General features: G+C 38.1%; 1 protein-coding gene across 2 annotated transcripts; it reads left to right on the top strand.

Annotated features, from left to right (window-relative positions):
• The first annotated feature begins 3,812 nt into the window (after positions 1-3,812).
• On the top strand, positions 3,813-57,983 carry SCYL2 (SCY1 like pseudokinase 2). 2 transcript variants are annotated; one of them, XM_068970456.1, is made up of 19 exons: positions 3,813-3,936; positions 16,200-16,404; positions 21,358-21,515; positions 29,512-29,656; positions 31,285-31,434; positions 32,929-33,150; positions 33,571-33,687; positions 34,280-34,405; positions 38,672-38,848; positions 40,352-40,363; positions 40,475-40,597; positions 44,239-44,352; positions 45,327-45,459; positions 49,319-49,437; positions 50,936-51,036; positions 52,930-52,996; positions 53,134-53,229; positions 54,234-54,353; positions 55,602-57,983. In XM_068970456.1, exons 2-19 carry the CDS (start codon positions 16,228-16,230, stop codon positions 56,244-56,246), a joined length of 2,802 nt encoding a protein of 933 aa, XP_068826557.1. In that variant the 5' UTR covers positions 3,813-3,936; positions 16,200-16,227; the 3' UTR covers positions 56,247-57,983. The 2 variants fall into 2 exon arrangements, with proteins under 2 accessions (XP_068826557.1, XP_068826558.1); XM_068970457.1 differs by lacking the exons at positions 3,813-3,936; positions 16,200-16,404; positions 21,358-21,515; positions 40,352-40,363 and having other exon boundaries at positions 29,585-29,656; positions 53,137-53,229.
• The last annotated feature ends 14,106 nt before the right edge of the window (positions 57,984-72,089 follow it).

Below are 72,089 nucleotides of genomic sequence, written 5' to 3' on the forward strand. Positions count from 1 at the left end.
CAGGTTTGTCAACTGTGATGCTTATAGGTAAAGCCAGACTCCCACTCATTGTGTCAATAAGTTCCTCACTTCTTTCCTCACCAATCTCTTGTGCTAGAGGATTTGAAATCATTTCATCTTCTGGTCAGTTGAAAGAAACAATATGTGAATTTCTCTATAATATATAGGACCAATATTTCAAATATGCATTTACTTATTAAAACTTACTTATACATTTCCTATTTTCAAAAAGATATCAGGCAGCTTACAGTAAAAGATACAAGTAATAAATTTATTAGATAATAGAATATCACCAAAAGAGGATGTTAGGATTGTAAATAAACAGAAAAATACATATGTTAATTCTAAGGTTATCATGGTTTCTATAACAGAGTAGAAGACTTTTGCTCTAGTTTCCATAACTTTGACTTTATCTACTTTGGTTAAGTCACTTTTCAAAAACTAGGAAGCACACAATTCATCAGAGGAGATAAAGTTTTTCCTGATATAAATTCTGAAGTATTTATGTGATCATTTCCTCATAACCGTTTTAGAGCAAATGCAGAAACAGATTAATTTATATGACTATTTCCTTTATTAATTTCTGAAAAAACTTGAAAGTAGGATATTTAAGGTTCGCTCAGTGAAGACTGTTCTGCCAGCATCTAAACACAAAATACTACAATATCTTGGTTAACACTAACCTTAAATGTTTCTTTGCTTTTATTTCATCAGTTAACCCAGTCTCAGAATTCTTTTTCCTTTTGCAAAATACATAAGATGATTTATTGCCTAGAAGCCTGTAGAGTCTATTGTTTGAACCTTCAAATTCCAATTCCTTTTCATTTTTGAATAGCTTCGTTGCTACTGGTTCCAACTCCTTTAAGACGAGAGATGTCATTACTACTTAGGCACATATTTTGCCTAAGATGACTTAATACTGCATTGACAACCTAGGAACCGGTAAAAATCTTTTATGTTTGTAAGTGCTGCTTCCTTCTTTTTATTTCCACTTGCATCTGAAGGGAGTATATAATACCATCCCGTAGCTGAGCAGCTTGAAAGGGACCAGAGCATCATGAAAAAATATTTAAACATATATTTCTAGCAAGTTTAGATTACACAAAAATATTTAAGTTTTTTTTGCAACCTTATGCTTTTTTATGTCATATCTGCTGCCAATGCCTTTCTTAAGTTTCTTCTCCTCGCATCCTATGGAAACTATAATAGGTTTACTAAGGTTGCACATGTTCACCTCCCAATAAAATCAGAGTAAACCTAGGAATTTGCTCTACTGATAAAACATATACTATTATGTGAATGTATAGTCTTGAAGAATATTAATTTAGGATACGTTCAAAAGGAATGCACACACTTACTGAAATCTTCCTTATTACAGAGCTGTGGCTTCATCAGACTCTGTTTTCATTTTTTCTTTTTGACTTTTTGAACAATGACAACCTTTGCATGACAGAAATCTAGGGCAAGGAGCTGAAAAAACTTGATTTATCTGTCAGTTGTTCTTGTTGAAAAAGAAAACTTAGGAATAATGAAAACCTGAAGACAGTGAAATGTCCAGCACATGGGGAATAGTTAAATAGATTATAGTATAGCTTTATTACAGAATATTAAAAACCATTAGGAAGAATGACATTTATGGCATGAAGGATTTCATTAAGTAGTAAAAACAGAGTTGGGCGGAACAATTTGTATACTATTAATATCATCCTAGTTATGCAAAAATAAATTCCTAACCTATACACAAATATACGAAAACAGAAAGAAAGGCCTGGAAGGATAAAACTCAAACTAACCTTTGGGAAATAGATATAATGAAAGCATGTTCACTTTTCAGCATACGTGTTTCTGATTTTTATAATGTACATATATAAACTTTTTCAATTAATTGGAGACAATAAAATTTTAAAATTTAGATATAATTTACATTTCACAAAATTCACTCTTTTAAAGCATACAATTCAATGACTTTTCATTCACAACTCTGTGCAGCCATTTCTTTCATCTAACTCCAGACCATTTCATCACTTCAAAAAGAAGACTTCATACAGTTAGCAGTCACTCTTCATTCGCTCCTACCCCAGGGAATTTTTAATAAAATTTTTTTAGTAAGATAAGGGAATAAATGGAAACATCTAGAATGTTGTTTCTAGATTTTTGTTGTTAGAATCCAAGAATTTAAGGTCTTTCTTCCTTTGCCTATGAATAAGTGGAAGTTCAATTCAGTTCAGTTCAGTCGCTCAGTCGTGTCCCACTCTTTGCGACCCTATGGACCGCAGAACGCCAGGCCTCCCTGTCCATCACCCGGAGTTTATGGACCGCAGAACGCCAGGCCTCCCTGTCCCATCACCCGGAGTTTACCAGAACTCACGTCCATTGAGTCGGTGATGCCATCCAACCATTTCAGCCTCTGTCGTCCCCTTCTCCTCTTGTCTTCAATCTTTCCCAGCATCAGGGTCTTTTCAAATGAGTCAGCTCTTCACATCAGGCGGCCAAAGTATTGGAGTTTCAGCTTCAATATCAGTCCTTCCAATGAACATTTAGGACTGATTTCCTTTAGGATGGACTGGTTGGATCTCCTTGCAGTCCAAGGGACTCTCAAGAGCCTTCTCCAACACCACAGTTCGAAAGCATCAATTCTTCGGCGCTCAGCTTTCTTTATGGTGAAAGACATGGTTTTTCTAGCTTTGACTAAACAGACCTTTGTTGCAAAGTAATGTCTCTGCTTTTTAATATGCTGTCTAGGTTGGTCATAACTTTCTTCCAAGGAGTAAGTGAGTAACAGGAAACTGGATGCCAATTTTACATAACGGTGTGATGTTCAGAGCAAAGAAACAGTCACCTTCAAATGCCCTCTGTAGCAGAAGCTGTCTATCCTTGAACTATTACAGCGCGAGACTTTGTGGACAGTGTGTAGACAGAAGCAGGGAGCGGAAGGCAGAGTGGAAAAGGGGAAGGTTTGAGGAGTAGGAGCAAGTACGGTCGAGGTTAGGGTAGGGTGGGATAGATAAGCCTAGGAGTCTAAGAGCGGTGGAGACAGGGTTATTTTCCATGGACCATCTGCCTAGCTAAGTGTCATTAAACAAGTAGGCCAGGTTAAAGAAATAGTCCTCGAGCTCAAGGACTTGCAGCATTGGCATCATCTTATGAACGTCTTAGAAACATAGACCAGTAGACCATACTCTTGAATCCAAGCTGCATTTTAACAACATCCCCAAATCATGTGTTCATATTGAAGTCTGAGAAGCACTGCTTTCCAGGATTCCCCAAGAAGAGTAGCTTCTGAAAAGACCCAGAGTCGGTCCTCAGTCAGACTGAGAGGACATGTGGGCGGGGAAACGGGCGGGTCCAGGAAGGGGGCGGGCCCCAGAGGCCTGAGCTCAGAGTGGAAACCTTCGCTCTCCGCAGCCGTCCCCCTCTTTAGGGCACATTTGGCTAGGCTCTAAAAGGCTACCTGTCCTTCTTTTCCTGGAGCCTCTAGGGCTTACGAAGCTCGATGCGTTCCGCCCAGGGCCGGGAAGCTGGATCTGGCCGTCAAGGCAAGGCTACGGAACTGCGGAGTCAAATAACCTGCCATAAACTCGTCCACCGGGCTCCGCCTCCGGCCCGTAACCCCGCCCCCACTTGGCTCTCGGGGCGGGGGCCAAAGACGTCCAGGTCCCGCCCCTTCCGAACAAGCCGGAAGTGACGTCATGCCCGGACCGACTGGTCTTTCGGTCTTCTTCCCACTCCTTTACTCTTCCTCCCCACTCCCGCCCCTCCCCTCCCTTTTCCCCTCCTCCGGTTCCAACCTTTGAGGCCGCAGGAGTGTAGGAGGCTATGGAGTAAGCCGGCGGCAGCGGCCAGGCGCCGAAGCTGAGCAGGAGCAGCCGAGAGGCGTTTGGGGGGCGGGAGAGGAAGAGCCCCAGCGCCGCCCCTCCTGAGGGAGAAGGGGAAGAGGTGAGTGACCGCCCATGGATACCGAACGACCTCCTTCACCGATCGCGCACCCGCCTGGGCTCCCCAGGCAGAGAGAAGGAATAGGGAAGGACCCGCACGGGGGGTAGGCCTCCCAAGGTCCCCCGGGTTGGCGACTGTTGCCTGGTGACGGGCCTGCTGGCTGCAGGCGGGGCCGGCTGGGTGGTAGGCGCCCTCGCGCGAAGCGGGGCTGGGGTAGCGGCAAGCTGCGGGGAGCGGATCCGGGAGGCCCGAGTCTCCCTGAGGCCTGGAAGCGACTGGAGACCCCGGGCTGGAGCCATCTGCTGGAGGGAGAGTCCCCTGCTCAGGCTCAGGAGCTCGGGTTTCCGCGGTGGAGATCTTGGTTCCCTTTTGGGAAATAGGACACTACTCCGGGACTGGGTGAGAAGAGCTCCCCTCAGTGCTGAGGTGCGCCTCTGATAACCTGGGTTACCATCTGAGGCCCTCCGGCCCAGCGTCCTTTTCTGACAGGAGCTTTAGTTCTGGAATGGAAGGTTATTGTTTGTGAGGTGGGTGGGGCAGGTGTTTTGTTAAATACCCTCTTCGAGGCTCCTGCTCTCCTGTTTTTCTAAGTGGGAGAGAAAGGATGGAAGAAGGTTGAGACCCATGAAGCTTGCAAAAACTTGGGATCCGATAGAGTACATACCTGTGGTCAGTAATTAAGGGAACCAGTGTTGTCAAGTCAGCTCCCATAACAGTCTTCCTGAGGCTCCAGTCTCAAGCGACTTAAAAGCACCAAGTCAGTAGTGACACAGTTTTAAGTTTCAAACTAGTATTTTTATAGATCAAGGTCTGGAGTCAAAAAATTTACAAATTGGATTCTATGAGTAAGAAGTTTCCTAAGTCGCTTTCGCAAGCCTCTTCATTCTGGAATATTTATTATGGTTTAAGGTTAATGCTCCAAACCAGCCTGTCACAATAAAACCCCCTTCATGTTCTAGTAACAGATTGAAAGTCAGGTGGTTGAAGCTTCCTTTTGGACTTTACAGGTTATTTTTTTGTTTGTTTGGCTTATCTTTTTTTTTTTTCATTTAAATACTATTTTTTTTTAAGTTTTAAAATAATTTATCAGCTGAGTGTATAAGTAGAATTCTTGAGATACTATTAAACTGTAGGCATAAAAGACAATTTTGAGGGAGTGTTTAAAGGAAAGAACCTAAAGGAAAGTAAGGACCTTCATTCTGTTCAGATCCATTTTATACACATGCAGAAACCTATTCTATTCTCTCTGATATCCAGAAACACCCAGTAAAGTAAAACACCCAATAAAATACAAGCGCAATGTACACTGAAATGTTTCTATAAAAACCAATGCCATAATTAGGAATAACTACTCATACTCACATGTTTGAAAGTCATGACTTATCTCCCAAGAAAAATAGGTCCTCTTACTGTGTTTGACTCAAGTGACTAGTTTTCATCATCCATCTTTTCTATAGGAGTTCAAGTTTGACAATTTCCTGTCTCACATCAGTCTCTCCTGGAGTCTTATTTGAATATCTCTTGAGTCTGTTTACTCCTGGTCTTTACACTAATATTCTAGTTCCAGCCATCATCATTTCTCATTTGAATTATTTACGGTCTCCTAATTAGGGTCTTCAGCAGCAGCAGGTGGCCCTACAGAGAAGGCAATGGCAATCTCTTCCAGTACTCTTGCCTGGAAAATCCCATGGACAGAGGAGCCTGGTAGGCTGCAGTCCATGGGATCGCTAGGATTGGACACGACTGAGCGACTTCTGTTTCACTTTTCACTTCATGCATTGGAGAAGGAAATGGCAACCCACTCCAGTATTCTTGCCTGGAGAATCCCAGGGACGGGGGAGCCTGGTGGGCTGCCGTCTGTGGGGGTTGCACAGAGTCAGGGACGACTGAAGCAACTTAGTAGCAGCAGCAGCAGCAGGTGGCCCTAGCGGTAAAGAACCTACCTGCCACTGCAGGAGACATAAGAGACACAAATTTGATCCCTGGATCGGGGAGATCCCTGGAGTAAGAAATGGCAACCCACTCCAGTATTCTTGCTTAGAGAATCCCATGGACAGAGGAGCCTGGCGGGCTACAGTCCATAGGGTCACAAAGGGCAGACAGGACTGAAGCGACTTAGCACACACAGAGCACACAATTAGGGTCTACCTGCATTTACTGTTGGCTCCTCCTATAGTTTTGCACACCAGACTGAGTGATTTTTTCAAAATGCAAATCTGATCACGTAATCTTCATGTTTGAAACCCTTCACTTTTTTAAAGAGAAACTAAAATCCTTGACAGGGTGTTTGGGCAGCTCTTAATTGCTTTTGCAACCTCATCTCCACAGCCTTCTGGCCTCCTTTTCTTCTCCTAGTCACTTTGTTCTTTCTGTTATGCTTCAGGTGTATGGCATTTGATTATGATGCTTCCTTTGCCTGGAAATTCTCTTCCGTTCCTTTTCATCAAGTTAATGCCTGCTCTTCATTCAGGTTACATCAGGGAAGACTTCCCTAATTAGGATACATTCCCCTGATTATATGTTCTCATGATGCTATTACAGAATTTCCATACTGATTAATACTTATTAAATTAATGAGATTTCCCTCATGTCTTGATACTGTGTAAGTGCTTAATAAATGTTTGTTAAATGTATGAATTCACTGACTACTTACGAAATATGCCAGAAATTGTTCTCAATATTTTGTGCACATCATTGTCTTTAATCCTCACAACAGTTACTTGAGGCATGGGTGACAATTTCCATTTTTTAAAGACTGGAAATAGTGTTAGGGAGGCTAGTTGGTGGTTACAGTGCTTTTATGAAACCTGGCATCTGAACCCAGGTTTTGCTGCCACCAAAGACTATACTTAATGATGTAATTCTCATACTGCGTGTTGTAATCACCTGGGGAGCTGCTCAAAATATGAATGCCTTGACTGCACGTTTATGGATTTTGACTCCAAAGGCTTGAGATGGTACCTTGGCACTTATATGTTTTAACTAAGTAATGATTGTTTAGTCACTAAATTGTATCCAACTTTTTGCAACACTGTGGACTGCAGCATGCCAGGCTTCCTTGTCCTTCACCATCTCCTGGAGTTTGCTGAAATTCATGTCCGTTGAGTTGGTGATGCTATTTAACCATCTAATCCTCTGCTGCCCTCTTTTCCTTTTGCCTTCGGTCTTCCCAGCATCAGAGTCTTTTCCAATGAGTCGGCTCTTCCCATCAGGTGGCCAGAGTATTGGAGCTTCAGCTTCAGCATCAGTCCTTCCAATGACTATTCAGGCCTGATTTCCTTTAGGATTGACTGGTTTGATCTCTTTGCAGTCCAGGGAACTCTCAACAGTCTTCTCCAGCACCACAGTTTAGACGTTCACCAGAATTTGAAGATCATTGCTTTGAAGTTTGAAAACCACTTTTTTCAACAACACTTCTGTGCTGTATGAGTTTCAGTTTTCATGCATTTCAGTTGTACTGCACTGTATTTTACATTTTAGGTCTTCTTAAGGAATAATCACAGTCCTAAGGAAATAAGCTTAGTTATCATTTTGTCTAATTTCCTAGTCAGTTATTCTTTTTCTTCTGGCTAGAGTTGCTAAAATAAAAGTAGAGAAGTCACTTCGCTGACAGAGGTCCTTATGGTCAAAGCTATGGTTTTTCCAGTATTCATATACGGACGTGAGAGTTAGACCATAAAGAAGGCTGAGCGCTGAAGAATTGATGACTTTGAACTGTGGTGCTGGAGAAGGCCCTTGAGAGTCCCTTGAACAGCAAGGAGATCAAACCAGCCAATCCTAAGGGAAATCAACCCTAAATATTCACTGGAAGGACTGATGTTGAAGCTGAAGCTCCAGTACTTTGGCCACCTAATGCGAAAAGCCGACTCACTAGAAAAGACCCTGATACTGGGAAAGATTGAGAACAAGAGGAGAAGGGGACAACAGAGGATGAGATGGTTGGATGGCATTGACTCAATGGACATGAGTTTGTGCAAACTCTGGGAGGTAGTGAAGGACAGGGAAGCCTGGCGTGCTGCAGTTCATGGGGTCCCAAAGAGTCAGACACAGCTTAGTGACTGCACAACAGAGTTGCTGAACAGTGAGACACTGCCAGCCCAGTGCTGTTGCTTTTTAAAAAAATTATAATAATTTCCAAATGTCTGGTTGACTTTCTATAGTAAAAACTGTACTTAGTTCATGGGCTGAAAGTGCCTTCTAAACAGTTGGATGTAATTTTTCCTCAAATTTTACTTATTGTTCAAATTAGCTATTTGATACTTTAGCATATGTTGCCTTGTAACCTCACATTCTGCTTTTAAAATCTTACTGTATACAAACTTAATGATGAAAACAATGTTTTACTTCTTGTACACCTCTTCTGTACCAGTAATTTATTGAGTGATGTGTGCTTCACTCTACATTGCTAAGTCTTCTTAGTTTTTTGTTTCTTAAATCAGGGATGTCTCTTGAAATAATCGGTTCTAGCTCAACTTATAATAATTATATACTGCTTGTAGTTATAAAGAGAATGATTGTGTTCAGCTGATACAATCTTTGTTTCCCAAGTAAAACTAAACATGGTTTCTGTTCCTGAGTAAAACTAAACATGGTTTCTGTTCCCGAGTAAAACTAAACATGGTTTCTGTATAGGCCAAAGAATGTTTTTAACCATTTTTTTAAACTCTATCTTTTTAAAAACTTCAGTAATCTGTAAGCAGCCCCTACCAAAAAAAAAAGTATTTCAAAAATTTTGTGGTTGGTTTACTTCTCTGCCTCTTGCCACTTTGATGGTAAGCTCTTTCACGGCTTATTTTTTCTTTACTTCTTTTTTCCCCAGTTTCTTATGTGGTGTCAGGTACATAGTGGGTGCTCAATAAATATTAAATAGTTCACCAGATGAATTTTCATGTCTGTTTCTACCTTGGGTACACAAGTGTTGCATCTGTTTGGCTAATGGATAGGCAACTCAAATTTGAACATTAACTCTGAAAATATCCTTTGTTTTGATACTCAACTATTTATAGTTTTCAAGTCACATCATATATAGTCTTCCTCCCCTTTGTGTCTTGGCACAGTCCTTTCTAGAAACTCCTTCACTTTTTTACTACTTGAAAAACACTTCTCTTCTTTTACATTTTTTTACTGATTTACAAACACCTCATTTTTGAGCCCATCTTCATGTTCCCAAAGCATGTTACATTCATACTCTAGTTGACTGGTATAAGTCTTTGCAGGTCAGAGTTTGGTACTCAACTGAGTCCCTAAATAGCAGAAATGTTTCCATTTACATCTGTATTCCCAACGTATGACAAGTGCATGGCATGTAGTACATAGCTTAGGCAGATTTAGAGGAAAGGATATGTAGGTTTTAAATAGGATTTTAATGTCTCTTCCACCTTCCCATCAAAATCAGTAGCAGATGTTCATAGAAAACAACTTGGCATGGCAATAAATGTTTTCATAATTCCAGCAGCAACATTTTCCAACTGCTTTCAGAAATGCAGTATTAAATAGAAAAAGGAAAGTGAATTTTTATTTCTGTTTACAGACAGTTCAAATCTTTAACAGAAGAAAGTAAGTTATATCTAAATAAATATAATTTAACTGAGAAAACAGGACACAAAACTAATGCTACCTTTGTCCAGTGGCATCAGAATTTGTTTTTGTTAAGGGTTTAGATAGTTACAGAGTTTCTAATTTCTAGATTATGTTTATTTTTATCAGAACCTTGGAGTTTTGCTTATTAATTGAAATAAGCTTGTTCTATACACTCCTGTAATAACTATCTTGTTTCTTAATTATAGTTCTGTGACAGATAAGGCATAGGATTTTGCCATTAACCAAAGCACAAGCCCCTTCAGAATTTCTTACCAAACTTTATTTTGCTTTACTCTTGAGACTTTCAGGATTAATGTATTCTTGAACTGCATTTTCCCTTTTGGCATGCCTGCTTAGGTTTTGTATACCCAGAGAAATGCCCTATAATAAGACTGGGATGGCTGAGAAAACATTTTACTTCGGTCAAGTGGGAGAAAATTGTGAAAAAGAGTTGGTTAGGAAAATTTGCAAGACACACACTTGTTCTCAGGCAAATCAATTTTAGGAAAGAATACACATGGCTTCCTTGGTGGCTCACTGGTAGAGTATACCTGCCAGTGCAGGAGATGGGGTTTCAATCACTGAGATGAAAAGATCCCCTGGAGAAGGAAATGGCAACCCACTCCAGTATTCTTGTCTGGGAAATCCCATGGACAGAGAAGCCTGATGGGGTCCATGGAGTTGCAGAAGAGTGGAACAGGACTTAGCATCTAAACAACAACACACGGCATGAGTGATAGGCCTTTAGACCTCTTTCTGTGTGATAGACCCTTAAACAATCTAGTGAAGCCTATAGACCTGTTCTCAGAGTAACATTTTCACAGCTTGTCAGTTTCTTTCTACAAAAGCCTCTGGGATTCTGATTGGATTGCATCGAGTCTATAGATTGATGGGGAAAATTGACAATATCTTGACAATATTGTACAAACAACAATATTGTCTGTACAACTTTTTCCATTTAAGTCATTTTCAGTTTTTCACAGAAAATTTTATTTTCATTATGCAAGTCTTTGTGTCTTTTTAAAGTCCTTGTATCTTGTTAAATTTATTCATAAGTATTTTGTGTCCTTGAAATGCTATTTTTTCCATTTGCTGTATTTATTTGCATCAGTGTTTGCCTTTAAAATTTTTTACTTTGCATGTCAACTTTTCTTTTAGTTCCTTATTTTTTTTAATTGAAGTATGTTTGATTTACAGTGTTTAGTTTCAAGCATATACCAAAGTGATTTAGTTATGCATACATACATACATATATGTATTTTCTTTTCAAGGTCATTTCCCATTATAAGTTACTACAAGATACTTTCTCATAGGCCTAGGCTCCCATGAAATCACTGTTTTTACCCTTGGTTCCAGTGCTTGTGAGATTTTTGTGTGCATCCTTTAAGAGTGAAGTCTGTGGAACTCCCATGGCTAAGCCCAGCTGGCCTTCAAAGCCAAATGCTCTGGGGGTTCCTCCTCCCAGTGTGCTATATAGCTCTGGACTGGGGAGGCTGATATGGGGCTCAGAACTCACTCCTGTGAGAGAACCTCTGTAATAAAATTTTTCTCTAGTTTGTGGGGAAATATCTCGTAATCTGGGGGAGTATCCTGGAATGTGAAGTCAAGTGGGCCTTAGAAAGCATCACTACGAACAAAGCTAGTGGAGGTGATGGAATTCCAGTAGAACTATTTCAAATCCTGAAAGATGATGCTGTGAAAGTGCTGCACTCAATATGCCAACAAATTTGGAAAACTCAGCAGTGGCCACAGGACTGGAAAAGGTCAGTTTTCATTCCAATCCCAAAGAAAGGCAATGCCAAAGAATGCTTAAACTACCGCACGATTGCACTCATCTCACACGCTAGTAAAGTAATGCTCAAAATTCTCCAATCCAGGCTTCAGCAATACGTGAACCGTGAACTTCCTGATGTTCAAGCTGGTTTCAGAAAAGGCAGAGGAACCAGAGATCAAATTGCCAACATCTGCTGGATCATGGAAAAAGCAAGAGAGTTCCAGAAAAACATCTACTTCTGCTTTATTGACTATTCCAAAGCCTTTGACTGTGTGGATCACAATAAACTGGAAAATTCTGAAAGAGATGGGAATACCAGACCACCTGACCTGCCTCTTGAGAAAGCTGTATGCAGGACAGGAAGCAACAGTTAGAACTGGACATGGAAGAACAGACTGGTTCCAAATAGGAAAAGGAGTATGTTGAGGCTGTATATTGTCACCCTGCTTATTTAACTTATATGCAGACTACATCATGAGAAACGCTGGACTGGAAGAAACACAAGCTGGAATCAAGATTGCCGGGAGAAATATCAATAATCTCAGATATGCAGATGACACCACCCTTATGGCAGAAAGTGAAGAGGAACTAAAAAGCCTCTTGATGAAAGTAAAAGAGGAGAGTGAAAAAGTTGGCTTAAAGCTCAACATTCAGAAAACGAAGATCATGGCATCCGGTCCCATCACTCCATGGGAAACAGATGGAGAAATGGTGGAAACAGTGTCAGACTTTATTTTTTTGGGCTCCAAAATCACTGCAGATGGTGATTGCAGCCATGAAATTAAAAGACAGTTACTCCTTGGAAGAAAAGTTACGACCAATCTAGATAGCATATTGAAAAGCAGAGACATTACTTTGCCAACTAAGGTCCGTCTAGTCAAGGCTATGGTTTTTCCAGTGGTCATGTATGGATGTGAGAGTTGGACTGTGAAGAAGGCTGAGCACTGAAGAATTGATGCTTTTGAACTGTGGTATTGGAGAAGACTCTTGAGAGTCCCTTGGACTGCAAGGAGATCCAAGCAGTCCATTCTGAAGGAGATCAGCCCTGGGATTTCTTTGGAAGGAATGATGCTAAAGCTGAAACCGCCCTGGGATTTCTTTGGAAGGAATGATGCTAAAGCTGAAACTCCAGTACTTTGGCCACCTCATGTGAAGAGTTGACTCATTGGAAAAGACTCTGATGCTGGGAGGGGTTGGGGGCAGGAGAAGAAGGGGACGACCAAGGATGAGATGTCTGGATGGCATCCCTGACTCGATGGACATGAGTCTGAGTGAACTCCAGGAGTTGTTGATGGACAGGGAGGCCTGGCATGATGCGATTCACGGGGTCGCAAAGAGTCAGACACGACTGAGCGACTGAACTGAACTGAACTGGGGGAGTATGAGATTTGATTATATCATGAGTCCACTCCTCTTACCCGTCTTGTGGTTCTGTCTTTATGTCCTTAGTTGTAGAGGATCTTTTCTGGTAGATTTCAGTCCTTTTCAGTGGATTGTTTTGGTTTTGATGTGCTCAAGAGAGGAGATGAGCTTAGGTTCCTTCTATTCCACCATTTTGGCCATTCCTCCCTTCAAGATGGTAATTTTGAAATTTCCATGTTCAGTTGTCTGTTTCTAAAATATAAAAGTAGTCTTTTTAAAAAAGTATTTTCATATTCTGCCTTCATGCTAACTTACATATTAATTCCAGTAGTGGTTTTTGTGGATCACGTCTGACTTTCTGTGTGTATGATCATGTCATTGAGAATGAAGAATTTTACTTCTTCTCTTCCTTCCTGTAGATATTCAGAGATACCATTTATCAGGTTGAGGAAGCTCCTTTCTGGTCTTAGTTGCTGAGAGCTTTTATACTGAATGAGTATTGACTTTTGTCAAAAAAATTTTTCTGCCTTAACCTAGTTATTGTTGTTCAGTAGCTCAGTTGTGTCCGAATGTTTGCAACCCTATGGACTGCAGCTCGCCAGGCTTCTGTGCTTTCACTGTCTTACCGAGTTTGTTCAAACTCACGTCCATTGAGTTGATGATGCCGTCCAACTATCTCATCCTCTGTTGCCCCCTTCTCCTGCCCTTAGTCTTTCTCAGCATCAGGGTCTTTTCCAGAGAGTCTGCTCTTCGCAAATGGTGGCCAAAGTACTGGAGCTTCAGCTTTAGCTTCAGTCCTTTCAATGAATATTGAGGGTTGATTTCCTTTAGGATTGGCTTGTTTGATCTCCTTGCAGTCCAAGGGGCTCTTAAGAGTCTTCTCCAGCACCACAGTTGGAAAGCATCAATTTTTTAGTGCTCAGCCTTCTTTATGGTCCACCTCTCACATCCACAAACGACTACTGCCATAATTTTGACTATATGGAGCTTTGTTGACATAGTGATGTCTCTGCTTTTTAATATGCTGTCTAGGTTTGTCAGAACTTTCCTTCCAAGGATCAAATGTCTTTTAATTTCTTGGCTGCAGTCACCCCATACTCAGCAGTCAACCCATCTAAGCCTGGAGTTCTGTTTGTGGTAAGAGTTGTAGTTATGAAATGCATTTCTTTTACTGGGTTGGCCAGAAAGGTCATTCGGGTTTTTTCTGTAACATCTTACAGGAAATAATGGGTTATTCTGCCTTTCTCTTCAGTTATGGTAGTTGTACCTTCCAAAGAATTGTTTCACTTTATCCAAGTTGTTGAATTAATTGGCTGGCATAAGATTATCCATAATATAATACCTGATTGATTCAGAATCTATAGAATCTGTAAGGGATTAGCCTCTGCAGGATTTCCTCTATGTATAATACTGGTCATTTGTGTTTTTAAAAGTTTTCTTAATGTAATTAGAGATTTATCTTAAAAAAGTATGTGGCTTCATTGCTTTTCTTTTTCATTTCTCTTTTAAATTAAATTCAGTCTGTTCCATTTAAGTCTATTCTTTATTTTCTTCTTTCTACTTTTAAAATTTATTTTGAGTTTAATTCTCTTCTTTTTCTAACTTCCTAAGTTAGAAGCTTACACCATTGATTTTGGAAATTTTTCCCCTAATATAAACATTTAAAGCTGTGAATTTCCTACAAGGCATGCTTTGCCTACATACCACAGATTTCTCAATTTCGTTCATTTCCAGATATTTTAAAGTTTTTTCTGTGATTTCTTTTTTAACCCTTGCGTATTTAGAAGTGTTGTTTAATTTCCAGGTATTTGCATTTTTCTAGGTATTTATCTATCACTGACTTCTAGCTTAATTTCATTGTCCTTGTTGAATAATATAAAATTCCAGTAATTTCACTCATTTTGAGACTTGTTTTATGGTCCAGCATATAGTCTGTCTTAGTGAATATACCATGTACATATGAAAACAAAATGCTGCTTTTGTTGAGTGGAGTGTTTTAGGTTAGGTTACTTGATTTGTTGTTGTTGTTAAGTCTCTAAGTTGTGTCCTGCTCTTTTGTGATCCCATGAACTATAGCCCACCAGGCTCCTCTGTCCACGGGATTCCCCAGGCAAGAATACTGTAATGGGTTGCCATTTTCTTTCTCCAAGGGATCTTCCTGACCCAGGGACTGAACCCACATCTCCAGTGTTCAGGACTTCTACGTCCTTACTGATTTTCGGTCTTTTTGGTCTTTCTGTCCATCAGCCACTAAGAACAAATCTGTGAAGTCCCCAGATGCACTTGAAGATTTGTCTGTTTCTTCCTTCAGTTCTATTAGTTTTCGCTGCATTTATTTTGAAGCTCTCTTAGTTCAATATTTACACATTTAGGATTGTTATATCTTCTTGAGAATTGACAACTTTGTCACTGTGAAGTGTCCTTCTTTGTCTTGAAGCCTGTTCTGTCTGTTATTAATATAGCCACTCCAGCTCCTATTTTCACATTTTTAAACTTAGTTGCAGCATGTGGGATCCAGCTCCCTGACCAGTGGAAGCCCAAAGTCTTAACCAGTGAACCACCAGGGAAGTCCCCATTTTTAAATTTTTAACTCATCCTGTAAAGTGGGTTTCTTGTAAACAGTGTATAATTGAGTCTTGCTTTTTTAATATAGTTTGATAGTCTCAGTCATTTAACAGGGCTTTAAATCATTTACATCTAATGTAGTTATTTATATGGTTGGATTTAACTCTGTCTTGTTACTTACTTTCTATTTCACATTTGTTCTTTGTTTTCTTCTTTTCCTATTTTTTAAAAAAATTAACTCAGTTTCCTGAAGGGTTCCATTTAATTTCCACTATTGGCTGTTTAGGTTTGTCTCTTTATTATTTTAGGTATTGCTCTAGGGTCTGTAATATGTCTTTAATGTGCCACAGTCTAACTTCAAATAATATTATACTACCTCACATATAAGAATATTTCAAAAATATGCTTTCACTTCCCGTCTCTTATCCTTGGTTTGTCTTGTCATATTTTTACTTTTACATATAAGTGCAGTACATTTTTTCTATTTTTGCTTTAAATGATTAGCTATCTTTTAGAGATAATGTAAGATAAGTTTTTTATATACCTGAATAATTTTTACTTTTAGAGTCCTCCATTCCTTTTGTAGATTCAGATTTCCAGCTGATATAGTTTAGTATAACAGTAGAGCCTTTCAGGTTTTATATAGTTATTTTTACTGAGAAGAAAGATTCAGACCCTCTGTACCAATTCAAGTCTTAAAGGGTCTTAGAGTATGCACCATTATTATATAGTTGAGCAGCGTTCACATTAGTGTCAAGTGTGACTATGTCTTTTCTCTTATTAGTCTGTGACAGTTAAGGTTGAAGCACAGTTTGGCTCCTAGACTCAAGTATATTGGGTTCTCTGAAGGCAAAACTTTGTCTCTATAGGATTGTTTTGCTTGTTGTTTGGGGTATATTTCACTTTTAAACTAAGTAATGAGTAAGTGCTTAAAGAAGGAAGAACCAATGATCAGTGCTCTCCTATACTTCTATGTTTCTAGGTAACTGTAACTACCCAGAACTGCAGCCATGGAGTCCATGCTAAATAAGTTGAAGAGTACTGTTACAAAAGTAACAGCTGACGTCACTAGCGCTGTGATGGGAAATCCTGTCACTAGAGAATTTGACGTTGGTCGACACATTGCCAGTGGTGGCAATGGGCTAGCTTGGAAGATTTTTAATGGCACAAAAAAGTCAACAAAGCAGGTAAGTTTTAATTTAGAGTTCAGCTGGAAAAGTAACACACATGCTAATGATGACCATACCGTGCATGTATGCACTTTTATTTTAAGAAATGCTGAAAGTAATCGGTTCTTTAGTGGTCATTTCATTCATCCAAGGAAGTCATAGAAAAACAAATGCTTTTAAACATGCCCTTGAATGTCCTAGTTACAAATACATTATTTGATGTATCAGCTCATCTTGTGATTTAATTTTGTTTACTTAATAACATAAACATATCAGTTGAGCAAATGAGTGTATTAGATATTTAGCAAAATGTTTTAGAATAAAAATTCCCCTGTTCCTTTTATCTTTATCAAGAAGAAACTTTTCTACTGTTAAGTGCATTCTTTTTTTAAGCACTCTCACTTCCCTCTTTTCTTCTACAGCCTTCTAGGAAATAGACTTCTGTAATATTTTTTCATGTTTATTAACCTGGTAGTTTTTACCATCAAAGGGTGATACATTTGTGGGATATTATCAGTAGTATGTTTTGGGGCATATTGATTTAAAAGTTATTTGGAGACTGTTCTTTTAGTGAAGAGTAGTTCGAGTTGTATTTTTATTAAGTTAAGAAACCAACAGATAGTTCTGAGAAATGTGGAGGATTGTTAGAATTTACTAACCACTTTCTTTTGGAATTGTTGAAGAATTGGAAAATCTCCAGATTTAAAACCTGTGTGGAAATATATTCTTTAAAAAGAAAAATTAGTTTCCAAAAGTACTTCACTTCCCTATATGTGAAACATACAGACTTTAAGACATGTGGGGTTTATTACACATATTTTCCAATAAGTATCAAAATTGTATAATTGTGGGTACGCATTATGACTTTTCCAAAATCAGATTATTCCCAAATAAGTATATTAAAGACGGAATTGGCTTTGGTTATCCTTTTATGAAGGAGGAGTCTTGGTCCTGTGTTAGATTGCTGGTATGTGGTTTGTACCTGACCTTAAATCTTGTTTTTATTGCCATTTGGTTGGAAGTCCTTAAGTCCAAAGTTGATCTATACCTTAGATATTGATTGATCATTTTTGAACATTGTTTTCACTTTCACCAGCAGCTCATCCAAAAAATAATGGTTCCTTGAGTATTGACTACTTAGAAAGCTATGAATGAGATCATGAAGTTATGTAAATAACCAACCTCCAATGCCAGTACAAATTGCTTTTATAATCAGTTATATAAAGGAAAAGTGAAAGAGTACCACATTTACTAAATTTTGCATTATTAAGAATGCGATAACATAATATGTCTTTGTCCTTAATCAAAAGTGTTCAGGGTGTTTGTGTTTATATCATTAGTTCATATGCTGAAACCGTCTGTTACTATTGGAGCTTCTGTTTTTGCCATAGAACGTGAGAACCAGGCACAAATAGTAGATGATTGCTTAGATATTGCACGTTAATATAGCATTTCTCAGTGGCTAACTTTCAGAACTGAGTTCTTTTATGAAACTATACTCCTTTTTTTTTTTTTCTGACAAAATTATTGCTTTGAGGAAAAAGGTAGTTTTAGAATATATCATTGGTCTCTGTGGATATGATTTTGAATTTTCTTTCTTTGCCTCTTTCAAACCTCAGAGGTCAGAACGCTTGAGTATCCTGTCTGGAATGCTGACTGGTTGCTTAAGGAAGAGCTGAGTGTCTAACTAGCTTGGCACTGAAGCCTCATTTGAATTTCTCCCTTAATTGAAAAATGTTAATTCTTTTTTCAGGAGCCTCATATTTATTAAAAGAGAATCAGAGAAAATAGATAATATAGAGCTGTACTTAATACAATATTGGTAGCCATACAATACGTATGGCTTTTTCAATTAATTAAAATTAAGATTAAATTTAGTTTTTCTGTTGTTGCACTGATCACATTTCAAATGCTGCATAGCCACCTGTGGCTAGTATTACCATATTGGACAATGCAGGTATAGAACTTTCTATCATCACAGAAAGTTCTGTTGAACAGTGCTGATTTTAGAGAAACTGGGAGAAAAATAATGGAAAAGGATACTCTTCTTTGTCCTTTTCTTGCCCCGTAAAGTGACATTGAGGCTGAAGGAATCTTGCCTACCGTCTCAGCTTTTTTTCACTTAGCATATAGTGTACTTGATTGTAGTATTTTATAGCAGAATGAAAGTTAAGTGAAAGTGTTAGTCACTCAGTCGTGTCCAACTCTTTGTGACCCCATGGACTGTAGTCCGCAAGGCTTTTCTGTCCATGGGATTCTCCAGGCAAGAATACTGGAGTGGATAGCCATTCCCTTCTCCAGGGGATCTTCCTGACCCAGGGATTGAACTTGGGTCTCCCACATTGCAGACAGATTCTTTACTGTCTGAGCCCCCAGGCAGCCCTTATAGCACAATGCTGCTGCTGCTGCTGCTAAGTTGCTTCAGTCGTGTCCGACTCTGTGCAACCCCATAGATGGCAGCCCTTGAGGCTCCCCCGTCCCTGGGATTCTCCAGGCAAGAACACTGGAGTGGGTTGCCATTTCCTTCTCCAGTGCATGAATGTGAAAAGTGAAAGTGAAGATGCTTAGTCGTATCCGACTCTTTGTGACCCCATGGACTGCAAGCCTACCAGGCTGCTCCATCCATGGGATTTTCCAGGCAAGAGTACTGGAGTGGTTGCCATTGCCTTCTCCGTTATAGCACAAAATATGATCTTAAATTTGACTTCGAGGTAAACATCAGGTAAGATACTTTGGGCTAGGAGATTCTTATACCTTTTTTTAATAGTTAAAAATAGGGAAGTGTTTTCTCTTGTTACATGGCAGTGAAATAAATACTATGATATTCAAACTATTGCATTTAAAGTTTACATCTTCATCTTTCCTCCATTTCCTCACATTTTACTGTTTTTACATGATTTTCAAAAAGTATCATAATTTCACATTGTATTAAAAAAAAACCCACAAAAAGCACAGCAGTATTTCCAAGTAAAAAGAGTCCTTATATTAGTATTTTCAGGGTTTGTATACATATCCCTTTGAGGGATATGTATGTATTTTCTCCTAGGATTGGTTATTTCAAGTTCACATTAGTAGATGATTAATTAAAATTTTCAGATTACATACAACTTAAAATTTTTTAACTTAAATGTTTGAAACCCTCTGAGAAGAGTTGTTAGAACAGCACTTAGAAACTGATGAAAAAAGAACATATTTATGAAACTTGGAATACAGCAAGATAAGAAGACTTGGTAAATACAAAGTTACTTGTGCCCGGTTACTTGTGTTTTCGTTGTACCTGATTGGACATCTGTATTATTATTCTGTCTTTATGCTTCCAAGAACCAATTTCTGCTGCTCTTTATTATTTTTGAAAGACATTCATTGAAGAAGTAGCTCATAGTGAATAATTTAGGAAAGTGAAATTAAGATTTCCTGAGAATCTTCATGGCATGTGTATATTTTGTAGTAAAATAAAGTTCTTAGGCTAGTTTTGTATATAAAATGAGCCATTAAGATTTTAAAAAGTTATTATCTAGATAAACTTAACCAAATACAACATGTAAACATGTAGAAATGGATAGATCTTCAATTATAGTTTATTAGCACTTGAAGCTACTATTTAGGCATAAGTATTATTTAGTTTCCTTTTTGAGTGTTTGTTTAAAGCAGCTCTTACTTCCTAACCATTAGTCTTTCTACAATCTCTTTCTAGAGATGCTATAAAATAACTCTTGTAATGTCTAGTAGATAATTGCTGGGTTTAGAGTTTATTCTGCTATATTTCTCTTATAGCTTTGAAACTGACTTAGTCTTTTTACAGGGTAGCATATTTAGGATTAAAATGGTTATATAAACATAGATAGGATAGGAATTTTATACAGGTGATATGTGTTACCAGAGGGGGTAGTATAGTGAAGTAGTAGAAGCAAGACGCAAACTAGGGATTAGGTGATAATCTATTCTGTTGAAAAGTTTTGAGGTACAGTCTAAGTTTTCTTTTAGAAAATCAATATGAGGCCTAAAATTGAGTTAACTAGTCACTGCTTTGTTGACATTGGCTAATTTTGATTAACTATTTGGACCAAAGAAAATATTTTAAGATAGTTGATAACCTATTCTGATCTGAAATCTTTCATCTTTGACCTAAGACAATGCAATGAATGGATGCCTCAGAGAGTGTGTTGTTTCTTTTCTTTATGAACTGTAGTGTTCTTCCTTCAGAGAGGTAAATCCGTAGGAACTCAGAAATCACATCTTTTTTTAAAGAATTAAAACATCTTGAAAAAATTAACACATTTAAATTAGATGCATTTTTAAATGTGTTAGAACATTTACTAAAATAAGATTGTACGCATGAATAGTGAGATAGGAGCTTGAACTTTTAGGTCATTTGTTTTTAGTTCAAAATAATATTACATAAGGTTCTTAGCTCCTGTTTGTTCTGTGTCTCAAACTAATCGAAAGAGCTAATATTGTGTGTGTGTGTGTGTGTGTGTGTGTATGCCAGGCTAACTTATAAAGGCAGTATATATGTAAGTGCTATTTGAAGCTCTCACTCAAATAGTTTCCTGGAGGCATATATCACGTTTTGTTGTTTTTTAGTCACTAAGTTGTGTCTGACCCTTTTGAGACCCCGTGGACTGTTGCCCAACCTCCTCTATCCATGGGACTTCCCAGGCAAGAATACTGGAGTGGGTTGTCATTTCCTTCTCCAGGGAATCTTCCCAACCCAGGTATTAAACCCATGTCTCTTGTGTCTCTTGCATTGGCAGGTGTACTCTTTACCACTGCACCAACTTGGAAGCCTGACTCTTACACCTTTAAAAATCTTTAAATTTAGTAATCATGAAGAAACCAACTTTTTGATATCAGAAAAGTATTACAATGGTGCTAAAATTTGCATAGCATTATGCGTTTGTAGATAATGCATAGCTCAAAATTTATTACTTTTATATATTCTTAATTAAAATTACACATGTCTTTTATTAGGAAGTGGCTGTTTTTGTCTTTGATAAAAAGCTAATTGACAAATATCAAAAATTTGAAAAGGATCAAATCATCGATTCTCTAAAACGAGGAGTCCAACAGTTAACTCGACTGCGACACCCTCGACTTCTTACTGTCCAGCATCCTTTAGAAGAATCCAGGTAAATTTTTATGAAAACTTATATTAGAGACTTCCTAAAAAAATAATTTTATTAAAACCCTTTATATTTGCATTCTATCTATGCAACATACTTTTAGTGAAAAATTTTTATAAACTTTGAGTGTTGAGTTCTTATGGATTAATTACTTATTTAAAATTTACTTGCATGTGCTATGTGTATATCTCTTTTTGAAGTATCACTAGGAGTTTTCCCTACATTTGCCATGAGTCTGTGTGTGTTTATTCTATGCTCAAGACTACATTACTCCAAATGGAAGCTACAAGAGAAGTCCCTGCCTGAAAGAAGTGGTTCTTGTTAATTTACTAGAATTCATTGTGCCCTTTTCATCAATTCAGTGTTCAGAGGTTGTTTTTATGTGTGTTCCAGGTAGTACTGTTCTGGGTGTTTAACTTTTTACTAGGTCTGTATGTCAGCCCGTAGCCCTCAGTTACTCCACTATCTCTGACCCTGCAGCTCCCCTTATACTGATTTAAATATTGCAGAACTTGGGCTTTATTGGCATTCATGAAGAGAGATAATTTAGAGGTTACTTTAAGGCATTTTCATGGCTAGGTGTAAAAATTACAGTAGCATTGATGGAAATAGGAACACGTTATGGAAGAAAAAAGTAACTTCCAGTTTTTAATGACTTAATAATATGGAAATGGCACTGGAATCATCCAAAAGAAATGTGCTGTAGAACAGTAAGCCAGACAGAAGTTCAGAGCTGGTGATGTCTATGGAGGTGAATAACATGGTGGTGGCGAAAGTCACTCAGTCGTGTCCGACTCTTTGCTACCCCATGGACTATGCAGTCCATGGGATTCTCCAGTCCAGAATACTGGAGTGGGAAGCTGTTCCCTTCTCCAGGGGATCTTCCCAACCCAGGGATCAGACCCAGGTCTCCGGCATTGTTGATGGATTCTTTACCAGCTGAGCCACAAGGGAAGCCCTAGTAACACAGAGGCAGTAACTAAAACCATAAAAAAAATGAATTTCAGGAGCATGAGTCGAAAGAGCAGAGTAGTGATGACAGAACTTGGAAAGGGGAAAGAAGGGCCAGGGGAAGAAACTGGAGGAGAAATGCCATACGTGTTGTATGGCAGGAGAGAATTGGCAGTGTGTTATGGGAGCCAAATAAGGGAAGAAAGGACTCCCTAACACTGGAGAAAGTGAAAGTGAGAGTGACGTCGCTCAGTCGTGTCCGACTCTTTGCGACCCCGTGGACTGTAGCCCACCAGGCTCCTCCATCCATGGGATTCTCCAGGCAAGAATACTGGAGTGGGTTGCCATTTCCTTCTCCAGGGGATCTTCCCAAGCTAGGGATCGAACCCAGGTCTCCCACATTGCAGGCAGATGCTTTAACCTCTAAGCCACCAGGGAAGCTCAGCTAATAAAAAGGAAAGACAGGCTAGAAGGACCATTGCATTCGGCTAGGGAGAAGTTATTAGTGATACTCAGTAATTTCAGTAGGATGGCAGTTTGGAAGCTAGAAAGGAACCCAGCAGAGAAGACATCATTATGTGAATCAAGTCCCATAGAAGGAACTAAAAGGAAATTTCAGGATAGTTATGAATCACTAATATACTGAGGTAAAGTGTAGGGAAATGAGATCATTCATGTTAAATGAACTTTACTTTTCTTCAGGTAGAACGTGGATCATAGATGAGTAGTGGGTAAAAGAATGAGGAGTTACTATAAGAGGGCTATGAAGGGATATTCTTGAATGTTGAAAAATAAAAAGAGCAAGATTAAGTATATTATGTCTTTAGACGTGAGTTTATGAAGTCTTGGATTTTGTATTGTTGCTTCAGCTTCTGACAGAAGCAAGAGAGTAAAAGAAACCTGAGATGGTAACTGCAGGGTTAGTAAGTGTTTGCTCAGTAAAGAGTAGTAAGGATGATTGTTGAGGCAGTAGGGAGAAAGAAAGGGGTAAAGTGTAGTCAAGACTGAATACTTCAGACTTGTTGAATAAAGTTACTGGGAAGCTAGATTAGGTGGTGGTAGTAGAAGGTAGGAAATGAGTGGTTAGTAAATACCTGTGGTTGGGTAAGATGGTCCTTGAGGTGGGCTGTGGTGCTTCTGGTGTGTAACTGTTTGTAATGATGATGGAAATAAATATTCATGAAAGAAAATAGGGGCTTCAAACTTGAAGAATAATCATGAATATTGATATGGCCAAAGATGATTCTGAGGACAAGACAGCAAAGGAAAAAAATTAGAGTTGCTAAAATAAATGAGTCCTGGGAATCACTGAAAATTGTATTCAAACCCTATGAATATTTGAGCAGTTTTCCTCCAGTACAGTTCAGTGAACGAAAGCCTGGTGTTCGCTGTGTTAATAAGCTTAGTGAGGGAGTGAAGAGTAAGATCAGGATCATTATCTTTCATGATAACTGAGCTGGCAGGACAGTGTAAGCTCCTCCTTCAACCTAAGCAGCTCTGTCTTTATCTCTTATACATATTGAACTTCTGCATATGCTTTCATTTGAAAAATAGTTCAAGGTGAAAAAAAAAGTTACTCAGTACTACTGACAGATAGAATAGCAGAAGGCATGTTTGCCATTTAGCAGTCACTGTCTAGGTGCAGAGGCTTGGGATAGCTTTGTTACTACTCTGCCTTACAGTTCTTCATTGGGGCTTCCCTGGTGGCTCAGAGGTTAAAGTGTCTGCCTGGAATGCAGGAGACCCGGGTTCAATCCTTGGGTCGGGAAGATCCCCTAGAGAAGGCAATGGCAACCCACTCCAGTACTCTTGCCTGGAGAATCCCATGGAGGGAGGAGCCTGGTAGGCTACAATCCATGGGGTCGCTTTCCATAGCCTAAAAGCCCTAAGGCATGAAATGTTAGGACTTGAAGTCTCAAACACTTGGTAATTACAGTAGCAATTGTAAGCAATTATTGAGCTTATATTTTAGTCAGCATGTTATGTATTTCACATGCATTTGATCTTCACGGTAACCCTTCATGGTGGTCTTGCATCACCATTTTACAAATGGACAAAGTGAGACTCAAAGTGTCTTAAGTGAGACCAACAAAGAATAAGGATGCTGGGACTTGAAGTTGAGTATTTGTCTTCAGAGCTTGAGTTCTTGATCATTAGTCTACAAGGCTTATTGAATGTTAGTATCTAACATTTTCTGAATTTCTAACATTCTTATAATCAAAAAACAATAGAGAAATCCCTGGCCGTCCAGTGGTTAGACACTGAGCTTCTAATGCTGGTGGCCCAAGTTCAGTCCCTGGTCTGGGAACTAAGATGCCGCAAGCCGTGCAGTATGCACAAAGCAATACCAAAAAAAAAAAAAAAATCAAGAATGCTAATGTTAAAAATTGGAAACTTGGGACACCTTTAAAAATGATAGATAAAAACAAAGCTGCTCTGAGATTGAGGTTGTCATGAGGCCAGTTACTCCAACCAGCATCTGGACCTAACTGCCTGGCCCTGAAATCTTCCACATGGACCTTCTAGTGAGCTCCCTCAGCTCCAGGTGTGTCCATGGGCCGTGCTCTGAACAGAACATCGTATCTCCTGGCCCCTCGGCAACCTGGGGGAGCCTTGTTGATCCTCTGCATGTGGGCTCCATAGTCACTTCCAGTCAGTTCAGCTCAGTTCAGTAGCTCAGTCATGTCCGACTCTGCGACCCATTGGACTGCAGCACGCCAGGCTTCCCTGTCCATCACCAACTCTCGGAGTCTACTCAGACTTGTGTCCATTGAGTTGTTGATGCCATCCAACCATCTCATGCTCATCGTCCCCTTCTCCTCCTGCCTTCAGTCTTTCCCAGCATCAGGGTCTATTCAGTGAGTCTGTTCTTCCAATCAAGTGGCCGAAGTATGAAGTTTCAGCTTCAGCATCAGTCTTTCCAATGAATATTCAGGACTGATTTCCTTTAGGATGGACTGTTTGGATCTTCTTGCAGTCCAAGGGACTCTCAAGAGCCTTCTCCAATACCACAAGTCAAAAGCATCAATTATTCAGTGCTCAGCTTTCTTTATAGTACAACTCTCATATCCATACATGACTACTGGAAAAACTGTAGCTTTGACTAGACAGACCTTTGTTGGCAAAGTAATGTCTCAGCTTTTTAATATGCTGTCTAGGTCGGTCATAACTTTTCTTCCAAGGAGCAATCCTCTTTTAATTTCATGGCTGCAGTCACCATCTGCAGTGATTATGGAGCCCCCAGAAATAAAGTCTGTCACTGTTTCCATTGTTTCCCCATCTATTTGCCATGAAGTGATGGGCCCAGGTGCCATGATCTTAGTTTTCTGAATGTTGAGCTTTAAGCCAACTTTTTCATTCTCCTCTTTCACTTTCATTAAGAGGCCCTTGAGTTCTTTGCTTTCTGCCATCTGCATATCTGAGGTTATTGATAGTTCTCCCCGCAGTCTTGATTCCAGCTTGGTTGGGCTTCATCCAGCCCAGTGTTTCTCATGATGTACTTGGCATATAAGTTAAGTAAGCAGGGTGACAATATACAGCCTTGACGTACTCCTTTTCCTGTTTGGAACCAGTCTATTGTTCCGTGTCCAGTTCTAACTGTTGCTTCCTGAGCTGCATATAGGTTTCTCAAGAGGCAGGTCAGGTGGTCTGGTATTCCCATCTCTTTCAGAATTGTCCACAGTTTATTGTGATCCACACAGTCAAAGGTTTTGGCATAGTCAATAAAGCAGGAATAGATGTTTTTCTGGAACTCTCTTGCTTTTTCCATGATCCATTGGATGTTGGCAATTTGATCTCTGGTTCCTGTTCCTTTTCTAACTCCAGCCTGAACATCTGGAGGTTCTCGGTTCACATACTATTGAAGCCTGGCTTGGAGAATTTTGAGCATTACTTTACTAGCATGTGAGATGAGTGCAATTGTGCAGTAGTTTGAGCATTCTTTGGCATTGTTTTTCTTTGGGATTGGAATGAACACTGACCTTTTTCAGTCCTGTGTCAGCTGGTGAGGTTTCCAAATTTGCTGGCATATTGAGTGCAGCACTTTCATAGCATCATCTTTTAGGATATGAAATAGCTCCACTGGAATTCCATCACCTCCACTAGCTTTGTTCATAGTGATGGTTCCTAAGGCCCATATGACTTCCCATTCCAGGATGTCTGGCTCTAGGTGAGTGATCACACCATCGTGGTTATCTGAGTCATGAAGATCTTTTTTGCATAGTTCTTCTGTGTATTCTTGCCACCGCTTTTTAATATCTTCTGCTTCTGTTAGGTCCATTCCATTTCGGTCCTTTATTGTGCCCATCTTTGCATGAAATGTTCCCTTGGTATCTCTGATTTTCTTGAAGAGATCTCTAGTCTTTCCCATTCTATTGTTTTTCTGTATTTCTTTGCATTGATTACTGAGGAAGACTTTCTTATATCTCTTCTTGCTATTCTTTGGAACTCTGCATTCAAATGGGTATATCTTTCCTTTTCTCCTTTGCCTTTAACTTCTCTTCTTTTCACAGCTATTGTAAGGCCTCCTCAGACAACCATTTTGCCTTTTTGCATTTATTTTTCTTGGGGATGGTCTTGATCCCTGCCTTCTGCACAGTGTCACGAACCTCTGTCCATAGTTCATCAGGCACTCTGTCTATCAGATCTAATCCCTTGACTCTCACTTCCACTGTATAATTGTAAGGGATTTGATTTAGGTCATATCCGAATGGTCTAGTGGTTTTCCCTACTTTCTTCAATTTAAGTCTCATTTTGGTACTAAGGAGTTCATGATCTGAGCCACAGTCAGCTCCTAGTCTTGTTTTTGCTGACTGTATAGAGCTTCTCCATCTTTGGCTGCAAAGAATATAACCGATCTGATTTCAGTATTGACCATCTGGTGATGTCCATGTGTAGAGTCTTCCCTGTGTTGTTGGAAGAAGGTGTTTGCTATGACCAGTGAATTCTCTTGGCAAAAGTCTATTAGCCTTTGCCCTGCTTCATTCTGTACTCCAAGGCCAAATTTGCTTGTTACTCCAGGTATTTTTTGACTTCGTACTTTTGCATTCCAGTCCCCTATAATGAAAAAGATATCTTTTTTGAGTGTTAGCTCTAGAAGGTCTTGTACGTCTTTGTAGAACCGTTCAACTTTTCAGCTTCTTCAGCATTACTGGTCAAGGCATAGGCTTGGATTACTGTGATATTGAATTGTTTGCCTTGGAAGTGAACAGAGATCATTCTGTCATTTGGGGGATTGCATCCAAGTATTACATTTCGGACTCTTTTGTTGACTATGATGGCTACTCCATTTTTTTCTAAGGAATTCTTGCCCACAGTATTAGATATAATGGTTATCTGAGTTAAATTCACCCATTCCAGTCCATTTTGGTTCGCTGATTCCTAAAATGTCGATGTTCACTCTTGCTATCTCCTGTTTGACCACTTCTAATTTGCCTTGATTCATGGACCTAACATTCCAGGTTCCTATGCAATGTTGCTCTTTACAGCACTGGACTTTACTTCCATCACCAGTCACATCTACAACTGGGTGTTTTTGGTTTGGCTCCGTCTCTTCATTCTTCCTGGAGTTATTTCTCCACTGACCTCCAGTAGCATATTGGGCACCTACCGACCTCGGGAGTTTATCTTTCAGTGTCCTGTCTTTTTGCCTTTTCGTACTGTTCATGGGGTTCTCAAGGCAAGAATACTGAAGTGGTTTGCCATTCCCTACTGAAGTGGTTTGCCATTCCCTTCTCCAGTGGACCATATTTTGTCAGAACTCTACACCATGACCCGTCCGTCTTGGGTGGCCCTTCAAGGCATGGCTCATAGTTTCACTGAGTTAGACAAGGCTGTGTTCCATGTCATCAGATTGGTTAGTTTTCTGTGGTTGTGGTTTGCAGTCTGATGGAGAAGGATAAGAGGCTTATGGAAGCTTCCTGATGGGATAGACTGACTGAGGGGGAAAACTGGGCTTTGTTCTGATGGGTGGGGCTATTCTTAGTAAATCTTTAATTTTCTGTTTTGGGTGGGGCTGTGTTCCCTCTCTCTTATTTATCTGGGGCCAAACTATGGTGGAGTTAGAAGATAATAAAGATAAAGGTGACTTTCTTCAAAAGGTCCCATGCAGGCACTGCTCAGTGCTCCCAACCCTGCAGCAGGCGACTGCTGACCCACGCCTACGCCAGAGACTCCTGGACACTCCCACCCACTCACCACCCAGAAATAGGACACCCCCCAGCCCCTGGCCAGCACTCAGCATGCACACCTCTCCTAGCAGTGTGCTATGGAGGATAAGTACCAGAGCTTACAAAGTACCAGAGGAGGCCCACGGGATACCATGTTTCCCAAGCAAGAACAAAAAGGTATTCACATTGTTTCTAGATGCAAAAGACAGTCTAAAAGATGCAAAAATAATGTGCCCTCCCAGGGCTCCAACAACTCACAAAGGTCTCAAGTGACATAATTCAGGGACTGCCCCCCCTTCCTCATCCAGATATTTGTTCTTAACAGTGAAAAAAAGAAATATGGCCGGCTTGTGTGAGCTCAAGCTATATCCTGACGACTCTTGCTCCAGAAGCATCTGGGAAGTCTATAGTTTCCTGTGAGCATATTCTGAAAGTTATAGCTTTAGAAATAAGGGTAATATAACAGTATTCTAAATTAATTTATTGGTTTTCCATAAAGAATATCAATTATTCAAAAAGCACAGTGGTAATTATCCAGTGTAATTCATATACAGAGCTTCCTGACTTTGCTCTGTTAGTCTAAGTGTGTTATGTGAAGTGAAGTCACTCAGTCGTGTCTGACTCTTTGCGACCCCATAGACTGCAGCCTGCCAGGCTCCTCTGTCCATGGGATTTTCTAGGCAATAGTACTGGAGTGGATTGCCATTTCCTTCTCCAGGGGATCTTCCCAACCCAGGGTTCGAACCCGAGTCTCCCGCATTGTAGACAGAGGCTTTACCATCTGAGCCACCAGTTTGTTATAGTAATAGTGAAAATAAATCTAAACTTGTCTACCTTCTTGGTAGTTAAATAGGACCACTCATATTTTTCTTCTTTTAAAATAGGGACTGCTTGGCATTTTGCACGGAACCAGTTTTTGCCAGTTTAGCCAATGTTCTGGGTAACTGGGAAAATCTACCTTCCCCTGTGTCTCCAGACATTAAGGATTATAAACTTTATGATGTAGAAACCAAATATGGTTTGCTTCAGGTATGTATTTTTATTCTTCGTGTGGATGGAATATTTTCCTTCAAAAGTATTTTTATAGCCATTTCAAATTTAGCCATATAAACTGCTTTATGTAAACCTTTGCATCTTTTTAGTAATTTAAAAATCATTTCTATGTTCTAGAATTTCTCTACAGTTTATTGTTAGGCTTAAATTGTATTTTTAACGTATTAAACATAACATTAGTAACCTTTGGAGAAGAGCACTTGTTGACTGGTGGGTGTGTGGTTCCTTTTTTTATTTTTTTGAGTTTTAAACCTTCAGAATGCATCTCATAAGTCCATTCCACTTTTGCTGATTTCTTTCCCCTACTTATCCAAATATCTTCAGCTTTATAGAGTAAATTTATACAGTAGATTCTTTGTTTTGGAGGACAGAGATAATTTTGTTCTTTATTTTTAACAGCTTTATTAAGGTATAATTAATTAGCATACAGTAAACTTCACATATTTAAAAATACACAGTTATTAAGTTCCTAGGTAGAACCATCACTGCAGTCAAAATAATGTATGTATCCATGACCCTCCAGAGTGTCCTCATACCTGTTGTAATCCTTACCTCTTGCTCCTTGCTACCTCTGTCTCTCATCCCAGAAAACCACTGACCTGCTTTCTGTCACTATGAATCAGTTTATATTTTCTAGAATTTTCTAAATGAAATCATACAATATGTACTGTGTTTTTGGCTGGGCTTCTTTCAGTCAATCAAATTATTTTGATATTTATTCATATAGTTGTGCGTATCAGTACTTCTTTTTATTGCTGAGTAGTAGTCCATAGAATGGCTATACCATAGTTTGCTTGCCAATTCACTCATTGATGGTCATTTGGGTTGTTTACAGTTTTGGGCAATTGTGAATAAAGCTGCTGTGAATATTCATGTACATGTTCTTGATGGACATTTAATTTCACTTCTCTTGGTTAATTACCAGGGAGTGGGGTGACTAAATCAAACAGTATGTATATAGTTCATCTTCTAAGAAAATGAAAGACTGTTTTAGAAATGGTAATACTGTTTTGCATTCCCATTGCAGTATAGAAGTTACATATTTTTTCACCTTTCCAAAACTTGGTTTTGGTATGGTTGGTCCTTTCAAATCCAGTCTTCACTTTTTGTTAACAAATACCATGGTGATCTCAGGTACAATATAAAATTACCAAATATTAATTCAAAGTAAGAATGAGTGAACATCAGTTTGAAAACTGAACACAATACTAAGAAAAACTTAATTTCAATGTGGAGTGTAAGTATAAAAAATATTAAGAATTAGAATCAAATTTACAAAGGTGTTTCTTGATATTTACTGTCTGTTAACTCAGAAACCAGATTCTGTCACTTTTCAAGCTCAGGAACTGAATAAATTTGGGACACAAAGTCTTTTCTTTTGCTTTTGTGTATGTAGAAAGGAACTTAAATAAGTAGTTGCTGTTTTGGGAGTTTTCCTTACTAATGCTTAGAATGCTCTCGCAACTTTCTCTACACTTTTGCATTTATGAAATTTAATAACCTGATATGTAAAAATTTTTATTGGGAGAAGCAGCAAATTTGATTATTATGAGACATTTATTAATGTACTTGAATGTAAAAATATCTTTTATTCCCATTTACAGGTTTCTGAAGGTTTGTCATTTTTGCACAGCAGTGTGAAAATGGTTCATGGAAATATTACACCTGAAAATATAATTTTGAATAAAAGTGGAGCCTGGAAAATAATGGGCTTTGATTTTTGTGTATCATCAACCAATCCTTCTGAACAAGAGGTAATAAAGGTTTTATTCTTCTAATTTTTTTAAAGCTCTGGAAATTTTTAAATTGCATCTGAAATAGATTAGAGAATTTATATGTCTGATGATGAGATGATTGGATGGCATCACCAACTCAGTGGACGTGAGTTTGAGAGTAGATAGATAGTAGAGGACAGAGAAGCCTGCACATAGTTGCCTAGTTGTATCTAACTCTTTGTGACCCCATGGACTACAGTATGCCAGGCTCCTCCATCCATGGGATTTTTCAGAAAGGAATACTGGAGTGGGTTGCTATTTCCTCCTCCAGGAGATCTTCCCTACCCAGGGGTCTAACCTGCGTCTCTTGTGTCTCCTACATTGGCAGGCAGATTCTTTACCACTGGCGTCACCTGGGAAGTCTGATACATGTGTATAAATAGGCTTTGTGGTACAATGGTATGTTTAAATTTATAGCTTTATAGAAAATTTGTAACGTTCATTGTACCTACAAATATTCAGTACACTAATTCCATGGTAATGTTACTTGAGAAGAAAGTGCTAAAGCACTTTTGGGTTAGGTAGGTTTTTTCCCCCTCAGAATGTCAGGTACAGGAACAAACTGTGAATTTAGCAGTGTTTCCCCAACTTACTGAACCACAGAATCTTGTTTAGGGAGCATGATAGCAACAATAGCAGTGACAGTCATGGCTAATGTTTACTGAAGCTCTTTCTAAACACTACCTGTGTATTTACTTATTATCCTTGCAACAACTCAGTGAGGTATAGGAATAATACAGATGACCAAGTTAGACTCATAGAATGAACTAACCTGCTTTAAGTTTAGGCAGGTGGTAAGCTGTAGTGCTAAGATTTGAACCCAGTTTTTCTGGCTAAAAAGCACCTGTTACTTAGTGATTATGAAACCTACCTATTTATACTTAGGAAAACACTGCAATATTTCAAATTTTTACTATGTAGTTGTTAAAGAAACCATGATTTGACCTAAGATATATTTGTAATATAAGTAAACATTTTTAGGGGAAGCAGAAAGAATTAGTATTGGTTGAGATATACTATGGATCAGGCATTGTGCTGGGCCTGTTTTCCATACATTTGTTTAATTTTACAACAGCCTTTTGAACCTATTAATTAAATCACATAGCTCATTAGTGAAAGAACAAGGTTTCAAACAACCGTAATCTACTTGAGCTCGTAGGTTTGAAGCCTGTATCAGAAAACATAGGCCATACCTTCCCACATTCAAAATGCATCATATAGTATACTGATAATTTGTTTTCTGGAAGACAGTGCCAATAATCTCAAAGATATAAGAGTTCTTATTCTATCTCTTAGCTTGTTTCATGCATGTTGTAGTTTTGGGATTTGGGGAAATTTAGAATTGAAAGTCTTGGTGACATTTTTACTTGCATGACTGAGTATGAATTTAAAACTCAATTGTTAGTACTTGACAGTGGTTTGCTTTAATTTGACATATTTAATCTATGTGATCATTTTTCTATCCTTTCATAGCCTAAGTTTCCATGTAAAGAATGGGACCCAAATTTGCCATCATTGTGTCTTCCAAATCCTGAATATTTGGCTCCTGAATATATACTTTCTGTGACCTGTGAAACAGCCAGTGATATGTACTCTTTAGGAACTGTCATGTATGCTGTATTTAATAAAGGGAAACCTGTATTTGAAGTTAACAAGCAAGATATTTACAAGAGTTTCAGCAGACAATTGGATCAGGTATTTGCCTTTAAATATTTGCTTGCATTAAAAATGTATTAAGTGTTTCTTAGTATTTTTTTCTAAAATATGTTCAGAAAATTCTCTAAACTGGGAGGAGTGTCTCATATTTTGTTTTCATAAAGTCAACTTAACAAAAGTGATTCTTAGGATTAATATTTGTTACTACAACTTTAATCATGGCATTTATTTACTAGAGTGAAAACTGAAATATGGCCTAAAATAATGGGCATTTTGCTTTAGGAATAGAGACAATTTCAGGTATTAAAAGACATGTTTTAGTTATCTTGCAACAGCAGTTTGTTCAATCTAAAAATACAGTTAGTAAATTTCAAAAAGATTTAAATGGACTGTTCACAATATAAATGTATATCTTTTGAATATTTTATACTCATATTTAACATTATTACTTTTGAACAGTTGAGTCGTTTAGCATCTAGTTCACTTACAAATGTACCTGAGGAAGTCCGTGAACATGTGAAACTACTGTTAAATGTAACTCCAACTGTAAGACCAGATGCAGATCAAATGACAAAGGTGAGCATGTATTAATTCCTGCCTTAGATGGAGGGACAAAAAATGAGTTAAAGTTGATTAAATGCTCCTGAAGATTTAATATGTAGTCCCCAGATAACATCTGTATTCGTGAGTGTATTAAATACTCAGTGTCCTTTAATCTTAAGGAATTAAACAATTTATGATATAAGTGCTCTGATATAAAGTTAAGATTTCAGATAAAGAAACATAATAGTTAAAATTGGGCATGCAGAAGTTCTAGACATGCTAAGAGTTCATAACCCTCTTAATTCACTCATATAAGCATGGGTTTTAATAAATGGTACTGTTTATGGCCTCAAGATATTTTAGTTAATCTTTCACTATTTTACTAGTTACGTAAAGTAAATGTTATTGTGTAGTCAGTTCACAGATTCTGATTCTGAAAAATTGACTTCAAAAAGAGAAGTAATTTATTATTTCTTATTCTGATTTTTACAATTAGAATTTTATTAAGTTGTCTTAAGCATTTTGCTAAATGTTTCTGAGTATTTTTTTTCACCATACTGTGTCAATTTCACATATGAGAAGTATTTCAATATTTATCAAAATAATTTTACTTTTCTGTTTTTAGATTCCCTTCTTTGATGATGTCGGTGCAGTAACACTGCAATATTTTGATACCTTATTCCAAAGAGATAACCTTCAGAAATCACAGTTTTTCAAAGGACTGCCAAAGGTTCTGCCAAAACTGCCTAAGGTTTGTTGTTTTTTAAAACAAATGGTCTTCCACTTGTTTGTAGAGAGGAGTTGTATGTATGTATTTTGGCTGTGCTAGGTCTTGGTTGCTACATGGGCTTTCCTCTACTTGTAGCAAGCAGAGGCCGCTCTCTAGTTGTGATGCGCAGGTTTCCCGTTGCGGTCGCTTCTCTTGTTGCAGAGCACAGGCTCAGTAGATGTGGTGCACGGCCTTAGTTGCTCTGTGGCAGGTGGGATCTTTCTGCATCAGGGATCGAGCTCATATCTCCTACCTTGGTAGGTGGGTTCTTTTCCACTGGGGCCACCAGGGAAGCCTAAGGTTTGTTGTTGATCAGTTTGTTATTGTAGTCAGGAGTTTAGCATTTAAAATTTACTTTGACTTCACTATAATAACACTTTCCCCAAAACGTAACTTTTGCCAAGGGTACATAAATGTCTAAAAGGCTATCGACTGAAGCCATAAAAGTTTAGTGGATCCTTTTTACATGGTGGAAAAATAATTAAATAGGATAAAACAATTAGAAGGATTCAGTTCAGTTGAGTCGCTCAATGGTGTCTGACTCTTTGCGACTCCATGAACCACAGCATGCCAGGACTTCCTGTCCATCACCAACTCCCGGTGTCTACCCAAACTCATGTCCTTTGAGTTGATGATGCCATCTAACCATCTCATCCTCTGTTGTCCCCTTCTCCTCCTGCCTTCAGTCTTTCCCAACATCAAGGTCTTTTCAAATGAGTCAGCTCTTCACATCAGGTAGCCAAAATATTGGAGTTTCAGCTTCGACATCAGCCCTTCCAATGAATATTCAGGACTGATTTCCTTTAGGATGGACTGGTTGGATCTCCTTGCAGTACAAGGGACTCTCAAGAGTCTTCTCCAACACCACAGTTCAAAAGCATCAATTCTTCTGAGCTCAGCTTTCTTTATAGTCCAATTCTCACATCCATACATGACCGCTGGAAAAACCAGCCTTAACTAGACAGACCTTTGTTGACAAAGTAATGTCTTTGCTTTTTAATATGCTGTCTAAGTTGGTCATAACTTTCCTTTCAAGGAGTAAGCATCTTTTAATTTCATGGCCGCAAGCACCATCTAGAGTGATTTTGGAGCCCCCCAAAATAAAGTCAGCCACTGTTTCCACTGTTTCCCCATCTATTTGGCATGAAATGATGGGACCAGATGCCATGATCTTCGTTTTCTGAATGTTGAGCTTTAAGCCTCTTTCACCTTCATCAAGAGGATCTTTAGTTCTTCTTTACTTTCTGCCATAAGGATGGTGTCATCTGCATATCTGAGGTTATTGATATTTCTCCCAGCAATCTGGATTCCAGCTTATGCTTCATTCAGCCCAGCGTTTCTCATGATGTACTGTGCATAGAAGTTAAATAAGCAGGGTGACAATATACAGCCTTGACGTACTCCTTTTCCTATTTGGAACCAGTCTGTTGTTCCATGTCCAGTTCTAACTGTTGCTTCCTGACCTGCATACAAGTTTCTCAAGAGGCAGGTCAGGTGGTCTGGTATTCCCATCTCTTTCAGAATTTTCCACAGTTTATTGTGATCCACGCAGTCAAAGGCTTTGGCATAGTCAATAAAGCAGAAATTGATGTTTGTCTGGAACTCTCTTGCTTTTTTGATGATCCAGTAAATGCTGGCAATATGATCTCTGGTTCCTCTGCCTTTTCTGAAACCAGCTTGAACATCTGGAAGTTCACGGTTCTCATATTGCTGAAGCCAGGCTTGGAGAATTTTGAGCATTACTTTACTAGCGTGTGAGATGAGTACAATTGTGTGGTAGTTTGAGCATTCTTTGGCATTGCCTTTCTTTGGGATTGGAATGAACACTGACCTTTTCCAGTCCCATGGCACCTGCTGAGGTTTCCAAATTTGTTGGCATATTGAGTGCAACACTTTCATGGCATCATCTTTCAGGATTTGAGAGAGCTCAACTGGAATTCCATCACCTCCACTAGCTTTGTTCATAGTGATACTTACTAAGGCCCACTTGGCTTCACATTCCAGGATGTATGGCTCTAGGATCACACCATCGTGAGTATCTGGGTCGTGAAGATCTTTTTTGTATAGTTCTTCTGTGTATTCTTGCCACCTCTTTTTAATATCTTCTGCTTCTGTTAGGTCCATTCCATTTCTGTCCTTTATTGTGCCCATCTTTGCATGAAATGTTCCCTTGGTAACTCTAATTTTCTTACTAGTCTTTCCTGTTCTATTGTTTTCCTCTATTTCTTTGCATTGGTTGCTGAGGAAGGCTTTCTTATCTCTCCTTGCTGTTCTTTGGAACTCTGCATTCAAATGGGTATATCTTTTCTTTCCTCCTTTGCTTTTGGCTTCTCTTCTTTTCACAACTATTTGTAAGGCCTCCTCAGACAGCCATTTTGCCTTTTTGCATTTCTTTTTCTTGGGGATAGTCTTGATCCCTGTCTCCTGTACAGTGTCACAAACCTCCATTCATAGTTCATCAGGCACTCTATCAGATCTGATCCTTTAAATCTATTTTTCACTTCCACTGTATAATTGTAAGGAATTTGATATAGGTCATACCTGAATGGTCTAGTGGTTTTCCCCACTTTCGTCAATTTAAGTCTGAATTTGGCAATAAGGAGTTCATGATCTGAGCCACAGTCAGCTCCTGGTCTTGTTTTTGCTGACTGTATAGAGCTTCTCCATCTTTGGCTGCAAAGAATATAATCAATCTGATTTCAGTGTTGACCATCTGGTGATGTCCATGTGTAGAGTCTTCTCTTGTGTTGTTGGAAGAAGGTGTTTGCTATGACCAGTGCATTTTCTTGGCAAAACTCTATTAGTCATTGCCCTGCTTCATTTTGTATTCCAAAGCCAAATTTGCTTGTTACTCCAGGTGTTTCTTGACTTCCTACTTTTGTATTCCAGTCCCCTATAATGAAAAGGACATCTTTTTTGGGTGTTAGCTCTAAAAGGTCTTATAGGTCTTCATAGAACTGTCCAACTTCAGCTTCTTCAGTGTAACTGGTTGGGGCATAGACTTGGATTACCATGATACTGAATTGTTTGCCTTGGAAATGAACAGAGTTCATTCTGTCAATTTTGAGATTGCATCCAAATACTGCATTTTGGATTCTTTTGTTGACTATGATGGCTACTCCATTTCTTCTAAGGGATTTCTGCCCTCAGTAGTAGATATAATGGTCATCTGAGTTAAATTCACCCATTCCAGTCCATTTTGGTTCGCTGATTCGTAGAATGTCGATGTTCACTCTTGCCATCTCCTGTTTGACCACTTCCAATTTGCCTTGAATCATGGACCTGACAGTCCAGGTTCTAGTGCAATATTGCTGTTTACAGCATCAGACCTTGCTCCCATCACCAGTCACATCCACAGCTGGGTGTTGTTTTTGCTTTGGCTGCATCCCTTCATTGTTTCTGGAGTTATTTCTCCACTGATCTCCAGTAGCATAGTGGGCACCTACCGACCTGAGGAGTACCTCTTTCAGTGTCCTATCATTTTGGCTTTTCATACTGTTCATGGGGTTCTCAAGGTAAGAATACTGAAGTGGTTTGCCATCCCCTTCTCTAGTGGACCACATTCTGTCAGCACTTGGACTTTAAACATCAGAAGAGAAGTTGTAAACTGTTGTGGAAATCACTGTCTCACTAGCAATTAAGGGGTTACTTCGGTATGATAGTAGTCTCTCCAGTTCTACTCTCCCTTCCTGGCTTAGTAAATTGTGAGGATAACGTAGTCTAAAAATATTAATGAATGCCGAAAAAGCCACTGTCTGGAAAACTAGCTAATTCCTTTGTAAAAATAATTCCATTGTTTAATCTATCAGATAGTCATTGGTTATATACTGTTTGTCTAGCCCTTAACCTAGACGCCCTGGAGAATAAATGGGAAACAAAATATTGTCCTTGTTTTCAAGGCCCTTTTAGTAAATGTAGATGGCATTAATGATAATTTACAATATGGGATATGAATCATAAGTAATGAAGAAATTAAGAGGAGAACTATATTAATGAAGACTAATTAGGAAAGTTTTCCTAAAGAGTGACCATATTTCCCCCTTTCTCTGTAATGTTCCCAGGTTATGTCTTTTTTCCTGGCATAATTAGCAATAGTAATATTTTATTCTCAAAAGTGTCCCAGTTTCAACTATCAATTATGTAGTCAGTTTACCCCAAAGGATTGGAGGTGTTAGACGCTTAACTTCAATGTTAATACTAAAAACCTGATATAAAGATTAATTTTAAGAAAACATTTTTGCTTTTCAGCGTGTGATTGTGCAGAGAATTTTGCCTTGTTTGACTTCAGAATTTGTAAACCCTGACATGGTACCTTTTGTTTTGCCCAATGTACTACTCATTGCTGAAGAATGTACCAAAGAAGAATATGTTAAGTTAATTCTACCTGAACTTGGGCCTGTCTTTAAACAGCAGGAGCCAATCCAGGTATGTATGTAGATATTTTTTCCTGTTTATCTGTGGTTATTCAGTGTTCTTAATCAATGATAACTATCACTGAAAACAAAAGTAATGGATATCTGGCTTTTTAAAAATTGAGGGAAATGTGAGAGACTTGCTTTTCCATTAGTCAGAAGCTATTTTTCATATGCTTGAAGTAAACCATTCCTAAAGTTATAGTTGAACTTTGCAAGTAAATGTCTATAGCTCTCAACAAGTTACTGTCTCAAAAAAGAAATTGTAGTGAGGTTTTACATGTGTTATATTGTTCCCATTGACCTTACTGAATGTTACAGGTTTAGTAAAATAAATATTTATTTTTCTCCTGCACTTTTAAATATTTCTGTGTTTCTGCTTTGCTATTGAGTCTTTAATTTGTAGATGGTTTTTGCCAGTTGTTCCCATTATTTTATTGCTAGTAAATAGTTTCACTAGAAGAGGGAAAATGCTTCCATCACCGTGAAAGTAATAGGTGTATTGTTAAGAGGAAATTTAATTAGAATCTGATATGGACTCTATTAAAATATTTATCCCTCTGATTCAAGGTGGGCTTGGATTTAAGGGAGCAGTAGGGTCCCATACTTCAGTTAGAATCTGGCCACCTTCATCTCCTTGGACAAGTCATTACTCTCTTACAGCTTCTATTTTCATTATTTCTGAAGTGAAAAGAGTTGTTGAAATTAATTGAAATTTTCTTGCACATGGGAAATATTACCAAGTTTCTGATATTACATGGCAGTAGCTTATTGGTAAACTGTAGATTACCTAATTTAACAGTTTAATGACAGGCTGTTTGTGGTCCTTCCCTTGAAGGGAGGGAAACTAAAGGAAGTCTGTGGTAGTAAGGCAAGAGTTCCTCTGCCTAAGAAAGGGGAGGTGAGGGAACTATAGGGTTTGAAGCAGAGTTCTCCAAACATGGTCAAGGTGTCCAGAAGAAAAGCAGTGGAGTCGCATGTCCACCAAGCTGTGCATCATATAGGAGCCTAAGGAATCTACCATCTGAGCACTTATTTGCCTTCATTCTTTGCATTTTTTCCCCCTTACTAGTCTAGCTAAAAATCCCTTCTGAAAAATTTTAACTGAGCCTTGACAAAACTAGTCTGCATAAATAGAAGGGATGGTTTGTTCCTATCACTTAGCTATGTGGTGGCAGACAAATGATCAGGGACAACTGAAAATGTTTCTTTCTAGAATTTTTCCTGACAGTCCTTTTCATTTCTGTACCTTTTCTTGTTTTGAACTTCATAGAAGCCAAGTGATGTAATTTACTTCTTTGCGACGTCTGACTTTGCTGCCCCCAGACTTTTATTTTTTACCCAGTAGCTTTCTAGATAGTTGGTACTTGTGGGTGAGTGATGTATTACTGAAGATATGTGAAAGTTAGGAAATTAGCTTTTATTTAAATATTTAAACCAAGAACAGATGTTAAATATTGTGCTTCTAGAAACATAAGAGACTTGATTTATATGTTTTTGTCTTCCATGCCTTCAGGCTAGCAACATGGTAAGTGTCAAAACACATAACTTATTCTTATGAAGCAACTTTAAACTTTGGCATATGTAAAATGGCATAAAAAGTCTAGACTTTGATACATTGTTCCCCTTGTATACACAGATTTTATTAATCTTCCTCCAAAAAATGGATCTGCTACTAACCAAAACTCCTCCTGATGAGATAAAGAACAGTGTCCTGCCAATGGTTTACAGAGCCCTAGAGGCTCCCTCCATTCAGATCCAGGTATAATATTCAGTTTTTTTCTTTTAATGATGATTTTGATTAGTAAAGCAAAAGAAAGAAGTAAAGTACATTTTAAGTTTGTCATAAAATTTTTATATAAAGCTCAATAATACATATTAATGAGTTAGTGAATTTCATTATGTACTTTTAAAGTATGCTACTGCTGCTGCTGCTAAGTCACTTCAGTCGTGTCCAACTGTGTGCGACCCCATAGATGGCAGCCCACCAGACTCCCCCGTCCCTGGGATTCTCCAGGCAAGAATACTGGAGTGGGTTGCCATTTCCTTCTCCAATGCATGAAAGTGAAAAGTGAAAGTGAAGTCACTCAGTCGTGTCCCATTCTTCGCGATCCCATGGACTACAGCCGACTAGGCTCCTCCGTCCATGGGATTTTCCAGGCAAGAGTACTGGAGTGGGGTTCCATTGCCTGTATCCACTCCTAACCTGAAGAATCAGTTGATAAATACTGGTATTAATAAAGTAAAATGATTATTGTTCTTTTTACTTATCAGAAATGTACTATTCTGGAAGGTTTGATTTACTGTAGTTTGGATTGCTATATACCTTCTTCCTAAATGAGTAATTAACGTATGAATGAAAATGACAAACATGCATGTGCCTTTTTCTTAAGAAAGCCTTAAGCAGGTACTCCCCATATTCATGTTTTTTTCATGCTTGGTTACTCAGTCTTCTATTCAGAAATGTTGTTGCTTTTGAATTGAAGTTAATTTGTATAGCAGGTAGGTAGAAAAGCAGATAATAATTTAGTGTGAGCATCCCTAATGCATGAAAAGTCATGGCATTCATGTCACAGAGTGCTTTAAAACATTGCATACTTTGCCAAACTTTTAGTTCTTTGCTACTAAAATTTTGGTTCTATGGAATATCTGGGAAAAAAGTTTGGATTGCTATTAAAAGTATAATTTAGTTTGAGCTTTTTTCCCCCCTACTGTGGAAAGAACATCTGATTACATAAAGGTTTCATATTTAAAAGTTTATACTTTCTTTGCCAGTGTAGAGATTCTAGTAAAGTAAAGCATAGAAGTTTAGTTTTTATAAGTAGAAGACCAAGCTTTTTTTTTTCAAATGTGAACCTAATACCATAACATATATGGTTACTTTTTTGATTCACTTCAGTCTTTATCTGAGGTCTTTTATATTATTCAAAGTTGTGAAGTTGAATTTAAAATTTTTCCTTATAACATAATTTCTTACTTCCTTTGTCCAAATGACATGGAATGATTGGGAAAGGTATACTTACTGTTACTTTTTGGCACTTTCCAAAGGAATTGTGAATTACAGCTTGAAACATTCCCACAGGCCCTGTGTAGCCAACCTGATTATATATTCAGCGAGATTAGGGAGAAAAGGGAGGGTAAAGTGATGTGTAAGTCATTTTTCTTCATAAAATGAAGTGAAGTGAAGTTGCTCAGTTGTGTCCGACTCTTTGCGACCCTATGGGCTGTAGCCTACCAGGCTCCTCCGTCCATCGGATTTTCTAGGCAAGAATACTGGCATGGATTGCCATTTCCTTCTCCAGAGGATCTTCCCCAGCCAGGGATCGAACCTGGCTTTCCTGCATTGTAGGCAGACGCTTTACTGTCTGAGCCACCAGGGAGTCTTTTCTTCATAAGGGGGTTACTTCAGCAAATAAGTTATCATCCAGTATTTTACTAAAATAATTAATATATAATTCAAATGGACTTATGCAACTTTGCCAAGTTTTAGAAACCAGCATTTCTGATGTCATTTCACTAGAAGTGTTTAGTCACCAGTCCAAGCATTGCTTGGTAAGAGTCTGATAAAAGTTAAAGTCTGTCTAAGCTTTGGGAGAGAGAGCAAGAGCATGAAACGAAGATCTTTTTTCCTCACGCCTCATGCAAGTAAGAAGGCTAGGAAGTAACTCGTGAATATCATTTTTGGAGTGGTATTTTTAAAGTGAAGTTTGATTGGGACTATGAACATTTAAGAGGCTAGAGAGAGTTTAGAAAAATATTTGGAAAATTAAAAGATGGTTTAGAAAAGTTAGGATCATTAGAGGCATTGATAAATGAGAACCAGTTTTAAAAATTATTTACCTTTAAAATTACATGGAGAGCTTGTGTTCATTCTCCTCTCCCCACCACTGATTGTAGAGAAAATAGAATGTAAAAGGCAGAAGTTGCTGCGAACATGCTAATTGGACTTGCTTTTGTTTTATTTTTTCAGTCCCCTGTTCTTAGGTCTCCTTGTATGGAGAGAGCTCTCCCCTCCTTTAGCTAAGTGATTTAGACTTTGCCTCTTTATAACCTGCTCCTAGATCGTGTGGCATAGTGCATATATGGTGTGTTCAGTCCAGTCTATCTCAGATGAATTCAAGACTGATTTACTGTTCCCCTCTGGTAACAGGAGCACAGGGTCTCACTGACTGCTCAGCCTTGCTCATTCTCCTCTACCAACTGTGGAAAAATAGTCCCTTAAATGTAGCTTGTATTTCTTCAAATTATGTCACCTGCTTAATTATTATACTTCTGAATGGATATTAATATTAACTCTCTTCTTTCTGTCTGCCTTTTGGAAATCTAGGAATAAGTTTAAGTAGATAAAATATTTGCCAAAATTCTGATATCAGATTCTTAGTGATTAATTCATTTCTGTCTAACTACAAATAAGTGTATCTTTGTTTGCCAGATATCATCAATAACTCCTTCTCTGATACACGTTTATACCTCCATTTTCTTCAGTAATCTCTTTTGTGCTTTTCTATAAGAATCATTCTGCCTTATAAGGTATCTGAGATGTGGGTTCTTCAGCCAGTTTTTTCTCAAGCCATTTCCTGTTCTTTTTCCTATCTCATACAATCCTCCATCATCCTTCCTTTCCTCTGTTATACTCTCTGTTCCCAGTTCCAGTCATTTACACTGTGGCATAGCATTAGTTTGCAAGAATGTTTTAAACGACTTTTCCTGTTTCTATCCATTATATTTGCTTTAGTTTGAGATTTTAGAAATACTTGAAAATATCAATATAAAGAAAATTTAAATCCTCTCTCAGAGGTGCCCACAGTTCAGTTAACATTTCCAGATATATCCTTCCAGTTCTTTTTCCTAAGTCTGTAGACAGATACATGTTTTAAAAATTGGAATGATATAATAGTATTTTATTACATTTATCCTCAATATTATTAAACAACCTTTGAACATATATTTTAAAATGTTTGTATTATATTCTATGATACAGATATTGTAACAGCTAAGAAATTCATTATTTAGGAGGAATAGTTCTACATGAATTGGTATATTTGATTTTTCTCTCATGAGAGAGAGCAAAATTTAGATGTTACTTTCTTTTTTAAAGATGTTCCTGTTTTTAAAATTAAATGAAGAATTGTGTTTTCAGAGAAAAATTAGGAATATTATCAGGAAATTTTGGTACATGTGTTGTGTGACCTATCATGAATTTGAGTGAGGTCTTCTGAGCCTGTTTTCTCAGGCTGTAAAGTAGAAAATCAATAATAAGTATTTTTCTTTCAAATAGCTTTTGAAAGGATCAAATGATAGATAAGAGTTTATTTCAAACTATGTGACAATATTAACCATGCAAATACAAAATGCTTTTTAAATATGTTTCTCTGAGATTGATCCAATTTATTTTATTAATAGGAACTCTGTCTAAACATCATTCCAACCTTTGCAAATCTTATAGACTACCCATCCATGAAAAATGCTCTGATACCAAGAATTAAGAGTGCATGTCTGCAAACATCTTCCCTTGCTGTAAGTAATTACATATTTTTATTTGTCTCTCACTTCTCATTGGCGTAGTAATTTTCTTATTGTTTAGTAATCTTTTTATAGTTTGTTCATATGTTTCATCTTGGCTCTAAGTAGCCTATAAATAGTACAGTGAAAGTGAGCAATAGCTGTAGTTTGCCCGGATATGTTATTTTATAGTATTCCATCCCTGACATTACTCCGTCTGCTAGTGCTTCAGTAGAAAATTCAAGTAATTTTTTTTCTTAATCCTCTTTCGCTTTAAGCCACAATTTGTTTTTTTTACCACCTAAATTGTTTTCTGCTTTTCTTAGTTTACTTAAAAAAAATAATTTTATGAATATTATGATCCTGATTCAAAGTATTCTATCTTAAAAAACTCTAGCAAAGAAAGTAGGGTGTGAATTGTTTATCAAAATAGTCAAGAGACTATAGATAAAATTTTGATAAAAGAGCTCCTAAATACCAGGTTTTAGTGACTATATTCAAAATATATTAAAAAATATAAAACTTCAGATATGGCAGATAGAATTTTCACATATTGTTAAAATATTTAAGAATGACTTGAACATGAATTAGAGAAATATACTAGAGGCCCAGTAAAATTAATTATTTGGTGGGAGAATATAGTCCTTTTATAGTTCAAATGACCTCAAGAAAATATTCTTAGCAAGCAAATATATAGTAAAGCTTCTCAAATCCTAATTACTTTATTTAAAATAACATGCAAGTAAAATCATTCTTTGCCTTTAGCTACTTAGTATCCTGGTAAAGCAATCATCAATTTTCTGAAACAAATCAGAGGAATTTATAAATATGTGAATTTTCTATATTAATAAAGGATGAGAGCTTTTAACTTTTCTTTCATTTTTGAGATTTTAACATGTACTTATATGAAGATTAGACTCATGCTTAAAATACTTTGGTCTAGATTGTGAAGACCTGAAATGACTAATTCAGTTTACCTCTTTTAATAGGTACGTGTAAATTCATTAGTGTGCTTAGGAAAGATTTTGGAATACTTGGATAAATGGTTTGTACTTGATGATATTCTACCCTTCTTACAACAAATTCCATCCAAGGAGCCTGCGGTCCTCATGGGAATTTTAGGTAGCTGAAAACTTAATGTCATTTGATGCTACTTTACTGTTTTATAATCATGCACGTGAACTTCTCAGTCTGTAAAACCGTTTTGCTCTCTTTTCATGTATATAGCATTCAGTAACTGAAGAATGATGGTGTAAATGTCATGATGTAACTTTTCTCTCTTATTAATTTTAGCAAAAGTGGTAGTACCTGACATTTACAAAGGGATAAAAACATTTGGGAATCCCAGCTTCACAAATAGCATGTAGTTTTCCCTCTAAAAAATGATACTAAATAAGAGAGGCAAACAAAGCTACTTGAAATGCTGATACCAATCATAATAGTAATACCTAATGTTTATTTGTTAACCGATTTATAAGAGGCACTCTGCTAAGTCTTTTCTGCATTATCTTATTTTGTCCTCTCTAAAATCTAATGAGATTTGGTACTTTTATTTCTGTTTTACAATAAGGCCATGAGGTTTAGCTAAATGAAGTAAGTTATTCAAGATTATACAGCTAAAAAGTGGTAGAGTTGGCTTTTAATTTAGATATGTTTAAATATGAACACAGGGCTTCCATGGTGGCCCACTAGTAAAGAACCTACCTATCAGTGCAGGAGACATGGGTTCAATCCCTGGGTTGAAAAGATTCCCTGGAGAAGGAAATGGCAACCCACTCCAGTATTCTTGCCTGGGAAATCCCATGGACAGAGGAATCTGGTGGGTTACAGCCCATGGGGTCACAAAAGAGTTGGAGACAACTTACCAACTAAGCAACAACAACAAAATATGAGCATATAATTTTCAATGCTAAGTGCTGATAAAGCATTATGAGCCTTACAGCACCTTCTGGTCATCAGCATGCTAATTATAAATCACTCTATTAAAAAAACTCTGAAATTGTTTATAAATAGTTGAAGTCCAATCTGGAAATGCTGGGGTCTGCTATACTATTAGCTTTAGAATCACATAAACATTAACAAGTTACTAAACTTGAAGTTCTGTGTTAATTTTGAAGAAAATCTATGTTATTCAGCCATGTATCTTAAATACCTACTATAGCACCTGATTTATAGAATAGCCTCAGTAAATATTTATAGGAATGGTCAGTAAGTAATCTGTTGTGGACCTCTGTGGACATAGAAATTTTGTGATATGTTATGAAACTTTTGAGCTCAAGGAAATTAGTCTTCTTGACAAGGAGTCTGACATAATGAAAAGAGCCCTAACCCCAGTTCTGGCTGTGCCAGTTCCTGGATTGACTTTGAAAAGTTTCTTTATCTGTCACATAAGGGTAAAATAATGTCATTAAAGGAGTTTTGTGAGAGTTCAGTGAGACCAACTGAAGGGAAAGTAATGAGCATAGTGCTCTGCAAACAAATATTTAGTGGGCATACAGAGTTCTTTGAATATATAAGTGAAGTGTGCGTTCATTGGAGAGTAATAGGAGGTAGTGTGTTCTCTAGCTTTAGCTTATATACAAAATTCTGATGCCATGAAAGCATTCAGAGATTGAGGAGCAAATGTGCTCAGTTTACCAAATGAAGGCTTTGTGAAATAGGTATAACAGCAGGGTCTTGAAAGTTGAGTAAATATGTAAGACAACAAGGAAGGATTGTGTGGAGTTAAATTATTAAAGTTCAGAAATGTTGAGTCTGATTGGTTGAAGTGAATAAAGGTATAGGACCTATGCTTAGATACTTTTGAGTGAGTAGTATGAAATATACATTTAGTTGTGTTCAGAATACAGAGACATTTCTGTAGCCTTACTGCTACACTGTAAGAACTATGCCTGATTCGAATAGGCTTTTCCTGGTACTATCATTGTTGTTGTTCAGTCTTGCTCAGTTGTGTCTGACTCTTTGCAGCCCATGGACTGCAGCACACCAGGCTTCCTATCCTTCACCATCTCCTGGGCCTTGCTCAACCTCATGTCCATTGAGTTGATGATGACATCCAACCATTTCGTCCTCTGTCGTCCCCTTCTCCTCTTGCCTTCAATCTTTCCCAGCATCAGGGTCTTTTCTAATGAGGCAGCTCTTCGTGTTAGGTGGCCAAAGTATTGGAGCTTCAGCTTCAGCATCAGTCCTTCCAATGAATATTCAGGATTGATTTCCTTTAGGACTGACTAGTTTGATCTTCTTGCTCTCCAAGAGATTCTCAAGAGTCTTTTCCAACATCACAGTTCAAAAGTATCAGTTCTTCAGTGCTCAGCCTTCTTTATGTCCAACTCTCACATCCATACGTGACTACAGGAAAAACCATAGCTTACTAAAAGGACCTTTGTTGACAAAGTAATGTCTCTGCTTTTTAATACGCCGTGTAGGTTTGTCACAGCTTTTCTTCCAAGGAGCAAGTGTCTTTTAATTTCATGGCTGCAGTCAGCATCTGCAGTGATTTTGAAGCCCCCCAAAATACAGTCTGTCACTGTTTCCATTGTTTCCCTGTCTATTCGCCATGAAATTATGGGACCAGATGCCGTGATCTTCATTTTTTGAATGTTGAGTTTTAAGCCAGCTTTTTCACTCTCCTCTTTAAACTTCATCAAGAGGCTCTTTAGTTCTTCTTCACTTTCTGCCACAGGGTGGTCTCATCTGCCTCGCAGAGGTTATTGATATTTCTCCTGGCAGTCTTGATCCCAGCTTGTACTTCATCCAGCCTGGCATTTCACATGATTGTACTCTGCATAGAAGTTAAATGAGCAGGGTAACAATATACAGCCTTGACATACCCTTTTCCCAATCTTGAACTGGTCTGTTGTTCCATGTCCATTTCTGACTGTTGCTTCTTGACCTGCATGCAGATTTCTCAGGAGGCAGGTAAGGTGGTCTGGTATTCTCTTGAAGAATTTTCCGCAGTTTATTGTAATCCACACAATCAAAGGCTTTAGCATAGTTAGTGAAGCAGAAGTATTTTTTCTGGAATTCTCTTGGTTTTTCTGTGATCCAGTGGATGTTGGCAACTTGATCTCTGGTTCCTCTCCCTTTTCTAAATCCAGCTTGAACATCTGGAAGTTCTCGGTTCACGTACTTTTGAAGCCTAGCTTGGAGAATTTTGAGCGTTACTTTGCTAGCCTGTGAAATGAGTGCATTGGTGTGGTAGTTTGAACATTCTTTGGGATTGGAATGAAAACTGACCTTTTCCAGCCCTGTGGCCACCACTGAGTTTTCCAAATTTGCTGGCATATTGAGTGCAGCACTTTCACAGCATCGTCTTGTAGGATTTGAAATAGCTCAGCTGGAATTCCATCACCTCCACTAGCTTTGTTTGCAGTAATGCTTCCAAAGGCCCACTTGACTTCGCACTCTAAGATGTCTGGCTCTAGGTGAGTGATCACACCATTGTGGTTACTGGGTCATTAAGGTCTTTTGTATAGTTCTTCTATGTATTCTTTTCACCTCTTAATATCTTCTGCTTCTGTTAGGTCCATATCATTTCTGTCCTTTATTGTGCCCATCTTTGCATGAAATGTTCCCTTGGTATCTCTAATTTTCTTGAAGAGATCTCTAGTCTTTCCCATTCTATTGTTTTCCTCTATTTCTTTGCATTGTTCACTTATGAAGGCTTTCTTATCTCTCCTTGCTATGCTTTGGAATTCTGCATTCAGATGGGTATATCTACCAAAAAAAATACAGGCTTTTACAGTTACACTATTTTAAGCCAAAGAATATGGGATAAGTGTGTCATGGTATGTTAAATCTAAACCGACAGTAAAGCTGAAATCATTCTGATACATATGTAAGAACATTCTTCTTCAAAGCATTTATAAGGAAAAATGTGTAACTGTACTGATTATCAAGAGCTTTTATATAGATACATTGTTTTTCTGATTTCTGTTAATTTTGTATTGAATTATAACATTTATTCTTTTTTTAAAATCAGGTATTTACAAATGTACATTTACCCATAAGAAGTTGGGAATCACCAAAGAGCAGCTGGCTGGAAAAGTATTGCCTCATCTGATTCCCCTGAGTATTGAAAACAACCTTAATCTCAATCAGGTAGGAATATTTTTGTGCTTTATTCAATTTATTCAGCTTACTCTTTTCTCGGCATTGAATGTATAAATATATTACATATAAACACTGATAAAACAAGGAAAAATATGTTGAAGAGGTATATGAAGAAAGTGCTTTTTATATTCAAAGTAAGGAGTATGTGAGTTAGAAAGAGGGATTATTGAAAGCCTTGTTCAGTCAATCAGTTAAGTCGCTCAGTCGTGTCCAACTCTTTGCGACCCCATGAACTGCAGCACGCCAGGCCTCCCTGTCCATCACCAACTCTCGGAGTCCACCCAAACCCATGTCCATCAAGTTGGTGATGCCATCCAACCATCTCATCCTCTGTCATCCCCTTCTCCTCCTGCCTTCAATCTTTCCCAGCATCAGAGTCTTTTCCAGTGAGTCAGTTCTTCCCATCAGGTGGCCAAAGTATTGGAGTTTCAGCTTCAACATCAGCCCTTCCAATGAACATTCAGGACTGATTTCCTTTAGGATGGACTGGTTGGATCTCCTTGCAGTCCAAGGGACTCTCAAGAGTCTCCTCCAACACCACAGTTCAGAAACATCAGTTCTTTGACTCTCAGCTTTCTTTATTGTCCAGCTCTCACATTTGTATATGACTACTGGATTTGCGGAGGGAAGAAAGTTTCTAGAGTCTTCCTGTAATATGTGGTATTACTGAAATAAATTGTTTCTAAAGTACCATAAGAATTATTTAACTAAATTTTAGCTAAAACTTAAACTATGTTTTGAGATTGAGTTGGATATTCTTATAAATTTTAATTATTTGAAAGTTAGATTATGTATATTTAATATTTCTACTAGCTTTTTAGAAAACAAGTCATTTTTATAATGATCTAATAAAGAGTGATTTTTTTATGCATCATTAAACAGATTGTGGGCTTCCCAGGTGGTGCTGATGGTAAAGAACCCGTTTGCCAAGCAGGAGATACAAGAGATGCGGGTTTAATCCCTAGGTTGGGAAGGTGCCCTGAAGGAGGGCATGGGAACCCACTGCAGTATTTTTGCCTATGGAATTCCATGGACAGAGGAGCTGACAAGCTGCAGTCTGTGGGGTTGCAAAGAGTCGGACATGACTGAAGTGACTTAGCAGGCATGCACACATGCAAACAGATTGTGGTGAGATATGCACATATTAGGTGGTCAGTTTTGGATTAGTCTAAAAAAAATCAATGTGTAATAACTGGTGGAATTGAATTTATATACGACTGCTGAGTAATAGCTGTTAGACAGCTCAGAATATAAAACTTATTGAGACATGTTTTCTGGAACTTAAAATATCACCACTGTACAAAGATACTATAAAAGCTTGCTATGATATTCTGAGCTAAAATATGTGTAATCTGTTCTTGTGTCATCAGACCTATGGGTCATATTCTAGTAAAAATAGAGAATATTATGAATAACTTGTGGAATTTTTTTATTCTATTACTTTGTTGCTAACTTGAAACATCCTATCAATTTCTTATTATACCAGTTCAATTCTTTCATTTCCGTCATAAAAGAGATGCTTAATAGATTGGAGTCAGAACATAAGACTAAACTGGAGCAACTTCATATAATGCAAGAACAGCAGAAGTAAGTAGGTTGAATATGAATCACACATGGTCCAGAAGTGACATTAAAGTTGTGTCATGGTTGATTTCCTAGAATATGGATGAAAAAATTTGAAGGATTTCAATTTGACTATATGGAAAAGACCCTGATGCTGGGAGGGATTGGGGGCAGGAGGAGAAGGGGATGACAGAGGATGAGATGGCTGGATGGCATCACCAACTCCATGGACATGAGTTTGGGTGAACTCCGGGAGATGGTGATGGACAGGGAGGCCTGGCGTGCTGCAGTTCACGGGGTCGCAGAGTCGGACACGACTGAGCGACTGAACTGAACTGAAAGCATGTAAAAATTTTCCAGCAGATTAAGTTAAACTGAGTTTAAATAGAATGTTGTTGAAAATCTGATGTTATTTCTAAATACAAAAGCATAACATGATATAATCTTAATGTTTTCTCTACATAAAAAAAATTCTGTTTCTGAGAAAAATCTCTTGTCATATTAACCACCAGCATTGTAAAATCAGGGTGCTGATCACCAAGAGCATCACTTAAAAGTTTTTTTTCAAATCTTTGAAATCCTTGTGTTTTGATTTCTGCTTTTCTCTTATCTAACCTTTGAAACATTTACAGAGAATTCATTCCATATGTAGTACCAGAGCATCCACCTCTTTTTTGTGTCTGTCTTATAGAGAGGATTTTCTAAATTTATCTGCAAAATATTAGTATACAAAGGATGAGGGGAAAGATGAAAATTATTCAATAGAAAATGCCAGTTTTTGTGATCAAATCTTCACTATATTCTTTGCTCCAAAGAAAAAGATGAGTTTAGAATGCCCATTAATGTTTAACCCTGAGCCAAAGGCATCTGAAAATCAGTAAAATTGATACAAGTCACGAGCCAGATCCTCCAAAAGAAGCTTTTTTGGTCTTGTTCCAGTGTAAGATAAAGGCTTTATGGGAGTAAATACACAAGGTGTAAAATGACATGAAATAGCCATTTGTATATGCTAAATATCCTGTGAGATATATACGTCTATGCTGCTGCTAAGTCGCTTCAGTCGTGTCCGACTCTATGCGACCCCATAGACGGCAGCCCACCAGGCTCCGTTGTCCTTGGGATTCTCCAGGCAAGAACACTGGAGTGGGTTGCCATTTCCTTCTCCAATGCATGAAAGTGAAAAATGAAAGTGAAGTCACTCAGTCGTGTCCGACTCTTAGCGACCCCATGGACTGCAGCCCACCAGGCTCCTCCGTCCATGGGATTTTCCAGGCAAGAGTACTGGAGTGGGGTGCCACTGCCTTCTGCATATATGTCTATACATACATGTATATATATGTATATATATATATGTATGCTATTAATGGTTTGACTGTGTTAGCATAGGAACCCTGAAAATCTTTAAACATTACAACAGAGAAATTTTCTATCTAGTATTTATACTTGAGGTGTAAATGAACCTTTTCTTTTTTTTCTTCCTATCTAAATAAATGTTACCTATTTTTCAAGGCATAGATCTTGCCCACATCTTTGATTCAGTGATTATAGAATTTATTGTTAGAATCATAGATTCTAAACTTAATCATGTTAAGTTCCCATATTGTATCTTGTCTCTCAGTGAGCTCTGAACTCTGGTATGGTAAGAACCGTCCTTGCATGATTTTATGACACCCTGAGTAAATTCTCCAGTAAATCTCAAATGTTTAGTTTTTTTAAAAAAACTTGTGTACAAATGTTACTTGTAGGGGCAAGCAGACACTAATAGTAGTAAATAATGAAAAAGATTATGACTCTCCTTAATGAAGTTGCAGTTTGTTTAGGTAGTAATAACTTCTATGTGGGTGAACTATTTTTAGGACAAGTATTTTAAAAACAATTCTTTTTATAGCTTTGTCATAACTCAGCTCTTTCTTACAGATCTTTGGATATAGGAAATCAAATGAATGCTTCTGAGGAGACAAAAGTTACAAATGTTGGGTCTCAGGTAAGAAGATATTTAGATCATTCTAATTCTGGGGGGAAAAAAGTGCTTGGCAGTGCACTCCATTTCAGAAGCTTCTGATCTTTAAGTAGTAAAATTTTGCACATTGTTCAGCTGGTTGATTTTTTTTTCTGTTTCAGCAGATTGACAAAGTCTTTAACAACATTGGAGCAGACCTTCTGACTGGTGGTGAATCAGAAAATAAAGAGGATGGGTTACAGAATAAACAAAAAAGAGTAAGTTTCTTTACTGTTCTTTTGACATTCGTATTTATATTATATGACTTCTATAAACCATAGATTTTTTTTTTGTTGAGAAATACTATTTAGCTTAATAGGAACATTCTTTAGTTATCTTTATGAAATTTAAAAGTTGTCACTGGGTCATGACCTAACCCATGTTGAGAATAAACATGCTTAATATTTTTAACTTCCTTTTTTATTCATTCTCCCACATTGGTAATGTTTCTAGGTTGCCTGACTTCTTGTCCTTTCTGTTGTACTTTGTCAGTCACATCCCTTGATAAATTTTACAGTGTCTCCTCTCTGCTCCTGATTTTGAATAATAAACTATAAAACTGTAGTTTCCAGCTGAAATATTGGTTAGCATCCAATATAAAAAATATATCAAATTTGAATTTCGCTAAGGGCAGTTTTCTTCTATTCATTCAACATGTATGAGTACCTGTATGTGTAGAACCAAGACACTGTGGTTTACAAAATTGTACGAGGACATACTGTGGGCTTAAAGGTTGGCAAAGCAGATCTAAGATAAAAGATGCTGAATTTGATGCAGACATTAGTCTCAAAAATATTGTTTATTCATTTTTTTTTAAGTTGTTTAATTCTTTCTTAGCTTTTGATGAATTCTTAAAATATTTTTTGGAGTAAGAAAAAAACAGTTGAACAAGAATCTCCCAATATTATAGCTAATTCATGTTGTACAGCAGAAATGAATACAACATTATAAAGCAATTATCCTCAAGTTAAAAAAAAAAATAAATGAAAGGTATATATTAAAAAAGGAAAAAACCCAAATAGAAAACCCACAAAACTAAAGTATAACTGACTTTAGTTATACTGCTGTGGCAGTCACCAATACAGTAGTTCGGGAACTACTTGGTGCTGCCAAGTATTGTCAAATGGTATTGTCAAACAGACAAAAAAGCAATGTTCTGCTTTACAAATGAAATTATGAAAGTTGTCAGTTAACTTTTTTTTTGCTGTTGTTTTGTTTTAAGGCATCACTTACACTTGAAGAAAAACAAAAATTAGCAAAAGAACAGGAGCAGGCCCAGAAGTTGAAAAGCCAGCAGCCTCTTAAACCTCAAGTTCACACACCTATTGCTCCAGTCAAGCAGGTCAGCGTTCATATTTTTTGTGTAATTATACTACTCTTAAGGAGTAAGGTAGTATAGAACCTAGTCTACCTAGTGTTTTATGAAAATGTATTTCAGAAAATACTTTAATATATAATTTCTAAGAAGTATGGGCATAAAGGATTTTCCAGCACCTCCTCAATAACCTGCCAAATGTACGATGTTTTGTGATAGTACTTGTTACCAATATAGAAGAAGCTAGATTAATGGGACGGTTCTTTAAAAATACTAGGTCTGTGATACTAATTCAACTCTGCTCACTTTGAATTGATCAGGAATATTATGTTCATGCATTTATGTATTTTTGAGCAAGAAATAATTTTCATTTTTTGGCTTTTTTGTTATAGTCATGTTTGTAACTTGATTTAGGGATTCTTACCTATATGTCTTGACCAGTATTTATTTCCTTCTGTGTTCTAGGCACTGATTTAGGTGCTGGTTTTAGAACAGTGATTAAGTTCTCTGCTTGGAGAAACTTTATACTCTTACCAGTTTCAGAAATAACTTTATCTTAAAAGCTTTCTTTAAATTTTTGTTGTTGTTGTTGTCTCCTAATCATTAAACTTTTTCCTCTGGGAAGAATCTTTCTGGGCCAAGAGGCAAAATAAAGTATTTTGTATGTACTTATATAAGAATAAAGAAATTTAGAAAACTAAATTTCCACACAATTGTGATGAAAGTCAAAATACAAAAATAATGAAGTATCCTTTCTGTGGGACTTCCCTGGTTGCTCACTGATAAAGAATCTGCCTGCCCATGCAGGAGACCCAGGTTCTTCTATCCTTGTGCTGGGAAGATCCCGTGGAGAAGGAAATGGCAACCCACTCCAGTGTTTTGCCTGAGAAATCCCTTAGAGCCTGGCAGGCTACAGGCCGTGGGGTCGCAAAAGAGGCACGCAACTTAGCGACTAAACAGCAAGAACATCTTTTTCTATAGTACAGATCTAATGAGAAAAATGCAATTCTGCTTTTTGGTAGAGGCACAATGGGGGAGACAACATTTCATTTAATCGGAGTTCAAAGTTTTGTTCCCTGTCATCAAATTGTTGCAAATGTTCATCTTTAAAGAGCCTTAAATATGTGGCAAACTGGGTTTGGCCTATGAACTGTGTAGTTTGCTGTCTCAGTGTAGACAAGCTTAATTTTAACTTGTCCTTTATAATAACATTTATCAAGTGTTTTACTAATTTTAAAGTAATTTGGAATAAAGTAATTTCCTTGTATTTTTCAGACTAAGGACCTGACAGACACGTTGATGGATAACATGTCATCTTTGACCAGTCTTTCTGTTAGCACTCCTAAAATTTCTGCTTCAAATTCCTTCACTTCTGTTCCTTCCACGGGCCTTGGCATGATGTTTTCTACACCAATTGACAATACAAAGAGAAATTTAACAAATGGCCTAAATGCTAACATGGGCTTTCAGACTTCAGGATTCAACATGCCAGTTAATACAAACCAGAACTTCTTCAGTAGTCCAAGCACACCTGGAGTGACCAAGATGACCCTGGGAACGCCTTCCGCCTTGCCAAGCTTCAGCGCTGCCAGTGTTCCTCCTACAGGCGGAAAGCAGGCTCAGCAAAGACCCACAGATATGTCTGCTCTTAATAATCTCTTTGGCCCTCAGAAACCCAAAGTTAGCATGAACCAGTTATCGCAACAGAAACCAAATCAGTGGCTTAATCAGTTTGTACCTCCTCAAGGGTCTCCAGGTATGGGCAGTTCAGTAATGGGAACACAGGTGAACGTGATGGGACAATCTGCCTTTGGAATGCAGGCTAATCCATTCTTTAACCCACAGAACTTTGCACAGCCACCAACCACTATGACCAGTAGCAGTTCAGCTAGCAATGATTTAAAAGATCTTTTTGGGTGAGGTGTCATGCTCCTATTTTTAAAGGATTACTTCAGTTTTAATCATGGGTAAGCTGATTTACATCTTTATATAGCTGGCTTGGAAGAAGTATTTCTGTGGGAGAGTGGTCCTGTGATAGGAAAAAAAAAACTGTTTTCATGCCAGCATAGTAGTTGTATGGACTCCTAACAGTTGAGGTTTTTAAAGCATTGAGGATTTTTTTTCCTCTTACCAACTCCTCTTCAGGTTTTTAAAAGACCCAACCCATATCAATCTCAATGAGAAAAAAAAGACACCTGAATATCTTGAATAGCAGAATTTTTAAGTCAAATGTTTATTTTGGCTTGTATATCTTGGTGTTATTTTAAAAGTTGAGTTGATGGTAATTGCAAGTTTCATCTGTTAAATACTACATGGTACACAGTCTGCCTTCACAAGTCATTAGTCTTCATTTTAAATATGTGAAAAATCTTGATGCTGTATTGATTTGTTTGCATTTAGCACAACTGAGAAAATGATACGCATAATGAAAAGGATCAGGTCATTTGCTTTTCCAATCTTATTCTCAGATGAACTAATGTTTAGTACAAAAGACTTGAGAAACTACTGCAAAATTTAATTTAACCTTAATTTCATTGGTTCAAACTAAAGGCATTATTAACTGTCATAAATGCAAACTGATCATTGTAAATTATTTTTTAGCATGGTCTGCCTCAAGTAGTAATGTATTTTTCTCCGTTTACTTGGATATGTTTAGAGTCACTTTTTTTCCTCCTGTGTCACAGACAGAAGAGGTATGTACTGATTTGTACAGGTATTTGACAAAGCCGTCTCTGTGCTTTTTCCTGATTGCTGCATTCATGCTTCATTTTGAATTGAAACTTCAGAGGTTGCAGCATATATGAATTGCATTTTCAAAAGGAGATTTGTAAGAATTAAACTATATTTAATGAGTAAACTTTTGAGATTTCTGCTGTATTGTTTCAAATGTAATAAACTGTACTTCTCTAAAAATGAGCATTTGTATCTTCTGGTTGCAATTTTCAGCTTGTTAAGTCTGACCTCATCACTTACTGCATCTGAAGTTTAGTTCTTTTCTCAGAATTTTAGGGTCTTTCATTCAAACATTCTATGTTTATAATTAGCCATTTTTAGGAAAAAAAGGATAAATTCTTCTAACAGGAAACATGCTTTCTTTTTCAAGGCCTTTCTCTGATGTTTTTCTTTGATTAGCTGATCAGTCAACTGTGGAGTCTTATGCCATAGATGTCATTTGTATTCTGTTAAGTTATATTCCATCATTATAACTTTAAACTGATCTTTCAGAGAACTATAATGTATTATATTGTAACTGCTGCCATAGAGTTGTGGATTTTAATTATCAGAAACCAGCAATCATTTAAAATAAATCCTATGAACTTTACTGTGCTGACACTACATTTATTCATTGAAAAAATATATATCCTCACATTGAACATATGCTACTTAATTATAAGATATAATTTGATAATATTGCTGGCAGCATTCAGTAAGGAGGTATTTAAAAAAATAAAAAGTCAGCTTTATGTCTGGTTTTTCTTCGAGTGGTACTTTTTACATGGTTTTAGGAAAAGACTCAGGAATGCTGAAGAAACTTACCAAGAAATGAAAAGCACTAGGGAAATCAAATGTTTTTGGCAAATGCATTCATACCAGATTGTGTCTTATTTGTAACATAATATCTATCTTGAGAAAAGTTTACATAAGGAATAAAATTGCACAATGTTGAAGAATTTTTCTTAGTAACAATTCAGTAGTCACTGTTCTTTAGGAAGTTGCTTTTTATTTTGTAAAATAACTTCATGTCGGTGTTGAACTCCTAATAAGAAAATTTACTATAACTATATAATTTGAAAGTAAATATAAAAACAGATTATTTGAGAAATATTTGTGATTGTTAGGTAATTTCCACATCTTGAAATTTGTTCATTCATTGAGGTAATGGTGCTATATTTTTAGAAAATTTTCTATACATTTTTCCTTCTTTTTTGAAGGTATTTTAAGTCATTTCTATCACCTGAACTGTTACCATTGCCTTTTTCTGTTGTGAAATTGCCTCTAAAAATAGTGCTGTTTTTAGGCTTGTATTTCTATGTGAACAAAATTTTCAAAGTATTGAATTACCTTAAAATTATTTCAGATATCAACCGCATTTAAGTCCTTGTGCATAGAGTAGAAAATTGGTAGTTAAAAAGCACCTGTCTCCAAAAATTACAAGAAAGATTCTCTTTATTTGAATTGGTTCTTTATTCTCCTAATGCTAAAGTGTGTGGTGTATTTGGAGGATGCATAAAAGGAAATGGAAATAGACTGTGTACTTGGTTGGGGTTTGTTTGTTTAATTTAATTTTTATTTGGGGACACATATAACCTTTCATGTGAATAAGTTAAGGACATAGGTTTTTGCTATTTTTTTCAACCTGTAAAATACCTCACATGGTTGCTTTTACATATTAAAGGAAAAGGTATATGTGAAAGTACCTGATAGCAAGCACAGAGTATGCACCAAATAAATTTCAGCTTTTATAAAACTTTCTATATTAAGTTGTAATTTCATGCTTTGTTATTCACTGGTCTTGAAATAATTTTAGAACAGAACAAATTATATGAATTCAAACAGTATAGGATTTTAAGAGATTATGTGACTGGCTCTCAAACTATTACTGTGACAATAATAAATATATCTTACATTACAAACCCAGTATATGAGATTTATATCTGAAACAAAAGTTTCATAAAACCTTTAACACATATAGTATATTATTATTATTCTATCCTATTAATTAAAAAAAAATCTGGTTATAATCCCTAAAAAGATTTGATTATGTCCTTTGGGTAAAACTGAAATAATTAATTGCTCTCTTTCTCCAAGCAGGTATAGGAGCAGAGGATCAGAGATTTACATGGCCTAAGCCAAGAAGGTTAGGGCCAGAAATAGAGGCTAGATTTTCTTTTTTTCGCTATTCTGCAGTCCAGTGCTTTTTATCATAGTGGCATCCTTTATATATCCTTTATTATATGAATTCTGGAGTTGCTTTTGTCGACATGGTTAAATATGGTGAGTGTTATGTGTTCAAGACTTCAGTTCAGTTCAGACTTGGTACCATAAATATGTTTATGTTGGAAAAATTGGTGTTGCAGTGGAAGGTGGAGGTGATAAAATAGAAATGCTCAAAATCAGCCTTTGGGCTTTTTCTCTGAATTGTGATGAGAATGGTTGGGGGAGCCAGGTCAGCAGTGCTTGCAGTACGCAGACATGTATTAATAATAGAATTAAAGCGTACAGTTTTGGTTGAGGAGGAAGCAGTATGGTGGAAAAACCCATTTTACCATACTGGAGCTTGTTAGATATTATTGATGGTGGAGGAAATGGCAACCCATTCCAGTATTCTTGCTAGGATACTCCCATGGACAGAGGAGCCTGGCAGGCTATAGTCCATGTGGTCACGAAGAGTTGGAAACAGCCGAGCACAGGACACACACAGGTATTATTGATAGAAAGCTTTATCCAAAGCAGCCAAGCTGCTCCAGCCTCACAGAGAGGATTTAACTATGTGGAATGCAGAACACATAAGTAATTTAAAATTTCCTAGTAACCATTAAAAAGTAAAAATAGATGAAGTTAATTGTAATATATTTTGTTTAGCTTAATAGAGCCAAAATACCTTTTCAACATGAATTGATAGAAAATTTAATATTTTAATCGATAGAAAATTAAATGATCTTTTTTTGTACCTCGTCTTGAGAGGCAGTGTATATTTTACACTTAGGACATCTCAATTCAGGTTAGTCACAATTTGAGTACTTAGTAACCACGTGTGACTAGTAGCTCCTGTGTTAGTACATGGAAGGTAAGAAGACAAAAGAATGAACTATAGCCATTATCACCTTACTGTTGATATCAACTTCCAGCTCCAAATCCATCCTTCCTTACCCTGCTTTGTGATACTGGACCCTATAAACATGTCTCCCTTTGCCAGCTTGGCAGAATGTTAGGCTTCGTTGATGAGGGTCCTGTCCTAAAGCGGCGCTGCAAAGCAATAGCAGCATGAAGTCCCTCCTGGATTCCGGTTCTCCATTTGTAGTCACCACAGGAACCCAGCAGCCCCAGCAGAAGAGCCCCAGCTGTGCCTTAGTCACATGTCCCACTTTGGAGGAGCTCCAGTGGGCTGCTTTCAGCCCCTCCCTCAAGCAACTGTCTCCCACTCTGGCCCTCTGGCAATTTCTTCACTACGGGAGGTGGGGCCAGGGGTGGTTGCTGAATGTTCCTGTGGAAGCCATGCCTTCACTGAAGAAGTCCTAGGCTCAGCTTGAGTGCTCAGCTTGAATGGTCGGAGTGGGGAGGAAAGCCTTTCCTAGTCTTTAGTTCTTTAATTCTCTTTTTCCTTTTTCCCAGCCTAGAGGTAGTTCCTTTTTTTGCCACTTCTACTTTTGAACTTCTTAAGAGTTCTTTTTTGTTGTTGTTGTTGTTGTTTCACATTCTGTTTATTAAATTTCTAAAGCTTCCTTTAAAACAGCATGGTACAAATCTTATAATAATGCTTTAAGATGAATTTAATAAGCAGTGATTTTTTTTTTCAGACAGTGATCTTTTTTGAAAAAATTCTGAATATGTTTTTAGTTTAAAGCCATTTTTATTTATTTATTTATTTATTTATTTTTTAAATTAATTTTTTTAATTTACTTTTAAAATCTTTAATTCTTACATGTGTTCCCAAACATGAACCCCCCTCCCACCTCCCTCCCCATAACATCTCTGTGGGTCATCCCCATGCACCAGCCCCAAGCATGCTGTATCCTGCGTCAGACATAGACTGGCGATTCAATTCTTACATGATAGTATACATGATAGAATGCCATTCTCCCAAATCATCCCACCCTCTCCCTTTCTCTCTGAGTCCAAAAGTCCATTATACACCGCTGTGTCTTTTTCCTGTCTTGCATACAGGGTCGTCATTGCTATCTTTCTAAATTCCATATATATGTGTTAGTATACTGTATTGGTGGTTTTCTTTCTGGCTTACTTCACTCTGTATAATCGGCTCCAGTTTCATCCATCTCATCAGAACTGATTCAAATGAATTCTTTTTAACGGCTGAGTAATACTCCATTGTGTACATGTACCAAAGCTTTCTTATCCATTCATCTGCTGATGGACATCTAGGTTGTTTCCATGTCCTGGCTATTATAAACAGTGCTGCGATGAACATTGGGGTACATGTGTCTCTTTCAATTCTGGTTTCCTCGGTGTGTATGCCCAGCATTTTTAAAACTCTTAAAATAGCCACTTTCTACTAATTAACAATGATTTCATTAAGATTTCCCTTTTTAAATGTCTGCTTTTGTCTCCTATCCTCACCTTCACTGATAAGACCCCTCAATCTGTTGAGCCATTTGAAAATGGGGCCACAGGATATGTACTGGTGCTAACAAAAGCTGTAAGGAATTGTATATACATAGCCTATATTAAAACTTTCTGAACATGCTTTTGAAATGTGCCTTGAGTGGAAATATGATTTACCTACTCTATACCTATTTGATACAGTTCCACCTTTTTTTTCCCTCCTGTTTTTTAGACATACACTCTTTGTGGTGGCCTCGGTACGAAAACCTGTGTTTGGCTTTCATATAAAAGTAAATGAGATTGAGAGTCTAATGTCCCAAGTTTGAATGTAGGGATCAACATTCATACAGGCCCCTTCTGGGTTCCTGCCAGTCTTTCTAAATGCACTGATCAAACCAAAGTCAAATATGGGCCATGTCCATGGGCACATTAGGAGTACTTTGGAGCCAGATAAAGTTGGGACTCGGTGGGGGCATATATATATTTTAAAATTCCAGGCTAAAATTGTAGTATTCCTACTCTGTGCAGGCAGAATGTGGTTCTTTACATAGTTGTTCAGTTGGAACAGATCCAAAACAGTTTTTGAGAAAATCTTGTCTTTAACTGGGTGCTCTTAAGATTACTTTTGAGAAGAGATGGAAAGGCCTCTCACTGAAGTGGGATCCTCATTAAACTGCTCCAGTGTCAGAAGGAGTTGGTATTTCTACCTCCAGCTCTACTGATCATATGGTGTGTGTGTGTGTGTGTGCTCAGTCGCTAAGTTGTGTTCAACTGTGTGAACCCATGAACTGTAGCCTGCCAGGCTTCTCTGTCCAAGGGATTCCCCAGGCAAGCATACTGGAGTGGGTTGCCATTTCTTCCTCTAGGAGATATTCCCGACCCGGGGATCAAACCCGAATCTCTTGTGTCTGCTGCATTAGCAGGTGGATTCTTTGACCACTGAGCCACCTGGGAAGCCCTGTTCATATGGACAGGGCTTAATCAGTAATGATCTCTCTACCCAGATACTTGTCAGATAACCTTTATTGCCCAACATTCACAATCTCATTCTTGAGAAAGCTTTATGGAGGAGGCTAAACGCTGAATAATTCATTCATTTCCTTAGCAATTCCAAATGAAATTAAACTCACTGTGGAGACCTTTGTCCCCAACTTCCCTTGTATTAGCCACACATCAGTTTCCATTTAGACTGTATTGTGAAGCTTTGCCAAGGATGACACTGGATCACTCTGACATACAATAGCTTTGAGAATCCACAGGAGAAATTTGAGGTTTCAGTTAGGAGTAAATGTGCTTCTAAGCAACTATCTTTTAAAGTCTCTGGCTAACGGAACAAGTCACATATTAACAGATGTGAAGTTCAGCCAAATTTGCAGTCCACCTGTAGCAAGTCCGTAGGGCGTTAATGGTATGCATTGTTCAGTACTTACCTTCTGGCTTTATCTGATTTTTTTAATTCTTACTGCTCCTTTGCTCTGAATTCTATTTAAAAAAAGAAGCTTTGTATTATGTTCTTGGAAATTCTCATTTTGAAACAAGGTAGAGTGTAAATAAAGATGTGGAGTGAATGAATCTTGTCTCTTTCACTAACTGACCGGGATAAGTTTTCTCAGCTATGAAATGAGGATCAAGTCTTAGAGGCTTCTTAGGATTAAATGAAGTCAATGTGTATGAAGTGTCCGACAAGGCCCCTGACATACTGTAAGTGTTCAGTAGATACCCCCACGTTGTTTATGATGGACATTAGCCTCTAAAATAATGAACAACAGATACCTCACCAAGCAATATTTGAATATATTTATTTTTCAGAATATAAGCCAAAAATAGGTTATAGGCTGTGAGGTTCTTGGGACACAAGTAGTAATGAGATGTTGTTTGGTCGCTAAGTTGTCTCCGACGCTTGCATGAACTGTAGCCTGCATGAACAGTAGCCCACCAAGCCTCTCCATCCATGGGATTTCCCAGGCAGGAATCCTGGACTGCGTTGCCATTTCCTCCTCCAGGGGTCTTCCCGACTGAAGGATCGAACCTCTGTCTCCTGCATTGGCGAGCGGATGGATTCTTTACCACTGAGCCACCAGGGAAACCCATAATGAGATATAGGCCTTGTCATTAAGAATTTTGCACTGTGGTTGTAAAGGTAGCTGAGTAAGTTGACAGTTACAGGACAGTGTGATACACAGTAAGTCCCCTACATACAAAACAAGTTCCATTCCAAAAGCACATTTGTCAAGTCCAATTTGTTCATAGTCCAAGCCTAGGTATCCAGCTAACAATAACTATGTAGTGCTGTTCTGTAATAGGTTTATAATACTTTTCACACAAATAATACATTAAAATTTTTTTTTCAATTAAAATTTATAGTACAGAAGTACCAGCTACGTCACCACTGCTTTTACACTTGCTTCCGGACATCCTGGTCTTGAAATAAAGGTCATACTACTGCAGTCTATGCAGTACTATAAAGTACACAAAAGCACAACCACTTGTAGAGGATGCATGCCTGTGACAATGTACACCAAACATGTGGACACCTGTTTTGCATCCTTGAAAGTTCACAACTTGAAGGTTGCTACTGTAGGGGGACATACTATATATTCTGTGACAGCTCTTAATATAAGAGGGACAGCCAGCCTGGATTGGGGGAGTGAGGAAGGCTTCTTCAGAGGAGATGGGGCCTGAACTCAACCTTGTGGGCAGTCTTTTAAAAACTGTTTTTGATGCTATCAAGTGATTGCTTATGAATTACATTTTCCCAAATTAAACTGGACATATGAGGGAGAGTATAGCAGGTAACTCCCAAGGCCCTTTTGAATTCTGAGTTATATGAGAATTGCTTGAATTAAGGCAGGTCTGGTCAAATGACTCGATTACAAGGAAAAGTGGAATTAAAGCTGGCTGAATAAGCCATGGATGACACCAACTCAAAGAGTAAAATAAGTGAGATATATTATTTTCTAAATTAATATTTATGCTTCATTGAACATTTCAGAAATTTAAGAATCCACACTTGTGAGTTTAATAAAGGTATACTGAATAGATAGGTGAAGGTGAAGTTGCTCAGTCGTGTCCGACTCTTTGTGACCCCATGGAGTGTAGCCTACCAGGCTCCTCGGTCCATGGGATTTTCCAGGCAAGAGTGGGCTGCCATTTCCTTCTCCAGGGGATCTTCTCAACCCAGGGATTGAACCCGGGTCTCCCGCATTGTAGGCAGATGCTTTACTGTCTGAGCTACCAGGGAAGCCCTGAATAGATAAATCTACTTTAAAACAGTGACTGGGGAATTCCCTGGCAGTCCAGTGGTTAGAACTTGGTGCTTTCACCGTCAGGGGTCCGGATTGAATCCCTAGTGATGGAACAAAGATCCCATAAGGTGCACAGCCAAAAAATAAACTGGATGGTTTCTGGGGTAAAAGACTGTCTGGCGTAATTGAATTTAGTCTATAAACCACCAGAAGATGTCACTGTCTTCCAAATAATGGTCCATGACATTGGCTATTTTCCAGGTACAGATTTGAACACTCACTGGGACAGATTGATGTCTAGCCTATATAATTGAATCTATGAGGAGGATAGGACCTCACAGGAAATACTTGTTGAACGTGTGTAGGCTTGTTCCATTGTGATTCTTAATGCCCTAGATACATGAATCCTGTTCTTCACTTCGCGTTTTGAAGTTAACTGGACACTGTGGATTTCATTTGTGCTTTCAAGAAAACAAGGTGGTAAAAAAATCCTCCAAAATATCCTCACTGATCTTGAATTCCTCTCACATTTTTGGGTTTCATTTTTATTATTATGCAAATGCATTTATTATCAAATTTTCCATGTTCTATCTTGGACACCGTCTAAGATACCCTTGAATCTTTTCTAAGTCAATTTTCATGGTATGTAAAGCAAAACGAACATATTTCCCATACTGTAATAATACTGGAGGAAATGAACCAGTATTTCCCGTTACTTGGATGCAGGGATTTCAGACTGTCTGAGCCAATATATACCAATATATAATAGGAAGTAACACATTAAAGAAAAATAAATGATCTTTATAGAAAGAAAGTGAAAGCTGCTCAGTCATGTCCAACTGTTTGTAACACCGTGGGCTACACAGTTCATGGAATTCTCCAGGCAAGAATACTGGAGTGGTTTGCCATTCCCTTCTCCAGGGAATCTTCCCAATCTAGGGATCAAACTTGGGTCTCCCGCCTTGCAGGGGGATTCTTTTACCAGACGAGCCATAAGGGAAGCCCAAAGACACAGCTTACACCCCTGGGTCAGGAAGATCCCCTGGAGGAGAGCAGGGCCTATAGCAAGAGAACAGACTCAAAAATTGCGGAGTGTCTTATGCCAGGGGATATGGGAATGGGATTCTCCAAGATAGAAGGGTTAATAATTTGTTAAAGGCAGCTAACGACAGCCAGCAGATAAGTAGATGGGTATGAGTTCATCTTCAATTCTGCCCCAAACTACAAAAGAACTGAATACATCACTTGCCTTCAACATGCCTGTTGGTTTCAACAGTAAAGTAGAATGGTCTGCCCAACCTATTTCTCTAGGTAGATATAAACTCAAAGGAACAGTGAATAATGAAGTTAAAGTATTTCATAAATAAAAGAAATTTATATAAATTCTTTTATGAAAAATGCAAAATACTAAAATCATTTCATGCTGTGTAAAGACATCCTGTATTTCTGTATTTTGAAGATTTCACTAATAGGAAAAATTTGGGAAATTCTTTCCATTAATTGGGAAAAATTTAAATTTTCATTAATTGGGGGAAAATATTTAAGCAGTTACATTGATGAACTGAAAATAGAACTTGATATGTTTCTATTCCATGTATGCAGGCTTATGTTTGCAAAGAATTTTAGAGACATTTATTTAATAATGGCATAAAATTATGTTCCTACTAGGGATATAGAGACAAATAAATTGAATTCCAGTACCCAGCTCACAGTGGACTGAAATGTAATGACACTAACTATGCTTTACTGTGGACTGGAAACAGTGCTGTATAAAAAAATGAGTGCATTTGTAATCAACTGGTTTCAATCCTGGCTCCACCAAAAAACTTTGTAACCAAAAACTATGTGACTATGTAACTTCTTGAGTTTGCGCCTCAGTTTCCTGATAGGTTTCAGTTTCAGCTCAGTCATATCCCACTCTTTGCGACCCCATGAACCGCAGCACGCCAGGCCTCCCTGTCCATCACCAACTTTCGGAGTCCACCCAAACCCATGTCCATTGAGTTGTGATGCCATCCAACCATCTCATCCTCTGTCATCCCCTTCTCCTCCTGCCCTCAGTCTTTCCCAGCATCAGAGTCTTTTCCAATGAGTCAGTTCTTTGCATCAGGTGGCCAAAGTATTGGAGTTTCCGCTTCAACATCAGTCCTTCCAATGAACACCCAGGACTGATCTCCTTTAGGATGGACTGGTTGGATCTCCTTGCAGTCCAAGGGACTCTCAAGAGTCTTCTCCAATACCACAGTTCAAAAGCATCAATTCTGCACTCAGCTTTCTTTATAGTCCAACTCTCACATCCATACATAACCACTGGAAAAACCATAGCCTTGACTAGACGGACCTTTGTTGGCAAAGTAATGTCTCTGCTTTTTAATATGCTGTCTAAGTTGGTCATAACTTTCCTTCCAAGGAGTAAGCATCTTTTAATTTCATGGCTGCAGTCACCATCTGCAGTGATTTTGGAACCCAGAAAAATAAAGTCAGCCACTGTTTCCACTGTTTTCTCATCTGTTTCCCATGAAGTGATGGGACCAGATGCCATGATCTTCGTTTTCTGAATGTTGAGCTTTAAGCCAACTTTTTCACTCTCCTCTTTCACTTTCATCAAGAGGCTCTTTAGTTCTTTACTTTCTGCCATAAGGGTGGTGTCATCTGCATATCTGAGGTTATTGCTGTTTCTCCCGGCAATCTTGATTCCAGCTTGTGCTTCTTCCAGCCCAGTGTTTCTCATGATGTACTCTGCATATAAGTTAAATAAGCAGGGTGACAATATACAGCCTTGACGTACTCCTTTTCCTATTTGGAACCAGTCTGGTGTTACCTGGAGATAATAACTATTTGGTCATTCTACTTTGTCATTTCTAATTTTTCATTCTCCGCTGTGAGAATGAAATGAGATCAGAAAATTCAAGTCAGCAGTGACTTGAAATGAGAAAGCATTGACTGCAGAATGAGATCATTGTTCCCAATGGACATGAGTTTGAGCAAACTCCAGGAAATAGTGAAGGGCAGGGAAGCCTGGTGTGCTGCAGTCCATGACGTCGCTGAGTCGGACAGGACTGAGTGACTCAACAAAAGTCTCCCCCTTAGAAAGGGAGTCTTATCAGACTTGGGTGGTTGGTGGCAATCTTAATCCAGGGGCTGGTACATCAGTGTTTTATGTTAATTTCTCTTTATTTTACTGTTGGTTTGCCCTATTTTTTGATGGAACATTTTAGGGAAAGCAAACATTAATATGTAACCTCAAAATTTTTTCTAAAAATTTTTGCTCTTGCTATCACAAGCTTACTTATACAGTCGCCCCTTTATATCCATGTGGGGGAGGGGTTCCAGCCCCCTACCCTTACCCACTGCAGGATGCCAGAATCTTGGACACTCAAGTCCCTTATCAGCCCTCTGTGTCCGCAGATGTAGAATCCATAGATATGGAGGGCAGGCAGTAGTTCTGTGCGCAATGACTTTTTAAAGACACAAGGATTCTGAACACGTCTTTCCTGAGTTGTTATGTTACAGTCTTTAGTACCCACAGTGGATTTATAGGATCACAATGTACCGTGTATTGTACTGACACAAGCTCAGGAGATGGATTTAAGGACCTGCTCCCCAGTCTCCACATTCTACTTGCCAGGCTACCTTGGGCAAAATTGCATCGGTTTCTCTATCTGCTTATTATATAGGTGGTTGGGAGAATCAAATAAGATACTAGAAAGTGCTTTGTAAAACAGACTGTTAATAAAAGAATGTAAAAAATAGAGTGCAGTGAAAAAACTCAAGTTTTATATACATCCAGATTAGGATTAATGGTAGTTAGCAACAATATACAAACTTTTAAAGGATGGGAGAAGTGTTGTTGAACAGAAAGTTTTATGTGGGTATCAGTATGTTATAGGGAGCAGAGGAGAGCAGTGTGGAACTGGGGTGTAGAATGAGGCCTGAAAAAGCTGCCATAGAATTCAGGAGAGAAGGAACCTCAGGAAGATTCATTTTCTTCATTACCTCTGTTTCCTTATAAAATTTCTTATCCTAAAAGGTGAATAATTTGGCCATTAGCTCTGAGCCGGTTAAAATTTTCCACCTAACACTTTGATCTGATTTGATGAAATTATTTTCTTGAATAAATATTATTTTCAAGTTGTTTGGGATTTGTTCACTTTTTAGGGGGAGGGAGGTCTCAGTAGATTGGAATGGAATGACTTCACTAACAACCAACTTATGAGACCCACTTTTTTCACTGTTGGGAGATTAGAGTCCTACCTAAAATAAAACTGAACTGTCAAGCTTGCCCTCATGGTGTTAGATACAGGCAGTATTAGCATTTCAGAGTTTGGGTTTTATTTATTTACTTCAATATAAATTTATTTATTTTAATTGGAGGCTAATTACTTTACAATATTGTTTTGGTTTTGCCATACATTGACATGAATCTGCCACAGGTGTACAAGTGTTCCCCATCCTGAACCCCCCTCCCACCTCCCTCCCCATCCTGTCCCTCTGGGTCATCCCAGTGCACCAGCCCTGAGCATCCTGTATCATGCATGGAACCTGGACTGGTGATTCGTTTCACATATGATAATATGCATGTTTCAATGCCATTCTCCCAAATCATCCCACCCTTGCCCTCTCCCACCGAGTCCAAAAGACTGTTCTATACATCTGTGTCTCTTTTGTTGTCTCGTATACAGGGTTATCATTACCATCTTTCTAAATTTGATTTGGGATTTGGGTTTTAAATAATTGGTATAGACAGGATTCTTTTTCTTCCTTTTTTTTAAAAAAAAGTTTGGCCACACCCCATGGCATGTGGGACCGTAGCTCCCCAAACAGATATTGAACCCCCATCACATGCACTGGAAGGAGGCGCTTTAACCATTGGACCACCAGGGAGGCCCTAATACAGTCAAGATTATCCATGAAGAGCAGAAACTGTCTTACCTAAAGTAAACTAAAAAGAGGACAATTTGTTACAAGGATGCGGATATTTCAGAAACCAAAGAGTAGAAGGGACAGCTGGGTCTGGACAGACAGGAACTGGAAGGCCATTAGAAACAGATACCCTTGCCCTGCTAAAGGCTCATTGGGTTTCATTCTTCTCACTGAGCCAGACTTGTGTTCTCTGCAGCTCCAGTCCATGATGTGAATATACTCCCCCTCCCACCCACCCATCCCCCTTCCCACCCACCCACCCCCCTTTCCCCCTCCGCTGCCCAGGGTTCTGCAAGATAACTAGCAGTCTTACAATTCTAAAGTTAAACTACAGGAGAATTTGGCATCTGATTGGCTCAGCACGGTGCAGGTGCCCATCCTTGGTTCATCCATCAGTGGTCAGAGGAGACAGGAAACATCATAGCATATAAAGGACTTTTGGGGGCCTGTTGCCATAAAAGAGGAGCGAGATGGTAGCGGGAGGGAAGTTCCCTGAGAATGAGGAATTGCTATGATCTTGGCAAGAACCTCTAAAGATGTCCTAGTCAATCTTATTTTCTCAAAGGGAAGAAGCTGTTTCTGTACAGAATGACAGGAAGTCATCAAGTGCTTGTCAACAGCTGGATTTTTTTCCTAATGCATATTTAGTCTACATATTCCCAGCATAGACCAAAGCTCTAATTTCATGGCCCTTGGGTTTCTGCTCTACACATCATTTCCTCTATTTTTGTTTTATTTGATATTTTGAGATGGGGAGCACATGTTTTAATGTTCTTCTGTAAATTATATAAAGCTCACGATCACTGTTCCAACCTTGTTTTCAACCACATGGTACACTCACCTGACTCTGAAACTATGCAGCTTTCCCCCAGGCACCATGCTCTTTCATGCAGGTCTTCTCTCCCACTTTGTTTTCTTTCATATGCCTCACTCTTTCATCCCTGAAAGCGTATACTATCATCCCCTCTTCTAGGAAACCTTCTTCCATTCCTTAGCAAGCTAATTTAGGTGTCCTCACCTCTGCTTTCATTGCCAGATGCATCACTCATTATACCATATAGACTTATTCACTTTCTGGATTGTTTCTTCAAGGGAAATATCACAGTTCAACCTACACACCAGTGTCTCAAAAGGCCTATCACATACTAGGCCCTCAAGAGAGGGAACAAATGAATCCAATGAGCCTCAGCTCTGCAAAGTCTGGCTTTATATTTTCTTGTCTCTATTATCAACAGATCTAATGTAGAAGTTATTATCAACACTAGTGCACTGGTATAGAGTACTAGTGTAGTACTAGGGTAGAGTACAGGCTCTAATGCTGTCACAGGTGTGTCCACAGCTGATCTCTGCCTAGTTTCCTAATTGTGTGACCTTCAGTTCAGTTCAGTCGCTCAGTCATGTCCGACTCTTTGTGACCCCATGAATTGCAGCACACCAGGATACCCTGTCCATCACCAACTCCCGGAGTTTACCCAAACTCCTGTCCATCGAGTCGGTGATGCCATCCAGCCATCTCATCCTCTGTCGTCCCTTTCTCCTCCTGCCCCCAATCCCTCCCAGCATCAGGGTCTTTTCCAATGAGTGAGCTCTTTGCATGAGGTGGCCAGAGTATTGGAGTTTCAGCTTCAACATCAGTCCTTCCAATGAACACCCAGGACTGATCTCCTTTAGGATGGACTGGTTGGATCTCCTTGCAGTCCAAGGGACTCTCAAGAGTCTTCTCCAACACCACACTTCAAAAGCATCAATTATTCAGCGCTCGGCTTTTTCCACAGTCCAACTCACATCCATACATGACCACTGGAAAAACCATAGCTTTGACAAGATGGACCTTTGTTGGCAAAGTAATGTCTCTGCTTTTGAATATGTTGTCTAGGTTGGCCATAACTTTCCTTCCAAGGAGTAAGCGTCTTTTAATTTCATGGCTGCAGTCACCATCTGCAGTGACTTGGAGCCCCCCAAAATAAAGTCTGACACTGTTTCCCCATCTATTTCCCATGAAGTGATGGGACCAGATGCCATGATCTTCATTTTCTGAATGTTGAGCTTTAAGCCAACTTTTTCACTCTCCTCTTTCACTTTCATCAAGAGGCTTTTTAGTTCCTCCTCACTTTTTGCCATAAGGGTGGTGTCATCTGCATATCTGAGGTTATTGATATTTCTCCCAGCAATCTTGATTCCAGCTTGTGCTTCTTCCAGCCCAGCATTTTTCATGATGTACTCTGCATATAAGTTAAATAAGCAGGGTGACAATATACAACCTTGACATACTCCTTTTCCTATTTGGAACCAGTCTGTTGTTCCATGTCCAGTT

The sequence above is a fragment of the Capricornis sumatraensis genome, chromosome 4 (assembly GCF_032405125.1).
Source record: "Capricornis sumatraensis isolate serow.1 chromosome 4, serow.2, whole genome shotgun sequence".
Classification (NCBI taxonomy): domain Eukaryota; kingdom Metazoa; phylum Chordata; class Mammalia; order Artiodactyla; family Bovidae; genus Capricornis; species Capricornis sumatraensis.

What these genes read in the sequence shown, in the direction of transcription:
- SCYL2 (XM_068970456.1), top strand. Translation starts at nt 16,228, where the DNA reads ATGGAGTCCATGCTAAATAAGTTGAAGAGTACTGTTACAAAAGTAACA. An exon ending in TCAGCAGACAATTGGATCAG is followed by an intron (nt 33,151 to 33,570) that starts GTATTTGCCTTT and finishes ACTTTTGAACAG; the next exon opens with TTGAGTCGTTTAGCATCTAG. An exon ending in ATAATGCAAGAACAGCAGAA is followed by an intron (nt 51,037 to 52,929) that starts GTAAGTAGGTTG and finishes TCTTTCTTACAG; the next exon opens with ATCTTTGGATATAGGAAATC.